Source organism: Hyperolius riggenbachi, chromosome 4 (genome assembly GCF_040937935.1).
Source record: "Hyperolius riggenbachi isolate aHypRig1 chromosome 4, aHypRig1.pri, whole genome shotgun sequence".
Lineage (NCBI taxonomy): Eukaryota > Metazoa > Chordata > Amphibia > Anura > Hyperoliidae > Hyperolius > Hyperolius riggenbachi.
The window spans coordinates 441,480,796-441,547,505 of record NC_090649.1 but is presented as its reverse complement, the minus strand read 5'-3'; the positions used below and the strand labels follow the sequence as shown (position 1 = coordinate 441,547,505).

At 47.2% G+C, this 66,710-nt stretch overlaps 1 protein-coding gene across 2 annotated transcripts; it reads left to right on the top strand.

Moving 5' to 3' along the window:
* The first annotated feature begins 12,826 nt into the window (after nt 1-12,826).
* On the top strand, nt 12,827-65,602 carry SLC22A7 (solute carrier family 22 member 7). 2 transcript variants are annotated; one of them, XM_068232590.1, is made up of 11 exons: nt 12,827-13,677; nt 30,871-31,317; nt 43,823-43,926; nt 47,954-48,108; nt 50,028-50,196; nt 51,434-51,557; nt 57,599-57,708; nt 59,683-59,897; nt 63,460-63,568; nt 63,641-63,844; nt 65,414-65,602. In XM_068232590.1, the coding sequence occupies exons 1-11, from the start codon at nt 13,549-13,551 to the stop codon at nt 65,514-65,516; spliced, it is 1,869 nt and encodes a 622-aa protein (XP_068088691.1). In that variant the 5' UTR covers nt 12,827-13,548; the 3' UTR covers nt 65,517-65,602. The 2 variants fall into 2 exon arrangements, with proteins under 2 accessions (XP_068088691.1, XP_068088692.1); XM_068232591.1 differs by lacking the exon at nt 12,827-13,677 and adding an exon at nt 13,684-14,911.
* The last annotated feature ends 1,108 nt before the right edge of the window (nt 65,603-66,710 follow it).

Sequence of the window (66,710 nt, the reverse complement as noted above, 5' to 3'; positions counted from 1 at the left end):
AGAGTCCCCACACTTGGCACAGTTGGTCACTTGGTGACTGAGGTTACAAATCCAGGAAAAGTGTGTGGAGCATAGAACAGCCAATCAAATTTCATCCATTAATTTTAAGTGGTAAAATGTAAACTGCAGCCATTCTTACACTGTTAATCGCAGGGCTTTCAAACTTGCCACACTTGGTCACTGGATAAATGGGATTAAGATTCAAGAAAGTGGGTGGAGCCTACAACAGCCAATCAAAATTCACCTATTGATTTTCAAGGGGAATATTTAAACTGCTGCTATTCTTACACTGTTACTGGCAGAGGCTTCAAACTTGCTACAGTCAGTCATTGGGTGACTGGGGTCCAAATTCACTAAAGGGGCGGAGCCACAAACAGCCAATCAGATTTCCTTGGTGAATAAACTGCTTCCATTCACACATTTTTGATGCCGGGAACCTGAAAGCTCACAAACCTGGTCATTGAGTGACTGTGTGTCAAGGTCACAAAAAGTGGGTGGAGCCAAAAACAAATTTTACTGGGAAAATATAAACTGCAGCCATTCTTACACCGTTAATGGCAGGGAGCTCAAACTTTGCACAGTTGGTCACTGGGTGGATAAGATTAAGATTTTGGAAGGTGGGTGGAGCCTACAACAGCCAATAAAAATTCACCTTTTGATTTTCAAAGGGAATATATAAGATGCTACCATTCTTATACTGTTAATAGCAGATCCCTCAAACCTGGTACAGTTGGTCACTGGGTAACTAGGGTTCAAATTCAGAAAGAGGCGGAGCCAGAAACAACCAATCAGATTTGTTTATTTTTCAATGGGAATATACAAAGTATTGATACCAAGGACCTCAAAGCTCATAAACTTGATAACTGAGTGACTGTATGTCATGGTTAGAAAAAGTGGACGGCGCCAACAACTAAATTTTTTACATGGGAAAATATAAACTGCAGCCATTCTTACACTGTTAATTGCAGGGTTCCCAAACTTGACACAGTTGGCCACTGGGAGACTGGGATTAAAATTTAGAAAAGTAGGTGGAGCCTACAACAGCCACTCAAAATTCACAAATTGATTTTCAAGGGGAATATTTACATTGCTACCATTTTACACTGTTAATGGCAGAGGCCTCAAACCTGATACAGTCAGTCATTGGGTGACTGGGGTCCAAATTCACTAAAGGGGGTGGAGCCACAAACAGCCAATCAGATTTTTTAGATTGATTTCAGCCATTCTGTCATTGGCAGGGTTCTCAAAATTGACACAGTTGGCCACTGGGTGACTGTGACTAATATTCAGGAAAGTGGGTGAAGCCTACAACAGCTAATCATAATTCACCTATTGTTTTTCAAGGGGAAAATTTACATTGCTGCCATTCATACACTCTTAATGGCACTTAAAGGACTCTTAAAGAGTCCTTAAATCTGGTACAGTCAGTCACTGGGAGACTGGGGTTTAAATTCTGAAAAGGAAGCAGGCCAAAAACAGACATTCAGATTTGTTTAATTTCAGTGGTAAAATGCAACTTATTGATGCCCAAGACCCTAGAGCTCATAAACTTGGTCATTGAGTGACTGTATGTTGAGGTTAGAAAAAGTGGGTGGAGCCAAAAACAACTAACTTTTTACATGGGAAAATATAAACTGCAGCCATTCTTACACTGTTAATGGCAGGGTTCTCAAACTTGACACAGTTGGTCACTGGGTGACTGGGATTAATATTTGGAAAAGTAGGTGGAGCCTACAAGAGCCAATCAAAATTCACTTATTGATTTTCAAGGGGAATATTGAAACTGCAGCCATTCTTACACGGTTAATGGCAGAGGCCTCAAACCTGCTACAGTTGTTAAGTGACTGGGGTTCAATTTCACTAAAGGGGCGGAGTCACAAACAGCCAGATGTCTTAACTGGATACACTGCTTCCATTAGCACAATTTTGATGCCAGGAACCCGAAAGCTCACAAACTTGGTCATTGAGTAGTGACTGTGTGTCAAGGTTACAAAAAGTGGGTGGAGTCAAAAACAGATTTTTTTTGGGAGAGGGGAAATTGTAAACTGCAGCCCTTATTCACTGTTAACGGCAGGGTTCTCAAACTTTGCACAGCTGGTTACTGGGTGACTGGGATTAATATTCAGAAAAGTGAGTGGAGCCTAAAAAAGCCAATCAAAATTCACCTGTTGATTTTCAAGGGGCATATTAAAATAGCTGCCATTCTTGCACTGTTAATGGCACAAGCTTCAAACCTGGTACAGTTGGTCATTGGGTCACTGGGGTTCAAATTCAGAAAAGGGGACAGAGCCACAAACAGTCAATCAGATTTGTTTCATTTCATGAGAAAATACAAATTATTGATGCCAAGGACCCCAGAACTCACAAACTTGGTCATTGAGTAATTGGGTGTTAGGGTTAGAAAAAGTGAGCGGAGCCAACACCAGTCAAATACATACACGGACAACGCCGGCGGGTCATCAGTGAGTAGAGACAAATACAAATTTCACTTGGAACATTTAATCTGTAGCCATTCTTACACTGTTAATGGCAGGGTTCTTAAACTTTGCACAGTTGGTCACTGGGTGACTGGGATTATTATTTAGAAAAGTGGGTAAAGCCGACAAAAGTGAATCAAACTTTACCTATTGCTTTTCAAGGGGAATATTTAATTGCTACCATTCTTGCACTGTTAATGGCACAGGCCTCAAACCTGGTACAGTTGGTCATTGGGTGACTGGGGTTAAAATTCAGAAAAGGGGTGGAGTCACAAACAACCAACCACATTTTTTCATTTCAATGTAAATTATTGATGCCAAAAACGGCAAAGCTCACAAACTTGGTCATTGAGTAATTGTGTGTTAGGGTTAGAAAAAGTGGGCGGAGCCAACACCAGCCAAATACATACCCGGGCAACGCCGGGCAATCAGCTAGTGCCTTATAAAGGCAGGACTATTGCAGTATAAAGGGAGGACAATAAATAGGCAGCACAATCACGGTATTTATATAGCATCGACATCTTCCGTAGCACTGTACACTAACTGTCCCTCGAAGGAGCTCACAAGCTGGTCCTTACCATATTCATATGTCTATATTGTGTAGTGTATGTATTGTACATTAGGGCCAATTGAAAGGGGAAGCCAATTAACTTATCTGTATGTTTTTGGGGTGTGGAAGGAAACCACAGTGCCTGGAGGATACTCACGCAGACACGGGGAGAACATACAAATTCCTTGCAGACGTTGACCTGGCTGGGATTCGAACCAGGGACCCAGCGATGCAAGGCGAGAGCGCTAACCGCTACGCCACCGTGCTGCCCAAGGTTGGCGTAATCAGGGCCGGATTTGTACTTTCCAGCTCCCTATGCCGGCTGTCACCAACCCCCCCCTCCATTCTGCTTAACCCTGACTAGTGATCACTGGTTTGAATGGGCTCCCCTCTGTTTTGCTGCTTTGCCCCCTGTGCAACAAAGAAGCAGTGCATGCTCTGTCCACTCCATGTAATTTTGCACTGCTGCCTGGATGCACAGCAGTGGATAGTGTTCTGGGCTTGCATACTTCAGAAATGACGTTCATGTATGAGCAGCACTTGTCAAATACGCATACCCATAACACTCCCAGCCTCGGCTGCTGTGCACATCTGTACAGGAGTGCCAAATTACAAGGCGTGAGAGTGGCAAGAGCATGCACTGCTTCTTTGTCCTCTGTGCGACTAGCTGCAGACAGGTGACAGGGCAGCTCAATGAAGAGAAGCCCATCCAAAACAGAGAACAGGTAAGTAGAAGGATCACAAACTACACACACTGGCATAGATGTAGTGTCATGCTAGGTACACATGATGCCATTTTTCTGAGAGATTTACTGTCAGATCGATTATTTTCAACATGTCTGATCTGATTTCTGATCAATTTTTCAATTAATTTTCTATTCACTTCTATGAAAAAAATCATTCAGAAAGTTGATCGGAAAGCAGATCGGACATGTTGGAAATAGTCGATCTAGCAGTAAATCTGTCAGAAAATTGCATTGTGTGTACCTAGCATAAGCTCAGGTGTACTTTACACAGCGACAATTTAGCACTTAGGGCAAGTTAAGACAGATCTTAAAATCAGTCGGCAGGAAGTTTTGAAGATTTAAAAACAGAATGATACTATTTATTGGCTAACCAAAAGAAAAACAGTGAGCCTTTGGCTAATAAGCCTTTATTCAGACTTTGTTCCTGTATACAAGATGTTAGAGCAAACAGTTATATATACTGTTAGCAGGAGCTGTATAGATTGTTTTGTAAATATAAATAAATGTAATACAGTTGCCATTCTGTTTTAAAACATCCTGCTTTCACTGATGGCTAACACAGTACAATGCTTTGCTGCTTCTAAAAAATGTCAGGAAAGAGTTAAACTGTAGCACAAAGAATGTTGCTGTCATTCCCTAGGAAAAAACAAACTAACAAACAGACCATAAATTAACTACCTGCGGACCGAGCGAGTATAAATCTACGGCGGACAGGGGGCGCTGCGGTCCTGACTGGGCTTAAGCTCTATGTCCCATTGACCGCACGCCCCCGCCCGTGCTCGTCGCTCGGTCCGCTCTGCCCCCGCCGCAATGTGATGCCCTGCCGCCTCTATGACGGCAGAGCACTGTGAGCCGGGCAGGAGCCGTTTTCATTGGCTCCTGGCCCTGTCATACATGTAAGCCTTCCCATTGGCTTACATGGAATGACAGGGTCAGGAGCCAATGAAAGCGGCTCCTGACCGGCGCACAGCGCTCTGCCGTCATAGCGACGGCAGAGAGAGCAGCCTGCGGCGGGGACAGAGCGGCGTGTCCAGCGAGAGCGATGGTAACTTGCGGCGATTCGTCGGGAAGCGGCGGTTTGCTGGACCTGCACCCTCTGGTCCTTGAGGGGGCAGAGGGTGCTGGTCCAGAAAGGGTTAAACAGGTCTGAGGTCTTTAACAGCTGACCAGTAATAAACAACAGTCAGGGGGAGAGGAGAGCTGATAATTCCTGTCGTGAATGCTTGCAGTAAGAAACTGATCCGAACTCAAAAATTCTGTTACTTGAGCCCATATATTTTTCTTCTCACAGCAGCTTGTTTGTCCCCACTCATCATTCAGAGGACAGGATCATCAGTTGACAGCAGATGCTGACTGTCAACACACACACTTTGCACAAGTGAGAGAGATGCAGGGATCTCTGGAATTCAGGCAGACCATTGCAAAGCAGGAGAGATTATTTACTTTGGCATGTGACCTCTTATCTATCCAAGTCCTGTGCCCTGCTGATTTTTATCACCCTAGGCCATGGTCTTTGTGGCCTTCCCAGAAATCCGGCCCTGACTGTATGTCAAGGTTAGAAAAAGGTGGCGGAGCCAACTACTACATATGAACTGCAGGCATTCTTATACTGTTAATGGCGGAATTCTCAAAATTTACAGTCACTGGGTGACTGGGTTTAATATTCAGGAAAGTGGGTGAAGCGTCCTTTTCCTAGTTACAGTGCCCCCTTCTGTGTGACGAGCGGCGCACGTGCGCCTGACGTAATGCATGACTCCGGCGCACGTGTGCCACTTGTCACACAGAAGGGGGAACTGTAACTAGGTAAAGGACGCCGTTACTATGAAGGATGTAGGCGGGGCAGCAGCGTGTGATTAATGCATGGCTGCAGTCTGCAGTGAAGATGATCCGGCGGCTGGGACCCTCAAGAGTCGGGTTACTGAATGGGATGGCTGGGACTCTCGGATGAGCACAGCTGGGACCCCCGGATGGCGGCAGTCAGGCGGAGGAGGAGAGGATCGTGGCGGCAGGATCCGGTAAGTATGTTTTGGGGCCAAAATACCGTACCTTTACAATATAAGGCGCACTTTTCCCCCCTAGTTTTGTGGAACAAAAAGTGCGTCATATTCCGAAAAATACGGTAATATTCAGGCAAGTGTGTGGAGCTTACAACAGCCAATCAAAATTCACCTATTGATTTTTAAGGGGAATATTTACATTGCTGCCATTCTTACACTGTTAATGGCAGAGGCCTCAAATATGGTACAGTTGGTCATTGGGTGACAGGGGTTCAAATTCTGGAAAGGGGTAGAGCCTCAAACAGTCAGATTTGTTTAATCTTAATGGGAAAATGCAAATTATTGATACAGGGGACCCCAAAGCTCAATAACATGGCCATTGAATTACTGTATGTCAAGGTTAGAAACAGTGGGCGGAGTGAAAAATAACTAATTTTTTGCATGAGAAAATTTAAACTGCAGCCATTCTTACACTGTTAATGTCAGGTTTCTCAAACTTGGCCACTGGGTGACTGGGATTAATATTCAGAAAAGTGGGTGGAGCCTAAACCAGCCAAAGGCAGAGGCCTCAAATTCACTAATGGGGTGGAGCCTCAAACAACCAATCAGATTTCTTTCCTGGATATACTGCTTCTATTCATACAATTTTGATGTCAGGAACCTGAAAGCTCACAAACTTGGTCATTGAGTGAATGTGTGTCAAGGTTACAAAAAGTGGGTGGAGACAAATATAAATTAACTGGGAAAATGTAAACTGCAGCCATTGTTACACTGTTAATGGCGGAATTCTCAAACGTTGCACAGTTGGTCACTGGGTGGCTAGGATTATTATTCAGAAGTAAGTGGAGCCTACAAAAGCCAATCAAAATTCACCTGTTGATTTTCAAGGGGAATATTTAAATTGCTGCAATGCTTGCACTGTCAATGGCACAAGCCTCAAACCTGGAACAGTTGGTCATTGGGTGACTGGGGTGCAAATTCAGAAAAGGGGGTGGAGCCACAAACAGCCAATCAGATTTATTTCATTTTTAATGGGAAAATACAAATTATTGATGTCAGGGACCCCAAAGCTTACAAACTTGGTTATTGAGTGTTTGAGTTTTAGGGTTAGAAAAACTGGGCAGAGCCAACACAAGCCAAATAAATACCCAGGCAATGCCGAATCATCAGCTAATACATAATAACAAGGGCAGGCTCTCCTGGCAGACAGACTTGTCCTGAAGTCAAGTGTCTGACTCCGGGTGCCCCTCTTTTGCCTCTCACCCCATCTGTTCTGCCTTCGCTTTGTGTTAGTGAGGAGTAGGACGAGGGAAATGGTGGTGACCAGCTGCAGCGTGGTACTGTACAAACACAGAACATTTATATCGCGCTTTTCTCCTGGTGGACTCAAAGCACCAGAGCTGCAGCCACTAGGGCGTGCTCTATAGGCAGTAGCAGTGTTAGGGAGTCTTGCCCAAGGTCTCCTACTGAATTAGTGCTGGCTTACTGAACAGGCAGAGCCGAGATTCGAACCCTGGTCTCCCATGTCAGAGGCAGAGCCCTTAACCATTACACTATCCAGCCACCAACTATCCAGCCACACTACTGTACTTGGCAGATTCCATTGCAGCTGGCAGAGAGTGAGCAGAGTTGCTAGCATCAGCGTGCGTTACTGCCGCATAGCCGCCGAGTACCACGCTAGTATATCCCATCCATCCAGGGCCACGCAGGCGCCACTCCACTCGTTGTGGCAGGCGGGGTCTAAGCACTGACTGAATTAATAAATGAGGAGAAGGAGGCACCGAAGTGGAGGCGGAGCAGAAGCTCCCACAAGTGGATCGTGCGTTCCAGCCAGCCAGCCAGCCATGTATTTAGGTGGTGTATTATGTGCTGACATTTTTTACACCCCTCCCCTCGACGCCGCTCGACAATTGCAGTATGAAGGCAGGACAATTACAGTAAATAGGCAGCTCAATCACAGAATAAGGGCAGCACAATCACAGTATAAAGGCAGGAGAATTGCAGTAAAAAGAAAGTACAATTGCGGTAAATAGGCAGTGCAATCGCGGAATTAGGGCAGCGCAATCACAGTATAAAGGCAGGACAGTATAAAGGAAAGCACAATCACCATATAAAAGAAAGCACAATCACCATATAAAGGAAAGCACAATCGTGGTAGAAAGGCAGGGCAATTGCAGTATAAAGGCCACACAATCACGGTATAAAGAAAAGCTCAATCGCAGTATGAAGGCAGTACAATCACAGTAGAAAGGCAGGAGAATTGCAGTATAAAGGCAGCACAGTCATGGTATAAAGGCAGCACAATCGCTGTATAAAGAAAAGCACAATTGCAGTATAAACGCAGCACAATCACTGTGTAAAGGAAAGCACAATCACAGCATCAAGGCAGCCCAATCAATCAGGAAAGAACCTTTTTCTTGTCGTAAGCTACATACTGACCACCTGACAGGTGCAGCAGCGTCCCCTTGACGACAGTTGTTAAGCGATGCCGCTTCCTGCTCGTGACAACATGCAGCTACATTATGGCGCAAACGGGAAGTAAGTGATTGCGGTACTTTGTGAAAAGTCATCGGGGATCTTAACCATCCAATCCTCTGTGTCCGTCGCTTAACAATGCACGATTGCCGTGGGGGGCAACATCATTTAACATGCTTATGTTAAACTATGTTGTTATGTTGTTCCATGTCAGGTAACATCGCCGCAAGTATCGCCGGGTAGGTACGAGGCTTTAGAAACTTGGGAGCTATGAGATGGCATAGCTCCCAACTTTTTGAGGTAAGAAAGTGGGACACTTTAAGACACGCCCTTGCCATACTACTAACCATGCCTCCACCACACCCCTCTATATGCATATCGCAGATAGTTCAGAATCAAAACATGTAGTTTTATCATTCAAACCACACTGGTCCTCTCTATCAATTTAAATGATGGGAAGGCAACATTTGGTGGCACATACAGTATTTTAGAGTTGTATAATGGGTTGAATCTTGTGTTCTGCAGTTCTACTCAGTGTCCAGAAGGGGGCAAAGTTGTCTGCAAGAGGTATGCATTATGTAGGCTGAGTTATTTACACAGTATAGCAATGTTTTATTGAAAGCTGGACAAGGTCCAGAAAGAATGGAGAGAGAGATAAGGGGAGGTTAGCTTCCTGTCATGTAGATCAGGGGTCTCTCTCAGCAGCTGACACTACATGTGAATAGGGAATGTCACACATATTATATGTCAATAACATGCTATCATCGCACTCATTAGCACTGTTATGGATGTCAGTGTGTGGAGGAATTCACTTACTGAAGTCTTTAGAATCACTGAAACTCCCAAATCTGCTCTAGCCAAAATATGTCCTTGGGTAGATTTTGTGTCTATAGCAGGGGTGTCAAACTCAAATACAAAGTAGGCCGAAATTGTACACTTAGACCAGGTCGCAGGCCAACCTCAATGTCTACTGGCCCCCTTCAACCTCTATACAGTTCCCTGGTGTCTAGTGACCCCCTCCCGTACAGTTTCCTGGTGTCTGGAGGCCCCCACCCTCCCCTATACAGTTCCCTGGTGTTTAGTGCTTTCCCACTACCTCCCTATATGGCTTCCCTGGTGATCTAGGGCTTCACCTCCAATATAACTTCCCTGTTGATCTAGAGTGGGCCATGCATAATGCAAAGTGGTAAAAAAAACACCTGAGGACCAAATGTAACTGCTCTGAGGGCCAGATTTGGCCCGCGGGCCGTATTTTGACATGTATGCTCTATTCCTCTGCAAGGAACTGATAGTCCTCCTGTATTTCCTCTCCCTGGATCCTCCAGTGTTCATATTAAAATGATGGAGGTTCCAAACACTGAAAATATATATATATATGTGTATTTATGTATGTATATATATATGTGTATGTATATATATATATGTATATGTATATATATATATATATACACACACACATGCAATTTAGGCTGAGAGCGGGTGCGTAGGTGGGTGGCTTGGGCCACACACACACACACACACCACCAACCCCCCCTTAAAATTTAATACTTACCAGCCGTACTTCTTCTGTCCATAGCCCTGCCCCCTTAATGAAGGGGTTATAGGTGCTTCTCTATGAACAATCATAGAAGCAGCTGTGATCTTTTCCTTTACAGGGTGGGGCTACAGATAGAAGAAGGAAATACAGTGTATAATAAAGTTTTATTCAAGGGTAATTGCTCGGCCCCCCAAGGCGCTGCATATTTGCTTTGATAAGCGATTTATGCAGTGCTTATATACTTTGCATTGAGTGCTCAAAATGCTGCATGTCCTGTGATTGCGATTACCCCTAAACGCAATCGCACTAAAGGGTTCCCCCTCACTTACTTTCTTTGGCAAAGCATTTTTGGGAATCGCTGGTGATTGTCAGCTGCCAAAAACGCCCTAGTGGGTTCCTACCCTTCCTGTGTTACCAGAACTCTATTATGTGCCTACATAGAACTACAAATCCCACTGTGCAGTGGATACCTCACTTCCTATTCAGCGGCAATAGCAATCTGTGATGGGAATTACCAGGGATCATGATGGCAATAAAGGTATTTATGTGGCGGAAAGAGAGTAATTGCTTATTTTACTTATTTTATATCTTATGTACCAAGTTTCTAACCATGAAACCATTATGCATATACCTGTAAAATGTATATATGTTATGAGTGAATCATTATCTGTTCATCTAGTATAGTTAGTTGGGGTTAGTAACATGAAGGTGAAAGGCCAGACTATGGCTCGGGTCCATGTTAATCATAAATCTGCTGAAGCCCAGTCTCTGCCATAAGGTCACATTTCTGCAAGGAACAGGGCTGTACATCCCGATATAGTCACATTAAAGGGCTCATGAACAGTAACAAAAAAAGGAAATCCAGACTTACCTGGCGCTTCTCCCGTAGCCTGCAAGGCCACCCAGTGTCATATTGGTCCCTTCCGCGGTCCCGCTGGCGGCTCTGGTAATCCAGCGACATCGGCTGAATTCCCACATGCACGCCTCCAGTACACACCTTGTGAGTCATCACGCCGGTCTACAGAAGAGTCCTGCGCATACATGGTTCGGTCTTTGAAGAACTGCGCATGCACAGGACTCTTACGGCAACCGGCGTGATGACGGGCAGAGCTTCGCACTGCAGATTGGTGACCTTTGGGGATTACCGTGTTAGTACGCGGTAATCCCCATCTGGCAGCTGGCCAAGCAGGTAGTGATGCTCACTTCCTTCCTGTTGGTGAATCGATGACATGTGCAGAACATGTGCGACACGTAAAACTGCGGTGGTTCATTTAAAAATGCGTGTCTCCATAGACTTACATGACTTCCAGGCTGCCGCAGATTGCCGAAGGATCCACACGGCTTAGGTATGCACTCGCATTAGGGTACTTTCGGGGCAGCGCACCGCACCACAGGCAATGTGATTTAACCCATAGATTTTCATTGCCCTAGTGGTGGGCTATGGTAAAATGCCGCACCAGCGGGAAAGGGACCTCAGGGTAATGGGGTGCTCTGGCCATAAATAGAGCAGCCAATGGGTAGGGAAGGAGAAGAGATGGGAAGGGCGCTGTGTACGCAAGGCCGTTTCTTGGGTAGAGTGAGCAGGGTGACTGGCCTGGGCGCAGACTGGCAAGTAGAAGAAGGGGGCGCAGACAGAAGTACATAACCGCTAGGGAGCTGGTGCAGCGCACAGCCATCTCAACCACCAGGCAGGTACAAATTTTTGTCTGGTACGCAGGTGGAGGGAGGGAGGAGGGAGAGGCGCAGCTGCACTGAGTAGTGAGAGAAGAAATGCCCCTCAGCTCACTCAGGGATCCGATTACAGCATCAGCTCCTGAGTCCTGACTCTTCACTCTTAACTGATTCACTGAGGCCCGGTTCACATCTGCGTTTCTGGCCAAAATGGATCTGGTGAGCGGATTGGGTGTCCGGTGCACCGGATCCAGGATGGCTCAGTCCGTGGCCCGTTCACATAGTGAAAACGGATCTGATCAAGGATTGATCGGATCACGTTTTCACTCAGCAAGTACATACCTAATCTTGTGCAGCAGCCGGCGGTAGAGGCTTCCTCTTCTTCCGCTGTGATTACACAGCGCGTCATGTGACTAGTCACATGACGCGTCATGTAGTCACATGACGCGGAAGAAGACGGATAATGGGGCTGGTCATGACATAATGGGAGTGGCCATGACATAACAGGGCGGAGCTACCTAGTGTAACAGGGTGAAAATGGGTGGGGAGGAGGGTGACAGTGGGGAGGAGGGTGACACTGGGGAGGAGAGGAGGGTGACAGTGGAGGTGAAACTGTGTGGGGAGGAGGGTGACACTGGTTGGGGAGGAGAGTGACAGTGGAGGTGAAGCTGGGTAGGAGGAGGGTGACAGTGGGGAGGAGAGGAGGGTGACTGTGGGATGGGGAGGAGGGTGACAGTGAAAGGAGAGGAGTGTGATAGTGGTTGGGGAGGAGGGTGACAGTTGGGGGGAGGAGAGGAGGGTGACGGTGGGGAGAAGAGGAGGGTGACACTGGGAGGGCACCACCACCTTTTTCTTCTTTGTCGGGTGTCCCCTTTTCTATGTGGGGAGTAAGGTGACACTGACTGGGTGGTGGGGGCACTGACTAGGTGGGTAGTAGGGTGACAGTGACTAGATGGGCAGAAGGGTGACACAAAGTGGGAAGAAGGATGACACCATGTGGGAAGTGGGGCACTAAGTGGGTAGTAAGTAGGGTGACAGTCTGGGCATGGAGGAGAATGACACTTTGTGGGGAGGAGACACAGACAGAGCGCTCTCACCTCTCCTTTTCTAATTTCCTGCTTCTGTCTTGTCTCCTCGTGACATCTGCATCACTTGGAGGGGAGGGGGGGCATGCCTGGGGTGTGCCTGATTCAGCCAGGCGGACGCTCCGATTGGTGGGTGGGCATGGCAGAATTCTGGGGGCGGAGCTGATGCGGCCTGGTGGCCGTGCGATTGGAGGGGGAGCAGAGAAGTACTTTGTGGGCGGAGCTGAGGCGGCCAGGAGGCCGCGTGATTGGAGGGTGGGCTGGGCTGCTAGAGGGGGGAAAGTTAATGTGACCAGATGGCCGCGTATACCAAAACAAATTGAACGGTGGGCAGAGACCTGCGGCGGAACGTCCCACGGCTGAAAGCGGGACGTTTCCTGGGACGCTATGCAACCTGGGACAGGGGACCCTGATTCCGGGACGCGTCCCGGTGAAAGTGGGACGTCTGGCTGCACCCTCCCCTCGCCCTCCCATCGCTCAGGATCACATCGGCCCATGCCCCCATCCCCCGTGGAACGGTCCGTTTCTTCACTAGTGTGAAGAAACGTTCCGTTTCCCATTGCCCCCAATGCTACAGTATTTTTTGGATCCGGGGGCCGGAACGTACGGAATGTACCCGTACCAATGGACGCATGTGAATGGATCCATAGGTTAACATTAGATCCATTCACATCCGTTCTGTTTGTACAGTATACGTTCCGCTTACGTTCAGAAAAAAATGCAGATGTGAACCGGGCCTGATTCATTCAGTTCCTCTCTCTGCTACTGGTAGCTGCGTGGATGTAAAGACTGAGTGTAGCAGCCAGGCACAGACTGCCCCCCAGGCCGCCTTTCGTTCAGTGATTTAGGGCTGGTCCTGTGTCTGGTGTATTCAGGTTTGTTGTTGTAAGGCAATGTGAAACACTAGGCTGGCTGATAAAAGTGTAATTAGAGGGCAGGCAAGCTGGTAAATATAATTTAGAGTCTTTTAGAGTCTTTTATATTATCGCGCACCAGCCGCATGGTTTCGCATGCCCCAATGCGTGCCAGCCGCTTGTATATTTGCATGGTGGAACGCGTCCTGCGTTCCAACCATGTCACAGGATCCAGTATGGCCGCCGACCGGAAGATGCGGCGAGATGGAACTTGTTTGGAAGCAGGTAATTACCTTATTCTATTGTGTATATATATGTACTGTAGCCTGCCCGCTCTCGTATCCCCTGATGACGGCGAGAGGCCAAAACTAGTCGGGACGAGAGCGGGCTATGCATATATGATCGACTTATGTTGCTGAGTACCACTGGGTGGGAAGTGAACTAGCCGGAGAGGGTCCTAACTGTTGTGGGACCCTCCTGATGTGAGTGACATATCATTTTTTTATCTTTACATCCAATACATTTTTGCCTGTTTTACTATCCACTGAGAGCACCCTTCTTCTTTCTGTTTATGGGGTTGCCTGGAGCTCTACAATAGCACCCTGATCATAAGAGGGGCCTCTGGAGGTGGATTGAAGTATTTTGATGACAACATAATCCCTGGCGCTGTGGCTGACCGTGACATTCAAGCTGGTAAATATACACAGCATGATGCAGAGGAGGGTCCATGGGAAAAAATCTGTCTGGTCTCTCCCCATTGTTATAATGACTGCATGTGCAGATAAGGTGTTAAACAGGTTGAAAAGTTTTGACAGTCCCTAGACTCTAGGAGGGCTGCTTTCTGACTTGTGTGAGAGGCAGGGACAGCAGTCCTATTACAGGCAACTAGCCTCTGCGTAATGTGGGACTGCAATACAGATTAGCTCTCTGCTCCATCTCAGGCTATTCTCAGTCTCTCTCCACTCCTCCTCTCTCTGGGCTAGTGCACGCCAAAATCGCAATAGCAATCGCTAGCAAATTGCAAATGCGACTTTGTGAAACAATTTTTGAAAGAATTGCTCCAAAAAATGTTACCCGCAGCATGTTTGCGATTTTTAAAAATCACAACACTGCTGTGGGAACACCCTCATAGGTATGCTGACCATACGTCCCGGGACAGGTCCCGAGTTTGGGGTCCTCTGTCCCAGGCTGCATGAGGTCCCGGGAAACGGCCCGCTTTTAGCCGTGGGACGTGTCGTCCTCGGGACTCGGGCCACCGTACTATTGCATGAACTGGCATCGGCGTCTACTAGAAGCCCACTCCAGCCTGCATAGTCTTCCGGCAGGCAGAGCAGGGCACCGGGAAGATGGCGTCCAAAGCCCTGTACTGGAGACTATATGTGTCTCCAGTACAGGGCTTCGGGCGCCATCTTCCCGTAGCCCTGCTATTCCTCTCTCTCCTCTCAGCGCATGAGATTGCAGGTGGGTCGTCCGGGGAGCTGCGCGCCAGAGGCCGGCCGGGAGACGGGATTTCTGTCAGGTGAGTACATTTTTTTTTTTTGCTGAAATGTTGCCCAAATTGCGTTTGTTTTTTGCTAAAATGTGGCCCATATTGCGTTTGTTTTTTGCTGAAATATGGCCTAAATTGTGTTTGTTTTTTGCTGAAATGCGGCCCAAATTGCGTTTGTTTTGCTGAAATGTTGCCCAAATTGCGTTTGTTTTGCTGAAATGTTGCCCGAATTGCGTTTGTTTTTTGCTGAAATGTTGCCCAAATTGCGTTTGTTTTTTGCTGAAATGTTGCCCAAATTGCGTTTGTTTTTTGCTGAAATGTGGTCCAAATTACGTTTGTTTTTTGCTGAAATGTGGCCCAAATTTACTTTAAAAACCTCATTAACATTATTGCACCTATTAAAATGCTGCAGAACCGCGGCTGAAAACCCCCTCAATCACCCCAAACTCACCCCTTACACGTCAGGCAAAATTTACGACTTTCTTGGTCGTGGATTTTGCTGCCGCCTCTATGCGCATCAATCAGTGCGTATCTCCACCTCTCCACCGCTCCTCTCAGTGAAAGAGGACTGAGAGGGGCAGGGGAGGGGTGGCGATCCGGGTGATTGACGTGCATAGAGGCAGAGCTGCGCTGCCTCTATGCGGAAGGAGCCCGCTATGTACCCCCGTGAGTTTGGGGTGATTGAGGGGGTTTTCAGCCGCGGTTCTGCAGCATTTTAATAGGTGCAATAATGTTAATGAGGTTTTTCAAGTAAAAACTTCATTTTCGGGAGACTTCAGACTAGTCTCTTTAAGGGGGCACAATGTTTACACTCTCACTCTGGGTGCAGTTTAGCCTAGAAACTGCCCTGTGTGTACGTATGCAGGATGTGTGTCACAAATTCCCAGTCCAGGCAACAACTGAACACATGGCAGTGTGGGTGTGACCAAAGCAGGTGTGAAAGGTGGTGACACAGATAGCCTTAGCTATCCGTCTCTTCCTCTCTAAAAAGCCCTAATACATCTCTCAGCATAGCATCCAACTGTCTCTCTGTTGGAGGGACAGTCCCTCTTTTGGAACCACATCCCCGTCTTTCTTCCTTATTTGTCCCTCTTTCTAGGCTGATGTACAAATCTGTAATATATGTATTTTTCTACTGAAAAATGTGTTTAACTGACTAAACTTTATTCCCATTAATTGAATTGATAGTTTTTCTTCAATGTAACATTTAAGAATAACAAATATAATGATGGTTGAAAGGACCAGTGTGGTTTGAATGATAAAACTACATCTTTTGATTCCAAATTCTTTGTGATATGCATGGTGAGCGGTGTGGGGGGCGTGGTTAGAGGTGTGGCATGGGCATGTTTTAAAACAGGGCTGCCCAATACGTCGATCGCGATCTACCAGTAGATCGCGGAGGACTGCTGGGTAGATCGCGTTGGCATTTTAAAATAGTACGCCAGACGCTGACTATGCAGCTCTGGCGTACCATCTATTTGTGCTGCTCTGCTGCCCTACGCAGAGCAGCACACAGCCAATAGGTGCAAAGGGAGAGGCGCGGCGAGCAAGAGCCGTGTTCTGCCCACCTCCTTCCCTGCCCACCTCCTTCGTCCCCGGTCCTCCCCTCTCCTCCATCACGTTGTCGGATCTCTTCTCGCTGCCTGGCGCTGCATGGCCGGAGAGGCATGCAGTACTGAGACCTGTGACCTAGCGGCGATCTGCAGTGGAGAGGAGAGCGGTTATCCTCCGCTCTCCTCTCCACTGCTGGTCGCCGCTAATCAGAGGTTTCAGTGCTGCATGCCCTGGGCATGCAGGGTCAGTGAAGGGGGATGGGAGAGCACAATGTGGAGAACTGTGGCTGGTGGAGAGGGGGGGGGCACCCATACCTAGCTATCTATATGGGGAGACCTATGCCTAGCTATCTATATGTGGAGACCTATGCCTAGCTATCTATATGTGGGGGACCTATGCCTAGCTATCTATATGGGGAGACCTATGCCTAGCTATCTATATGTGGGTGACCTATGCCTAGCTATCTATTTGTGGGGGACCTATGCCTAGCTATCTATATGTGAGGGACCTATGCCTAGCTATCTATATGGGGAGACCTATGCCTAGCTATCTATATGTGGGGGACCTATGCCTAGCTATCTATATGTGGGAACCTATGCCTAGCTATCTATATGTGGGGGGCCTATGCCTAGCTATCTATATGGGGAGACCTATGCCTAGCTATCTATATGTGGGGGACCTATGCCTAGCTATCTATATGTGAGGGACCTATGCCTAGCTATCTATATGAGGAGACCAAAGCCTACCTATCTATATGTGGGGGACCTATGCCTAGCTATCTATATGTGAGGGACCTATGCCTAGCTATCTATATGGGGGGACCTATGCCTAGCTATCTATATGTGAGAGACCTATGCCTAGCTATCTATATGTGGAGACCTATGCCTAGCTATCTATATGGGGGGACCTATGCCTAGCTATCTATATGTGAGGGACCTATGCCTAGCTATCTATATGGGGAGACCTATGCCTAGCTATCTATATGTGAGGGACCTATGCCTAGCTATCTATATGTGGGAGACCTATGCCTAGCTATATATATGTGGGGGACCTATGCCTATCTATCTATATGTGGGGGACCTATGCCTCGCTATCTATATGTGAGGGACCTATGCCTAGCTATCTATATGGGGAGACCTATGCCTAGCTAGATAGCTAGACCTATGGGGGGAGCTATGCCTAGACCTATAGCTAGACCTATGGGGGGACCTATGCCTAGCTATCTATATGTGTGGGACCTATGCCTAGATATCTATATGGGGAGACCTATGCCTAGCTATCTATATGTGGGTGACCTATGCCTAGCTATCTATATGTGGGGGACCTATGCCTAGCTATATATATGTGGGGGACCTATGCCTAGCTATCTATATGGGGAGACCTATGCCTAGCTATCTATATGTGGGTGACCTATGCCTAGCTATCTATATGTGGGGGACCTATGCCTAGCTATATATATGTGGGGGACCTTTGCCTAGCTATCTATATGTGAGGGACCTATGCCTAGCTATCTATATGGGGAGACCTATGCCTAGCTATCTATATGTGGGGGACCTATGCCTAGCTATCTATATGTGGGGGACCTATGCCTAGCTATCTATATGTGGGGGACCTATGCCTAGCTATCTATATGTGAGGGACCTATGCCTAGCTATCTATATGGGGAGACCTATGCCTAACTATCTATATGTGGGTGACCTATGCCTAGCTATCTATATGTGGGGGACCTATGCCTAGCTATATATATGTGGGGGACCTTTGCCTAGCTATCTATATGGGGAGACCTATGCCTAGCTAGATAGCTAGACCTATGGGGGGAGCTATGCCTAGACCTATAGCTAGACCTATGGGGGGACCTATGCCTAGCTATCTATATGTGTGGGACCCATGCCTAGATATCTATATGGGGAGACCTATGCCTAGCTATCTATACGTGGGGGACCTATGCCTAGCTATATATATGTGGGGGACCTATGCCTAGCTATCTATATGTGTGGGACCTATGCCTAGATATCTATATGGGGATACCTATGCCTAGCTATCTATATGGGGGGACCTATGCCTAGCTATATATATGTGGGGGACCTATGCCTAGCTATCTATATGTGTGGGACCTATGCCTAGATATCTATATGGGGGGACCTATGCCTAGCTATATATATGTGGGGGACCTATGCCTAGCTATCTATATGTGGGGGAAATATGCCTAGCTATCTATATGTGGGGGACCTATGCCTAGCTATCTATATGTGGGGGACCTATGCCTAGCTATCTATATGTGAGGGACCTATGCCTAGCTATCTATATGTGAGGGACCTATGCCTAGCTATCTATATGGGGAGACCTATGCCTAGTTATCTATATGGGGAGCACCTATACCTGGCTATTTTAAATGTTGGTAGATCTCTCGAGCTCTGGAATTTTAAAAGTAGCTCGCGAGTGAAAAAAGTGTGGGCACCACTAGTGTCTCTCTTATCTCAAAAAGTTGGGAGGTATGCTCTCAGTGAGAGAGGAGCCCTGATACATACTTCCAGTGAGGGAGGAGCCCTGATACAGGGGCGTAACTAGGCCCCACCAGGCCCCCCTGCAGAGTTTCAGAGCGCCCCCCCCCCCCCGGGGGGCCCGCGCGGGCCCTTTTTGGGGGGCTGGAGGGGTCGCAGCATGAGGGGAAAGCCGTGGCCACAGTCGGCGGGGAGGGGGGACGTTCCACCACCCCTCACCTCGGGGCTCTCCCCTCTGCGCTCCCCTCCAGCTTAAATAAGTGTCCATGGGCAGCGGCGAGCAGCAACGGGCAGCAAACAGATACATACCTTCCGTGCGCTCCAGCCTGCGTTCCTCTCGCTAGCCACTGACGCGACTTCCTGTTATACCGGAAGTCGCGTCAGAGGCTAGCGAGAGGAACGCCGGCTGGAGCGCACGGAAGGTATGTATCTGTTTGCTGCCCGCCGCTGCCCACGGACACTTATTTAAGCTGGAGGGGAGAGCCCCGAGGTGAGGGGGGAACGTCCCCCCTTCCCGCCGACTGTGGTCACGGCTTTCCCTTCATGCTGCGACCCCTCCAGCCCCCCAAAATGGCCCTGCGCGGGAGCAGGGGCTGCAGGCCCTATTGTTACGCCAGTGCCCTGATACATGCTGCCAGTGAGGGAGGAGCCCTGATACATGCTGCCAGTGAGGGAGGAGCCCTGATACATGCTGCCAGTGAGGGAGGAGCCCTGATACATGCTCCCAGTAAAGGAAGAGGCCTGATACTTGCTCCTAATGAGGGAGAAGCCCTTATACATGTTCCCAGTAAGGGTGAAAACGTTATCAAGTCCTGTACCCCCTTTTCTGCCTCTCTCGGACCCCGTGGATTTGTCTCTCCTCTGGCCAGGATTACAACATTAGTTAAATCAATAGCTCTGATGTTTAATAAAACAAAATCATATAATATTACGCATACATGGAACAAGCATGAAGCAATCTTTTTTAGCTAATCAAGACATAATATATTAATATATGCATTTGCCACATCGTGTGCACAGCAGACAGACAGTTTATTGTTTTACTACATAACTAACAGCAGAGTTCAAATATGTGCATAATCAGGAAGTTTTAACTACATGACCCAGACAAGATGTTCTCTCTGAGGCAGAAGAGTTCTGAGAATCTCAGCAGATAACGGGCTGTGAGTGAGGATCTGCAGAAGTTCACGTTTTTTTTTTAATTAAGTAATTTTAATTGAATTTTTACCATAAAAAGAACACATACAACCACATCCTGTTGCATTCCTAAGAAAAGAAATATAAATAAATTGAAAAGGAAGAAGGGGTAAAGGAGGAAAATTGGATGGGGGGGGGGGGGGGGTTGATCTTTCTTCCTTCCAGAAGTCTCAACTAACTGGCATGCCTGAGGAGATAACAAGGACCTCTTTGTGGGGGCTAGTTAGCTGTGCTGGAAGGCAGTAAAATACTTACCGAGCCTCCAGTGATGTGTAGCAGCCTCCCTGTACCTCCTGGTGGGCTCCTAGCGGCTTCCAGCGTCAGTGTACGGAAGCCGGAGTGTCACATGACCTGATGCGGGTCAGCTCGGAGCCTGCTGGGAGATGCAGGAAGCCTGCTACATATCGCTGGGGGCTCCGTAAGTATTAAAGGGGAGGTTAGTGCTACTTTGTCTGCAGTGCAGTTTCTAGGCTAAAATGCACCCAGGGCGAGGGCCAGGTATAGGTGCCCGCAGTATAGGTTAGCCAGGTCTAGTTGAACTCAGTATAGGTCCCCCCAGTATAGGTAGCCAGGAATAGGTACCCCAGTATAGGTAGCCAGCTATAGGTCCCTCCCCAGTATAGGTAGCCAGGCATAGGTGAGCCAGTATAGTTTCCCCAGTATAGGTTAGCCAGGTAGGTGCCTCCTGTATAGGTTAGATAGGCAGGCGCCCCCGGTATAAGTTAGATAGATAGATGCCCCCAGTACAGGTTAGCTAGGTGGGTGTCTCTAATATACAGTAGGTAGCCAGAATAGTTGCCTCCAGCATAGGTTAGATAGGTAGGTGCCCCCAGTATAGGTTAGTTAGGTAGGTGCCTTCAATACAGGTAGCCAGTATAGTTGCTACCTGTATAGGCTAGCTAGGTGCCCCCAATACAGGTTAGATAAGTGCCCCCAGTATAGGTTAGATAGGTAGCTGCCCCCCAGTATAGGTTAGATTGGTAGCTTCCCCCCAGTATAGGTTAGATAGGTAGCTGCCCCCCAGTATAGGTTAGATTGGTAGCTGCCCCCAGTATAGGTTGGATTAGGTGGGTTCCCTCCAGCATGTTAGATTAGGTAGCTGCCCCCCCAAGTATAGGTTAGATAGGTAGCTGCCCCCCAGTATAGGTTAATTAGGTAGGTGCACCCCAGTATATGTTAGGTAGCTGCCCCCAGTATAGGTTATATTAGGTAGCTGCCCCCCAGTATAGGTTAGGTAGGTAGGTGCCCCCCCATAATGGAGGGGGAACCGCAGCTGCAGGGAGGGCAGCCCGACCTCCCTTCCTCTCCCCTTGGTCTCCTCTCTGCATAGCAGGTATACACACGCGTGTGTATCAGCGTCTATGCAAAGAGGAGTGAGCGGCGATTGGAACCTGGGACGAAGGTGAGTAGATGTATATAATGCTTCCCTGCGCTCTCAATCTGCAGTCCGAGGGGGGAGCATGGAGGGCGGCCCGGAGAGCAGGGCTGGAGCTACCATAGGAAAAAAATAGGCAATTGCCCCAGGGCCCCAGAGCCTGTAGGGGCCCCCAAGGTGTCCCTCCTCATTTTAACTGTTGCTCCCCAGGGACTCTGCAGAGTCTGTTAAGTTGGGAGGTGATTGGGGGAGGGTCAGCAGCTAGCTCAGGGGCCCAGGAGGGAAATTTGGCTGCAACAAAGGGCCTGTAATGGCGCTTTTTGGTCGGGGGGTGTCTGTTGGGGGGCCCCCAGGCTAATTTTGCCCTAGGGCCCAATTGTTACTTGAACCGGCGGCCCTGCCGTGGAGAGGAAGGGAGGGAGAGGTCGGGCTGCCCTCCCTGCGGCTGCGGCTCCCCCCTCCATTACAGCGCCCCCCTCCCAATAGCGCTCAGGGCGGCCGCACAGCCCTAGAAACTGGCCTGTTCGTCTGTTTGCCCAAGCAACCGGCAAGCACATGTGTCCGGCATCAGGCGATCCCTTCCGGTGCCAGATACTGGGAACTGTGCTGTACATTAGTGACCGCAAGAAGGAGGCATAGGGGGAGATTTAATACTCCATTGCAATATTATGGCATGCATTTCCTTTCTCATCATGGGATACACAGTTCCTGTAACTTTGTTTTATCTTCATGTCATCAGAGTTTGGACATCTAAATACACTAGTTTAATGTGGGCTACCTGAGTAGCTCCTCAGTTACCACTTACCAGCAAATCACAGGGTAGTATTGTTTGTTTGCAGACCTGGACTTTTATTTTTAACGGGCTTGTATCTCTATTTCTTCTCACCTTCTCAAAGGAGGGACAAAAGAAAGGGAAAGAGCAGAGACACAACTATAAAATAAGCAAATCGAAGACCAAGTCTCTATATCAATGTTTCTAAGGGGGGGATCACACCAACTAGACCTTATTTGTTCACATTTATTAAGACTCTTTCTGCTCTTGTATGCTATCTTACACAGTGGAAGAAGTTTATTCACTGCATTTGATGTATTCAGTTTTGGTGGGTATAGTGGTATGATTCCAGTGAGGTAGAATGATTTTTATAAAGGCTCCTCTCCCTGAACAGGCCTAGTAACACTATCTTAGGCTAGGTACACAACTGATCACCCTTTCAGTCTGGTCCCAAAACCGAGCCAGTGCTTCTGATCAGTTTTTTAACCCGCAGGGGCCTAAAATGTCACTGTCTGATATCCAAAGGAAAATTGCAAATACAGTATTCCCCTTGAAAAGTTAGCTTACCATAATTTAGTGTTATGGTCCAATGAAATAACAGACGACAATCTGAGCAGTCAAATTATTGGAGAGAATAATCTCCTGTGTTCTTGAATCATAGATGAATCTTGGTGTAAATCTCACTTTAAGATTGTGACGGATTGCGGAGAAACCGCCGCGCCTTCTGACAGTGAGGCGGCGGTATCCGCGCACAGAGCGGTGGTTTCCCTGCAGCAACATGCGTCTGGTTTGGCTGGACCCAGTGGTGCACACAGATGGAGAGCTACGCGCGCGCACGGGCGCCGCAAGACAGGCTCTTTATACCAATAGGAGAAGGGTCAGCTGATCGAGGCGGTCAGCTGATCCCAGCTCAGTTATTGATTGGTTGATGGGAGCTGGGTGGCGCTGGAGAGCGCTCCACTATATATATATCTCATGCTGTTCAGTTGCTGGTTGTCTGGCGTTGCAAATACCTATGTGTTAGCACTCAGACCTAGTCAGATCTTTCAGTGTTTTGGAACCAGGAGGACCTGGGAATCCACACTTAGCTAGTTTACGGTGTATTATCTGTGTTATTCATTAGACCAGTTCCAGGGTGTAGAGACCAAGGACCTCACATCCCAGACTAGGAATACTGTGTATCATCTGTGTTATTCATTAGACCAGTTCCAGGGTGTAGAGACTAAGGACCTCACATCCCAGACTAGGAATACTGTGTATCATCGGTGTTATTCATTAGACCAGTTCCAGGGTGTAGAGACCAAGGACCTCACACCCCAGACTAGGAATACTGTGTATCATCTGTGTTATTCCTTAGACCAGTTCCAGGGTGTAGAGACCAAGGACCTCACACCCAGACTAGGGAACTTGTGTTATCATTCTGTTATACTTCAGACTAGTTCCAGGGTGTAGAGACCACGGACCTCACACCCAGACTAGGCATTGTTTGATATCTGTTATGACATATTGCTTTCCTGACCACTCCTCTGATCTCTGATTCGGTACCTTGCACTTCTGATATTCCGTTGCCAAACCCTGCTTGCCTTGGATACCGAATCAGCTTACTGTTTTTGTACTTTATCTGTCAGTGTGTTGCCGACCCGGCCTGCCCGACCTTTCTGTCTGTCACCCACCCCTTGGGTGCTCAGCTTCCCTGCAGGGGCCCCCTGCTTCTCAGAAGGGGTACTGCTGCTAACCAGTCAAGGTCTCCTTCTCCTGGAGTCCTTGACTGCAGTAGAGTCTGTCTCTACGTATTGGACCACCTGCTACCCCGGCGGTCCAATTTCTACTGTTACACCAAACACTCACACACTTCAGGTGTCCAGAGGTTAGCAATATATCTGTATTATCGGTGATTCTGCAGATCATCAATAATCAGGTATATATCTGTATTCTTGGTGATACTGCAGATCACTAATAATCAGATTCTCTCTGCGTGCGGACACCAATCGTTACAAAGATGATACATTATGTGAAGTACACATTTAATATTAAATACAAAACACTAACGTTGCCCTTAGGCCCGATTTACACTTAATCAGTTGGTATGTGTTAGTGTGCGTTAGTATGCATTAGTGCACGTTGGTACGCGTTTTTTCCATAGCAGTGCATTGGGAAGAAGATTTCAGTTAAAACACGTTAAAGGGGCACTATGGTGAAAAATTGTAAAATTTAAAATATGTGCAAACATTAACAAATAAGAAGTACATTTTTTCAGAGTAAAATGAGCCATACATTACTTTTCTTCTATGTTGCTGTCACTTACAGTAGGTAGTAGAAATCTGACAGAAGCGACTGTCCATCTCTTCATGGGGGGATTCTCAGGGATTTATTTCTTTTCAAAAGCACTTAGGGAATGGCAGTTGCTCTGTCCCACTGCCAAAAATCTGTGTAGCGAGCAGGGAAGCTGGCCAGCATCATTGTTTAAATCGTATTTAGGAAATATATTTATAAAGAATAAAAGCCTTGCTGAGAATACCCTATGAAGAGATGGACTAGTCCAAAACCCGTCACTTCTGTCAGATTTCTGCTACCTACTGTAAGTGACAGCAACATAGGAGAAAGGTAATTTATGGCTTATTTTACTCTAGAAAGAATGTACTTTTTATTTGTCTATGTTTGCACATATTTTTCATTTTGCAATTTTTCACTATAGCGCCCCTTTAAGTGTGAACTGTGCCATAGGAAAACATGGGCATTACTTTGAAAATCAGTTTTTGTTCAATTATAACTGAGAGCAACGGATTAAGTGTAAAAGGGGCCTAAGTGTTCTACTTCAAATGCCAGTATGTTTCACTGTTAATGGGAATGCAACTGCAAAATGGATTTTTGGAAGAGAATTCACCAGTATGTGTCCTCTCTTTGTAAATACACCATACTCGCTTAACTTGAGCCTCAACTATGCCTTTTTAATCATTTTGACTCGAATGGTGTAGACGCAAAGGTTACAGGCCAGCATAGTAAAGACATTCCTCTTTTGGCTCACGTTGTCTTGATAGCTGCTTGGAAAGTTATGTATAATAAATGGATTACCCTAGTATTCCGACTACATGGGATGTTAAACAAGAACTTCTTCATTTGCTACATTTGGATAACATTGACACCCAACTACATAAGGAAAAAAAGACCATGGGTTTTTTCAAGTTATGAAAAACCTTATTGTTAATTATTTTACTTTAGTTGAAATAAAATCATTTATGAAGCCTTTTCAATATACTTTGTGGTATGCTAAGAAGAATGTTAGGAGAATTAGGCAAACTTAAGATTCACTCGTGATTAAAGAGATAATAGCAAACTTGAGCTGCACATCTTTAGATCAATTGGTGAGGCAGGCTTTTTTCGTAATTTTCATGGCAAGAGATATAATCTATGGTCTTTGTATGGGATGGTGATGAGGGGAGGGAATGGGTTGGCTTTAAAGGAGGGTCAGATGGGTTTTGTACCTACAAGGGAGCATTGTTCAGCCTGAATATGTGTGGTCTATTAAGACAAGTTTTACTCTGTATAAAAGAAATGCCTTTGACTCTCTTGAGAGGATTGTTAATTCTTCAAAATTCAATAAAAAGTGCTCTAAAAACAAAACAAAACAAAAAAAGAGCCAGTGCGGGACAAGCCCAGAACATGTGAAGATACGTTCCCTCTTCGGCTCCGAGTCTCATACATAAATTGGAGTTGGAGTTGTTAATTTTGTGTAGCCTACTTGGTGTGAAATACACTCTGTGGAGGTATTTTAGCTGGACTAGCATGTCCCTGGAGGAGATCAAAAACTCTGCCACTCTACCGACCCCTCTTCCCACTCCTTGTTCTCAATGTCACACATGTCAGTTACCCATTGTGCTTTAAGCTTATCAGTGTTGTGTCCAAAGTTAATGATCAGGTGTGAATAAATGCATAATAATGGATTGTCAAGGCCAGGGATGCTCATCAGGAGGTCGTGATTACGAGTTAATGGTGATCACAAACTGTTTTTTGCGATCACGAGGTTGTAATCGGCATTAGTGATCAAATACACTCGTGATTGCACTTGTTACCCAACTCGTGATCATGAGTTACTAAAAACCTGCTGACTTTAGCAGGTAATAGCGAAGCTCCCTTACATGCCACAAACATCACATTTTCCAGATATGTTAAGAACAACAGTGGGAACAAGAAGAAAAAGAACATTTTCAAAAAGGCCTTATAGTTTTTGAGAAAATCAATTTTAAAGTTTCAAAGGAAAAAAATTATAAATTTAAATGCAGTAAATGACAGTTAATGTATTTACTGCATTTATATGTATACATTTTTCCTATCAACTTTTAAAATCGATTTTCTCAAAATCTATAAGGATTTTTTGAAATTTTTTTCCTCTTGTTTCCACTGTTCTTCTTAACATATCTGGCAAATTTGGTGTTTCTGGCATGTAAGGGGGCTTTTCTATTAACCGTAAAAGTCGGCGGGTTTTTAATCCTGAATACCACTCGTGATTCGGGATTACATGCGGTTATTCGACTCAAAACCGCACTCGAGTCGGATAACCCTTTCTACTCGTGATCATATCACGAGTCAATTCATAAGTGGGCGGAGTCAAATTTGTGATCAATCGAATTTGTGATTGTGGGTATCTGAGCACCTCTGATCAAGGTGTTCCACAGTAAGTAGTGCTTCAATGGGATTTGATTCGAATTGGAATTCTGTGGAATTCTGAATGTCCTGGGCTGGATGCCAAAGCTGCAGAAATAGGAAAAACACATGGTTAGGGAGACCATATCTCTATCTCAGCTCATTAAACGTCAGTAGGACCCCATCAGGTGCGATGTCTCTGATCATTTTAATTTCATGCCTAGCCTATATCACAGGATCCAGTATAGGCAGAAGTCAATGTTTAACCCTTACAGAGGGAAGAGCCCTAATACATGCTCCAAGAGAGAGAGGAGCCCTAATACAGTGCTGCCCATAATTATTCCTACCCCTGGCAAATTTTGACTTAAAGTTACTTTTATTCAATCAGCAAGTCTTTTTTTGATGGGAAATGACAGGGCTCTGACTGGGCCACTCCAAAACGTTAATGCTTTGTGTTTTGGGTCATTGCCATGCGAAAATGTCCACTGGTGCCCAAGGCCAAGTTCCTCTGCAGACTGCCTGATGGTGTCGTTGAGAATCCTCATGTCTTGCTCTTTTTTCATGGTGCCGTTTACTGTGATTAGGTTCCCTGGTCCATTGGCTGAAAAACACCGCCAAAGCATTAGGTGTTCTTTGGGTTGAAGGCTTATCCTTTTTTTTTACACCAAATAAAGGCAACATTATTGTGACCAAACAATTTATTTTTGTTTCATCTGACCACAACACAGAAGACCAGAAGTCTTCTTCTTTGTCCAGATCTTACATTTGCAAAGGCCAAGCAAGCTTTTGTGTGTCTTATCTGGAGACGTGGCATCCTCCTTGGTCTGCCTCCGTGGAACCCAGCAGTTTGCAGTGTCCGTTGGATTGTCTGCCTTGAGAAATTTCCACCAGCAGAGCTCAGATATACCAGAATGGCCTTAGTGGTGAACCTTGGTTTCTTTTTCACCTCTCTCACTGTCCTCCTGGCCAGCACAGGTGTCACTTTTGGCTTCCGACCACGTCCTCTCAGATTTTCCACTGGGCGTTCGGAACATCTTGTATTTTTTAATAATACTTTGCACTGTAGCCACTGGAACTTGAAAACATTTAGAAATGGCCTAGTAGCCCTTTCCTGAATTGTGAGCAACCAAAATGCGCAGCCGCAGGTCCTCACGGAGCTTCTTTGTCTTAGCCATGAAAGTCCTCAAACCAACTGCCGAGAGCTGTTGTTTTTTATTAGGATGCTTTAGAACAGCTTGGACTATTTGGAATGGTATAGAACTTTGGATTTTTCCACAGACTGTGACAGTTTGTGAAGGGTATGAATAATTTTGGACTGGACACTTATTGCTCAAATGTGAATAAAAGCTGAGAAATGTTTTTTTCCCCCAATAATGCCTCTTGTACATCGTCTTATCTTTTGGGAGGCACCTATGTAATTTCCCATCAAAAAAATAACTTGCTGGTTGAATAAAAGTAACAGTCAAAATTTGCCAGGGGTATGAATAATTATGGGCAGCACTGTACATGCTCCCAGTGACGGAGGAGCCCTAACAAGCTCCCAGTGACGGAGGAGCCCTGATATATGCTTCCAGTGAGGGAGGAGCCCTGACACATGCTCTCTGTGGGGGAGGAGCCCTGATACATGCTCTCAGTGAGGGAAGAGTTCTGATACATGCTCCCACTGAGGGAGGAGTCCTGATACATGCTCTCACTGAGGGAAGAGCCCTGATACAGGCTCCCAGTGAGGGAGGAGCCCTGATACATGCTCCCAGTGAGGGAGGAGCCCTGATACATGCTCCCAGTGAGAGAGGAGTCCTGATACATGCTCCTACTGAGGGAAGAGCCCTTATACATGCTCCCAGTGAGGGAAGAGTTCTGATACATGCTCCCAGTGAGGTAAGAGCCCTGATACATGCTCCCAGTGAGGTAAGAGCCCTGATACATGTTCCCAATAAGGGAGGAGCCCTGATACATGCTCCCAGTGAGGGAGGAGTCCTACTCCTGATACATGCTCCCACTGAGGGGAGAGCCCTGATACATGCTCCCAGTGAGGGAGGAGCTCTAATACATGCTCCTACTGAGGGAAGAGCCCTGATACAGGCTCCCAGTGAGGGAGGAGCCCTGATACATGTTCCCACTGAGGGAAGAGCCCTGATACATGCTCCCAGTGAGGAAGGATCCCAGTGAGGGAGGAGTCCTACTCCTGATACATGCTCCCAGTAAGGGGATTAGCCCTGATACATGCTCCCAGTGAGGGAAGAGCTCTGATACATGCTCCCAGTGAGGGAGGAGCCCTGATACATGTTCCCAATAAGGGAGGAGCCCTGATACATGCTCCCAGTGAGGGAGGAGCCCTGATACATGCTCCCACTGAGGGGAGAGCCCTGATACATGCTCTCAGTGAGGGAGGAGCTCTAATACATGCTCCCACTGAGGGAAGAGCCCTGATACATGCTCCCAATGAGGAAGGATCCCAGTGAGGGAGGAGTCCTACTCCTGATACATGCTCCCAGTAAGGGGATTAGCCCTGATACATGCTCCCACTGAGGGAAGAGCACTGACACATGTTCTTTGTGGGGGAGGAGCCCTGATACATGCTCCCAGTGAGGGAAGAGCTCTGATACATGCTCCCAGTGAGGGAGGAGCCCTAACACATTCTCCCAGTGAGGGAGGAGCCGTAACAGAAACTCCCAGTGAGGGAAGAGCCCTCATATATGCTCTATGAGGCACAAGATATCTGCTTACAGTGGAATGCATGTTCCGGGGTTGCTCTAGGGATTGGTTGGAGGGAAGTGGCTGGTTGGCTGCATGGTGGAAGATGTTAGTTGAGTTAAAGTGAAAATGAACCCGGGGTGAGAAGAATATGGAAGCTGCTATATTTATTTCCTTTTAAGCACTACCAGTTGCCAGGCAGTCCTGCTGATCCTCTGCCTCTAAGGCTACGTTTCCATTATACCTAGGTGAATCTGCATAGAAAAAAATGCCCGCAGATTCGCATGTAAATGCAATTTCTTTTTTTATTTTATTTTCGCATCACCATTTATTACAATGGACTTTCACACGCGTAAATGTAAAAACGCGTAAACCACGTGGAGAATTGTTACAGAGGTGGCTGGTTTGGCTTTTTTTTTTGCCTGGGAAGGGAAGCGAATTTTGCCTGTAATGGAATCAGGCCCATTGAAATACATTCTTATTCAAATTTGCATGCAGATAATGCATGCCAATTTGCCATAGTGGAATGAGCCCTAATACTTTCAGCCATAGACCCTGAACAAACATGCAGCAAATCAGGTGTTTCTGACAATATTTTCAAAACTAACAGGATTAGCTGCATGCTTGTTTCTGGTGTGATTCAAACACTACTGCAGCCAAATAGACCAGCAGGGCTGCCATGTAACTGGTATTGTTTCAAAGGAAACAAATATAGCAGCCGCCATGTTCTTCTTACCTCAGGTTCACTTTAAGCATTACTGGTGCTTTGTCTACCCTGCCGTCTGTGTCTGCCAGGTTTAGAAGTGTGAAAATGAATGAAATTGGGAACACTGTGCACATTGTAGGACTTGATAAGTTACATATAAGCAGCATAGATTCTCATAGAATCACTTGTGATAGATTAGTAATTTCTGCTCTGTGTTAGAATTTAACCCACACAGTTCTGATACCTCTGAGTGTGACTCTGGTCAAGTGACTGTGTGTAGAAGTTAACGCACCCTCACCCAATCCATTATCTGTGCATAATAAAGAGAGGAGATACAGTGAGGAGACATCACTGCCCCCCTGACACAACCCCTCCACATTCCTGTACTTATTCCCACTAAGAGGCTTATACATCCAGGAACATCTCGGCACAAAGCTTCTGGAATGTGCCGGACTCTTTGAGCAGAACCTGGACGAGCCTGTGGAGAGTTGAGGTAGTATTTGTTGTTCAGCCTCTTCATACCATCTTTTTACATTCCATTGACCACAGAGTGCGGACTTCACACAAGCAATGGGGTCTCCACCAGACCCCCCCATCTCTTTGGCTGGACCCAGGAAGATGACTTTTGATGATATTCTCAATGAAGCTGGTGGTTTTGGACGATTTCAGATAATCATGCTGGCCATTATGTGCATCCCTCGAATTATTATCCCTTTACACTTCCTACAACATATTTTCATCTCAGCTGTGCCACCACACCACTGTGCAATCTCCAGCCAGAGGAATCCTGGGAACCTAAGCAAAGAGGACCTTCTTCTCATCAACATCCCCCAAGAGCCTGATGGTAGTTTCAGCTCCTGCAAGATGTACTCCCAACCACAGACCCACCTGATGTTCAACAGGTCCAAGGAGGTCACTAATGGATCCACAGTGCAGAGTTGTGACCAGGGCTGGGAGTATGACCTCTCCACCTTCTCCTCCACAACCATTACTCAGGTAGGCCCTTCTTGTCTGTGTCGGGGGCTCCGCTAGTAGAAAAAAAGCCATATGACTGACAGGGTACACCAGACTGACAGACACATATCTCATGTCAAGGGCATAACTTAATATAGGATGTAGACACAAGACCTGACCTCTGCAGTGCTTAGATATCATTTGGTTTCTATACTAAAGGTGCAAGCACATATTAGAGTGTCGGGTACGTCTATGCCCGAAAATCTAGTGTGTTTACAGCACCTACCTACCAAAGTGTAATATATAGCTCTTTATTCCATCACACAGAGTAACCAAGCAGCTCGGGTTGACCCAAAATCACTAGGGGACCAAAAGAGACCGAAAAGCCCTCCTACTAAAAAGCAATGCTTACAGTGATTTGCCGTCTTAAAACAGAAGGTACTTGCGGTAATTCAACACATCTGTGGTTACCCACAATGCACCGCTACTGAATATGAAAATAATCTCTTTATGCCCCTGAAAGCCAGGCCAGCATCCAGAACCGCTGGTGTCTAGCAAGCCTATAGCTTTAAATTTTACAGAGCCACATCAACCCCACAAGCAGGACAGCCTGTTTCATATTTTTGGTCCTCCTTAGTCACACGGAAAAATAGTGTCACTGTGTGAGCCCCAGAGACACAGGGTATGGGGTTGTGGCACACCACATATACCGTGTGGCACTCCTTCTCAAATTGTATTGTTGTCTACAGCCACCCTGATGCATGACAGAGAGATCCAGAGTGCCAAATTGTCCTTGCCCAATGAACTGTTCTCCTCCCCCTGGAACCTTCTCCATTCTATGCCGCACTGCTGTCCCTCGCAATATGACTGTATGGCAATTTGCTTGATAATGTCACCCATGGAATCGGGTCCCCACTGCTGCAGGTGACTATATTTGTGAGCATTGGTAGCAGAAAATTATGATCCGCATGGTTTTTTTTATTAAAAAGTGTAAACTATATTGTTCCAACAAAGTTCTTCAGTATCTTCATATTGTAGTTCTGTGTATACGAAATACAATGGCTAGTTGATTGAAAACTGTGCTTACATTTGGCTGATGTTTTGCGACCCTCACACCGCTTCCTCAGAGGCAAGTGAGAGTGCTGCACTGTTATCAATGGATTAGCCATTGTTCTGTCTATGGAGTTGTATGTACAATATACTGTAGATGTTTTTCAGCGCATTTTGGCGTGAAACGGCTGTAAGGCTATCTGTGCCCAGCACCCACCATCACCACACCACCTCTAGGAACGGTATGTTACACAAGTCATTTTGAATGAAGTTTGTGATGTCACTTATTGAAGACTTATTTACCATGAGACATGTACATGGATTTTATTGCACTCTGGAATAAATAGCAAAAGCAGCAGTGCCGATTGTTTCTCCTTTTCCTTTCTCCTATCACATAATTATGAAGTTTTGTAATAAAAATGTAAACTTATTGCAATATAAGTTTCTGGTACACAGTTAGGCCCCGTTCACACTTGCGGTTTTGTAAAAACCGGAACGGATGTCCGGACCGCACCGGATCCGGACCGAACCTAATCCGTACGGTTCCTATCCGGATCAGGTCCGGATCCGGTCCGTTTGCATCCGTTTTCCGTGCGGTATGAACACGGTTGCGGTCCAGATCCGTTTGAGATCAAGCTGTATAAAATAATACCTGGGGTCTGGGAGGTCGGCAGAAGCTCTGGGGTCGTTGTAGGGCCTCACCTCCTCGTTATCAGACGTATCGGACATGTTGCTGCCGGGGAGCTCCAGCGTCAGGTCGCTGCTGCTCCACTCTGTGGGCGCTGGGCCCATGTGTCCCCGTCCAGGATGGCCGCTGTAGCATGGAGGAAGCATGGGAGGTGGGGTGGAGCGTCCGTTTTTTACAGCCAGTGTGTTGTGCGCTCTCCGGTTCTCATTGGTTTCTATTGGCCGGATGCAACAGTCCGGCTCCGCTCCGGATACGTCAGCCGGAGGAGCCGGACCAAAAAATAGCGCATGTTGGATCTTACGCCGGAGTCCGGATCCGGTCCGGACGAAACGGACGCATGTGAACGGACGCATAGACTTTCATTGCTATGCCGTGCGTCCGTTCCGTCCATTCCGCATGCGGTCCGGCTCCGGCACGGCGATTCCGGACGGCGACCGCTAATGTGAACCGGGCCTAAGCCTCTGTTTTATGTGAACTAACAATAGTCTGCTATCTACTAGTTATTTTGGGGTATGTGATGGGGTAGAGGATAGCCTGGTGTAATACAGAGCAGCCTCCAGCGATTCGAGTAGATAGTGGAACAGCACAGCCGAGACAATCCGACACTTTGCCAAGTACATAGCAGCGCCTTTATTCGGCTGTGACACCGGTTATGTGTGACCACACAGCTACAATCATGGGTGATAGTGGATCTAAAGAGGAGCCTAAGGAGGCCCTGAGGCAAGAATGACAGAGTAACACCTCCTCATAGAGACACTCTCCTTCTTATAAAACACAGATCACCCTCCTTATATAATGATTACCGTAATTCCCCTCTTTCTCCACAGAGGGCGCTCCAGGCTCAATACTGCAGTTCTTATACAGCAATGAACAGGGATAAGCGCACAGATTTCCCAGAATTCCATATTCGTCTATGTTAAAGTGTTTTCTAACGTAATCAAGACAGCTCCAACCGTGGAAACGTTTAAATCAAAATTGAAAAGCCAACTGTATAGTTTGGCATTTATGATCACATAACTTTTCCCTGTACACATCACTATGTACTGATCTGAGACAAGCTTATGCACTTTGTGTCCTACAGGAGAAAAGCTTTCTACAAATGTTTCCTTGTGGTTGCTGTTCTATCAAAAATACACTATGCTCTCTCTATATTACCAGCACCAGGGCCCAGTCACTCTATGCTCTATATATAACCAGCACCGGGGCCTAGTCACACTATGCTCTATATATAACCAGCACCAGGGCCCAGTCACACTATGCTCTATATATAACCAGCACCGGGACCCAGTCACACTATGCTCTCTATATTGCCAGCACCAGGGCCCAGTCACACTATGCTCTCTATATTACCAGCACTGGGGCCCAGTCACACTATCCTCTATATTACCAGTACCAGGACCCAGTCACACTACTATGCTCTCTATATTACCAGCACCAGGGCCCAGTCACACCATGCTCTCTATATTACCAGCACCAGGGCCCAGTCACACTATGCTCTCTCTCTATATTACCAGCACCAGGGCCCAGTCACACTATGCTCTCTATATTGCCAGCACCAGGGTCCAGTCACACTATCCTCTATATTACCAGCACTGGGGCCCAGTCACACTATGCTCTCTATATTACCAGCACCAGGGCCCAGTCACACTATGCTCTCTATATTACCAGCACCAGGGCCCAGTCACACTATGCTCTCTCTATATTACCAGCACCAGGGCCCAGTCACACTATGCGCTCTATATTACCAGCACCAGGGCCCAGTCACACTATGCTCTCTATATTACCAGCACCAGGGCCCAGTCACACTACGCTCTCTATATTACCAGCACTGCAGATCTAGTCACACTATGCTCTCTATATTGCCAGCACCAGGGCCCAGTCACACTATCCTCTATATTACCAGCACTGGGGCCCAGTCACACTATGCTCTCTATATTACCAGCACCAGGGCCCAGTCACACTATGCTCTCTATATTACCAGCACCAGGGCCCAGTCACACTATGCTCTCTCTATATTACCAGCACCAGGGCCCAGTCACACTATGCTCTCTATATTACCAGCACCAGGGCCCAGTCACACTATGCTCTCTATATTACCAGCACTGCAGATCTAGTCACGCTATGCTCTCTATATTACCAGCCCCGGGGCCCAGTCACAATATGCTCTCTATATTACCAGCACCGGGGCCCAGTCACACTATGGGCTCTATATTACCAGCACCGGGGTCCAGACACACTATGCTCTCTATATTACCAGCACCGGGGCCCAGAAACACTATGCTCTCTATATTACCAGCACCAGGGCCCAGTTACACTATGCTCTCTATATTACCAGCACCGGGGCCCAGTCACACTATGCTCTCTATATTACCAGCACTGCAGATCCTGTCACACTATGCTCTCTATATTACGAGCACCGGGGCCCAGACACACTATGCTCTCTATTAGGCATGCTCGGAATTGCAATTTCCCGTTCCGCGGTAATTCCGCATCCCGCCGATTCGAAATTCCGCTTCCGTTTCATTCCGGCGGTATTCCGGAGCTGTTCCGCGGTATTCCGCCTTCCGTCATAAATTTTTTAAAATCTCAATCCCTCTCATCCATCCATCCTCTTATATCATCCTGTAGGGAATTGCAGTTTTTCAAAACAGCTTACATACCATAGCTGGGATTTGAACCCAGGCCTTAGTGTGTAGTAGGTATCTGTCTTACCCCCAAGACCATCAACCACACTACATGCTAAAGCTGGCCTAGCATGTACCATTATCATCAACTCAATAGAAAAAGTAGCATGATTAAGGATTTGTACTTTTTTTGAAAAGGCAGCTTACATACCATAGCTGGGATTTGAACCTAGGCCACAGTGTGTAGTAGGTATCTGTCTTACCCCCTAGACCAAGGGTCCCCAACCACCGGGCCGCGGCCCACTGCCGGTCCGTTAGCAGTTTCCAGCTGGGCCGCGGCGGGTGTGTCATCTTGCCCCTCCCGCGGCCGCCGCTTCGGTTACTTTATGAGCGGGCGGCCGCTTCCGGATTCCCCCAGGCGCCGTTCTCCTTCTTGAAGTACTATCTCCTCCTATAACAGCAGCACGTCTTGCGTCTGCTGTAAGGAGGGAAGGAGGCGGAGCAGCGGTTCCCATGGTAGCGGCGATGCATATCGCCGCTACAGGAAGCCGCTGCCCCGCCTCCTTCCCTCCTTACAGCAGATGCAAGACGCACTGCTGTTATAGGAGGAGATAGTACTGCATGCATGAAGGAGAGCGGCGCCTGGGGGAATCCGGAAGCGGCCGCCCGCCCGCTCATAAGGTAACAGAAGCGGCGGCCGGGGGCACCACCTACGCATACTGGGCACTATACTAGCTATAGCTGGGCACTATACTAGCCATGATAGGCACTGTACTAGCCATGCTGGGCACTATACTAGCCATGCTGGGCACTATACTAGCCATGCTGGGCACTATACTAGCCATGCTGGGACACTATACTAGCCATGCTGGGACACTATACTAGCCATGCTGGGACACTATACTAGCCATGCTGGGACACTATACTAGCCATGCTGGGCACTATACTAGCCATACTGGGGCACTATACTAGCCATGCTGGGACACTATACTAGCCATGCTGGGCACTATACTAGCCATGCTAGGCACTGTACTAGCCATGCTGGGCACTATACTAGCCATGCTGGGCACTATACTAGCCATACTGGGGCACTATACTAGCCATGCTGGGACACTATACTAGCCATGCTGGGACACTATACTAGCCATGCTGGGCACTATACTAGCCATACTGGGACACTATACTAGCCATGCTGGGACACTATACTAGCCATCCTGGGGCACTATACTAGCCATGCTGGGCACTATACTAGCCATACTGGGACACTATACTAGCCATGCTTGGCACTATACTAGCCATGCTGGGCACTATACTAGCCATACTGGGGCACTATACTAGCCATGCTGGGGCACTATACTAGCCATGCTGGGACACTATACTAGCCATGCTGGGACACTATACTAGCCATGCTGGGCACTATACTAGCCATGCTGGGCACTATACTAGCCATGCTGGGGCACTATACTAGCCATGCTGGGGCACTATACTAGCCATGCTGGGGTACTATACTAGCCATGCTGGGCACTATACTAGCCATGCTGGGGCACTATACTAGCCATGCTGGGCACTATACTAGCTATAGCTGGGCACTATACTAGCCATGCTGGGCACTGTACTAGCCATGCTGGGCACTATACTAGCCATGCTGGGCACTATACTAGCCATGCTGGGGCACTATACTAGCCATGCTGGGCACTTTACTAGCCATACTGGGGCACTATACTAGCTATACTGGGGTAACTATACTAGCCTAGCCATGCTGGGCACTTTACTAGCCATACTGGGGCACTATACTGGGCACTTTACTAGCTATACTGGGGCACTACCTACCCATACTGGACACTATATTAGCTATACTGGGCGCTATACTAGGGCACTACCGACCCATACTGGGACTATACTAGCTATACTGGTCACAATACTAGCTATACTGGGGCACTATACTAGCTACACTGGGGTAACTATACTAGCCATACTGGGGCAACTAAACTCCCTATACTGAGGCAACTATGCTAGCTATGCCGCCGCACCCCAGCCCCTCCCCCCGTAACCCGCTGCGCATGACACTGTCCACTAGGTCGCGCGCGCAATAACACCCCCCCTCCCCCCAGGCCCCGGAGAAAAATTTGGTCACTAAGTGGTCCCCGGGCCGGAAAAGGTTGGGGACCCCTGCCCTAGACCATCAACCACACTACATGTTAAAGCTAGCCTAGCATGTACCATTATCATCAATTCAATAGAAAAAGTAGCATGATTAAAGATTTGTACTTTTTGAAAAGGCAGCTTACATACCATAGCTGGGATTTAAACCCAGGCCTCAGTGTGTAGTAGGTATCTGTCTTACCCCCTAGACCATCACCCACACTACATGCTAAAGCTGGCCTAGCATGTACCATTATCATCAATTCAATAGAAAAAGTAGCATGATTAAGGATTTGTACTTTTTGAAAAGGCAGCTTACACACCATAGCTGGGATTTGAACCCAGCCCTCAATGTGTAGTAGGTATCTGTCATACCCCCTAGACCAGGCATGGGCAAACTCGGCCCTCCAGCTGTTACGGAACTACAAGTCCCACAATGCATTTGCCTTTATGAGTCATGACTGTGGCTGTCAGACTCCTGCAATGCATTGTGGGACTTGTAGTTCATTAACAGCTGGAGGGCCCATGCCTGCCCTAGACCATCAACCACACGATAATGGTACATGCTAGGCCAGCTTTAGCATGTAGTGTGGTTGATGGTCTAGGGGGTAAGACAGATACCTACTACACACTGAGGCCTGGGTTCAAATCCCAGCTATGGTATGTAAGCTGTTTTGAAAAACTGCAATTCCCTACAGGATGATGGAGGAGGAGGGATTTTTTTGGGTGTTATGCCGGAAAATTCCGCGGAAATAATACAATTTCCGCGGAATTCCGTTTGAGAGGTTTAGCAATTCCGTTTCAACTACCGGAATCGGAATTAACCTAATTCCGGCCCGGAATCACGCAGTTAACAATTCCACGGAATTTACCGAGCATCCCTACTCTCTATTTAACCAGCAATAGGGATCCAGTCACACTATGCTCTCTATATTACCAGCCCAGGGGCCCAGTCACACTATGCTCTCTATATTACCAGCACCGGGGCCCAGTCACACTATGCTCTCTATATTACCAGCACCGGGGCCCAGTCACACTATGCTCTCTATATTACCAGCACCGGGGCCCAGTCACACTATGCTCTCTATATTACCAGCCCCGGGGCCCAGTCACACTATGCTCTCTATATTATCAGCACCGGGGCCCAGTCACACTATGGTCTCTATATTACCAGCACCGGGGCCCAGTCACACTATGCTCTCTATATTACCAGCACCAGGGCCCAGTCACACTATGCTCTCTATATAACCAGCACCAATCCCACTATGCTCTCTATATTACCAGCACCAGGGCCCAGTCACACTATGCTCTCTATATTACCAGCACCGGGGCCCAGTCACACTATGCTCTCTATATTACCAGCACCAGGGCCCAGTCACACTATGCTCTCTATATTACCAGCACCGGGGCCCAGTCACACTATGCTCTCTATATTACCAGCACCAGGGCCCAGTCACACTATGCTCTCTATATTACCAGCACCAGGGCCCAGTCACACTATGCTCTCTATATAACCAGCACCAGGGCCCAGTCACACTATGCTCTCTATATTACCAGCACCGGGGCCCAGTCACACTATGCTCTCTATATTACCAGCACTGGGGCCCAGTCACACTATGCTCTCTATATTACCAGCACCGGGGGCCAGTCACACTAGGCTCTCTATATTACCAGGACCAGGATCCAGTCTCACTATGCTCTCTATATTACCAGCACTGGGGATCCAGACACACTATGCTCTCTATATTACCAGCACCGGGGCCCAGTCACACTATGCTCTCTATATTACCAGCACCGGGGCCCAGTCACACTATAATCTCTATATAACCAGCACCAGGGCCCAGTCACACTATGCTCTCTATATTACCAGCACCAGGGCCCAGTCACACTATGCTCTCTATATTACCAGCACCAGGGCCCATTCACACTATGCTCTCTACATTACCAGCACCAGGGATCCAGACACACTATGCTCTCTATATTACCAGCACCGGGGCCCAGTCACACTATGCTCTCTATATTACCAGCACTGCAGATCTAGTCACGCTATGCTCTCTATATTACCAGCACTGGGGCCCAGTCACAATATGCTCTCTATATTACCAGCACCGGGGCCCAGTCACACTATGCTCTCTATATTACCAGCACCGGGGCCCAGTCACACTATGCTTTCTATATTACCAGCAGCACTGCCCAGTCACACTATGCTCTCAATATTACCAGCACCAGGGCCCAGTCACACTATGCTCTCTATATTACCAGCAATAGGGATCCAGTCACAATATGCTCTCTATTTAACCAGCACCGGGGCCCAGTCACACTCTGTTCTCTATATTACCAGCACCAGGGCCCTGTCACACTATGCTCTCTATATTACCAGCACCGGGGCCCACTCACACTATGCTCTCTATATTACCAGAACCGGGGCCCAGTCACACTATGCTCTCTATATTACCAGCCCCAGGGCCCAGTCACACTATGCTCTCTATATTACCAGCACCGTGGCCCAGTCACACTATGCTCTCTATATTACCAGCACAGGGGCCCAGTTACACTATGCTCTCTATATTACCAGCACCAGGGCCCAGTCACACAATGCTCTCTATATTACCAGCACCGGGGCCCAGTCACACTATGCTCTCTATATTACCAGCACCGGGGGCCAGTCATACTAGGCTCTCTATATTACCAGCACTGGGGATCCAGACACACTATGCTCTCTATATAACCAGCACCAGGGCCCAGTCACACTATGCCCTCTATATAACCAGCACCAGGGCCCAGTCACACTATGCTCTCTATATAACCAGCACCAGGGCCCAGTCACACTATGCTCTCTATATTACCAGCACCGGGGCCCAGTCACACTATGCTCTCTATATTACCAGCACCGGGGCCCAGTCACACTATGCTCTCTATATTACCAGCACCGGGGCCCAGTCACACTATGCTCTCTATATTACCAGCACCGTGGCCCAGTCACACTATGCTCTCTATATTACCAGCACCGGGGCCCAGTCACACTAGGCTCTCTATATTACCAGCACCAGGGTCCAGTCTCACTATGCTCTCTATATTACCAGCACTGGGGATCCAGACACACTATGCTCTCTATATAACCAGCACCAGGGCCCAGTCACACTATGCTCTCTATATTACCAGCACTGGGGATCCAGTCACGCTATGCTCTCTATATTACCAGCACCAGGGCCCAGTCACACTATGCTCTCTATATTACCAGCACCGGGGCCCAGTCACACTATGCTCTCTATATTACCAGCACCAGGGCCCAGTCAAACTATGCTCTCTATATTACCAGCACCAGAGCCCACTCACACTATGCTCTCTATATTACCAGCACCGTGGCCCAGTCACACTATGCTCTCTATATTACCAGCACCGGGGCCCAGTCACACAATGCTCTCTATATTACCAGCACCGGGGCCCAGTCACACTAGGCTCTCTATATTACCAGCACCAGGGTCCAGTCTCACTATGCTCTCTATATTACCAGCACTGGGGATCCAGACACACTATGCTCTCTATATAACCAGCACCAGGGCCCAGTCACACTATGCTCTCTATATTACCAGCACTCTGGTTCCAGTCACACTATGCTCTCTATATTACCAGCTCAGAGCCCAGTCACACTATGCTCTCTATATATGCTCTCTATATTACCAGCACCAGGGCCCAGTCACACTATGCTCTTTATATTACCAGCACCGGGGCCCAGTCACACAATGCTCTCTATATTACCAGCACCGGGGCCCAGTCACACTAGGCTCTCTATATTACCAGCACCAGGGTCCAGTCTCACTATGCTCTCTATATTACCAGCACTGGGGATCCAGACACACTATGCTCTCTATATAACCAGCACCAGGGCCCAGTCACACTATGCTCTCTATATTACCAGCACTGGGGATCCAGTCACACTATGCTCTCTATATCACCAGCACCAGGGCCCAGTCACACTATGCTCTCTATATATGCTCTCTATATTACCAGCACCAGGGCCCAGTCACACTATGCTCTCTATATAACCAGCACCAGGGCCCAGTCACACTATGCTCTCTATATAACCAGCACCAGGGCCCAGTCACACTATGCTCTCTATATTACCAGCACCAGGGTCCAGTCTCACTATGCTCTCTATATTACCAGCACTGGGGATCCAGACACACTATGCTCTCTATATAACCAGCACCAGGGCCCAGTCACACTATGCTCTCTATATTACCAGCACTGGGGATCCAGTCACACTATGCTCTCTATATTTATGTACAGAAGGATCCGCAACCAAACAGAGGTAGAATCGCTGTTTTTTTATTCAAAGATTCCACATGACAGATGCAGTGAATTCACAAGGTTCAACTAGTTGAACCTTGTGAATTCATTGCATCTGTCATGTGGAATCTTTGAATAAAAAAACAGCGATTCTACCTCTGTTTGGTTGCGGATCCTTCTGTACATATTTATGGATTGGCCTGGCTTCCCTGATCCTGCACCCAGTGGCTGAACCGGTAGGGGGTTTGAGCGTTTTTGCTTACTTGGATTTGTCTATGCTCTCTATATTACCAGCACCGGGGCCCAGTCACACAATGCTCTCTATATTACCAGCACCGGGGCCCAGTCACACTAGGCTCTCTATATTACCAGCACCAGGGTCCAGTCTCACTATGCTCTCTATATTATCAGCACTGGGGATCCAGACACACTATGTTCTCTATATATCCAGCACCAGGGCCCAGTCACACTATGCTCTCTATATTACCAGCACTGGGGATCCAGTCACACTATGCTCTCTATATTACCAGCACCAGGGCCCAGTCACACTATGCTCTCTATATAACCAGCACCAGGGCCCAGTCACACTATGCTCTCTATATTACCAGCACCGGGGCCCAGTCACACTATGCTCTCTATATTACCAGCACCAGGGCCCAGTCACACTATGCTCTCTATATTACCAGCACCAGAGATCCAGACACACTATGCTCTCTATATTACCAGCACCGGGGCCCAGTCACACTATGCTCTCTATATTACCAGCCCCGGGGCCCAGTCACACTATGCTCTCTATATTACTAGCCCCGGGGCCCAGTCACACTATGCTTTCTATATAACCAGCACCAGGGCCCAGTCACACTATGCTCTCTCTATATTACCAGCACTAGGGATCCAGTCACACTATGCTCTCTATATTACCAGCACCAGGGATCCAGACACACTATGCTCTCTATATTACCAGCACCGGGGCCCAGTCCCACTATGCTCTCTATATTACCAGCACCGGGGCCCAGTCACACTATGCTCTCTATATTACCAGCAGCGGGGCCAAGTCACACTATGCTCTCTATATTACCAGCACCCGGGCCCAGTCACACTATGCTCTCTATATATAACCAGCACCGGGGCCCAGTCACACTATGCTCTCTATATTACCAGCACAGGGGCCCAGTCACACTATGCTCTCTATAAATAACCAGCACCAGGGATCCAGTCATACTATGCTCTCTATATTACCAGCACCAGGGCCCAATCACACTATGCTCTCTATATTACCAGCACCAGGGCCCAGTCACACTATGCTCTCTATATAACCAGCACCAGGGTCCAGTCACACTATGCTCTCTATATTACCAGCACCAGGACCCAGTCACACTATGCTCTCTATATTACCAGCACCAGGGCCAAGTCACACTATGCTCTCTATATTACCAGCACCAGGGATCCAGACACACTATGCTCTCTATATTGCCAGCATCAGGGAGCCAGACACACTATGCCCTCTATATTACCAGCACCAGGGCCAAGTCACACTATGCTCTCTATATTACCAGCACCAGGGATCCAGTCACACTATGCTCTCTATATTACCAGCATCAGGGATCCAGACACACTATGCTCTATATGAACAGTACCGGGGCCCAGTCACACTACCTTTTATATGTTACCAGCACTGCGGATCCAGTCCCACTGTGCTCTATAATATCATCATCACATCAGAACCAGTCATACTATGCTTTGTATATTGCAGTGGGATGTGGTGTGTGACCAGCGAGGAATGAGCAAAGCACTGGTCACTTTATTCTTTATTGGTGTCACAACAGGAGCTGTCATCGCGGGATACCTCTCTGACAGGTCAGCGGAAAAATATTCCACAGAGATTAACAATGTGCAAATCAGCCTTATAAATGCTCAGTATGTGTTCTGGAGAGGTGAGGCCTGTGAGTGTAGAATATTCTGGAGACAGGGCCGGCCCTAGACTTTTTGCCGCCTGAGGCAAATTTAGGAGAAGATTGCTGCCGCCCCCCCCCCCCCCCCCACCCGTCCGTGGGTGCGGGGGCGGCCACCGAGCCGGAGGGGTAGCGGGCAGGTCGGGGGTATTGGGCCTAGCGGTGGGGAGGGGGGTCGGACCCCCCCTCCCTCGCCTGGGTCCCCCGATCTGCGCTCCCCTCCAGCTGTAATTAGGAAGCAGCCGCTTGCAGATCTTAAGAGGCAACGGGCGGGGAGGACTCACCTTATCCGCGTTCCATCATGCGATCCACTGACGTCACTTCCTGCATCGCTGTCCACTTACAATACAGTGGGCGGCAATGCATGAAGTGATGTCAGTGGAGCGCTCGCTGGAACGCAGAAAAGGTGAGTCCTCCCCGCCTGTTGCCTCTTACGATCTGCAAGCGGCTGCTTCCTAATTACAGCTGGAGGGGAGCGCAGAATCAGATCGGGGGACCCAGGCGAGGGAGGGGGGGGGTCCGACCCCCCTTCCCACCGCTAGGCCCAATACCCCCGACCTGCCCGCTACCCGGGCGGGTGCCGCCCCTAGAAGTTTGCTGCCTGAGGCAAATGTTTCACCCCGCCTCTTGAGCGGGCCGGCCCTGTCTGGAGAGATGAGGCCTGTGACTAGAGGGATTAGGGGTGAGAGTACAGAATATTCTGGAGAGATGAGGGGTGTGTGTACAGAATATTCTGTAGAGATGAGGGGTGTAACAAATATTATATTCGGTACTAACACCCCTCATATCTACAGAATATTCTATGAGAGATGATGGTGTTAGTGTAGAATATTCTGGAGAGACGAAGCCTGTGACTGTAGAATATTCTGGAGAGATGAAAATAGAATATTCTGGAGATGATGAGGGGTGTAACAAAATAGAATATTCTGTAGACATGAGGGGTGTAAATACCGAATATTCTGGAGAGATGAGGGTGACATTGTACAATATTCTGGAGAGATGAGGGGTGTTAGTGTAGAATATTCTGAAAAGATGAGGGGTGTTAGTGTAGAGTATTCTGGAGAGATGAGGGTGTTAATGTAGAGTATTTTGGGGAGATGAGGGGTGTGAGTACAGAATATTCTGGAGAGTTTAGGGATGTAAATGTAAAATATTCTGTAGATATGAGTGGACGGAGTGTAGAATATTCTGTAGAAGAGGAGGGGAGTAGGTGTAAAATATTCTGAAGAGATGAGGGCTGTGACTATAGACTATTCTGTAGAGATGAGGGCGTAGGTGTAGAATTTTCTGGAGAGATGAGGGGTGTGAGTGTAGAATATTTTGTAGAGATGAGGGGTGTGAGTACAGAATATTCTGGAGAGATGAGGGGTGTGAGTGTAGAATATTCTGGAGAGATGAGGGGTGTGAGTGTAGAATGTTCTGGAGAGATGAGGGGTGTGAGTGTAGAATATTCTGGAGAGATGAGGGGTGTAAGCGTAGAATATTCTGGAGAGATGAGGGGTGTTAGTGTAGAATATTCTTTAGAAGAGGAGGGGTGTGAGTGTAGAATATTCTGTAGAGAGGAGGGTGTGAGTGTAGAATATTCTGTAGAGATGAGGGGTGTGAGTGTAGAATATTCTGTAGAGAGGAGGGTGTGAGTGTAGAATATTCTGTAGAGATGAGGGGTGTGAGTGTAGAATATTCTGTAGAGATGAGGGGTGTGAGTGTAGAATATTCTGTAGAGATGAGGGGTGTGAGTGTAGAATATTCTGTAGAGATGAGGGGTGTGAGTGTAGAATATTCTGTAGAGAGGAGGGTGTGAGTACAGAATATGCTGTAGAGATGAGGGGTGTGAGTACAGAATATTCTGTAGAGATGAGGGGTGTGAGTGTAGAATATTTTGTAGAGATGAGGGGTGTGAGTACAGAATATTCTGGAGAGATGAGGGATGTGAGTGTTGAATATTTTAGAGAGACGCGGGGTGTGAGTGTAGAATATTCTGTAGAAATGAAGGGTGTGAGTGTAGAATATTCTGTAGAGATGAAGGGTGTGAGTGTAGAATATTCTGTAGAGATGAAGGGTGTGAGTGTAGAATATTCTGGAGAGATGAGAGCTGTGAGTACCAGGACCGGGCCGAGGCATAGGCTGGAGAGGCTCCAGCCTCAGGGCGCAGTGTAGGAGGGGGCGCACAATTCATTCAGCTGTCATTCCTAGTTGTGTTTGAAGCAGAAAGAAATAAGAAAAGGGGATACATAGCAGTGACTGCAAGCCAGATAACTAGATATTAAGGTGTTGGGGTGGTTGTGGGCCCTGTGGTACCTCTTAGTCTAATAGCAATTAGTGTGTGACAGCTGGGGTGGGAGGGATGGAGGGGCGCACTTTGGTGTCCCAGCCTTGGGTGCTGGAGGACCTTGTCCCGCCTCTGGTGAGTACAGAATATCCTGGAGAGATGAGGGGTGTGAGTGTAGAATATTCTGGAGAGATGAGGGCTGTGAGTGTAGAATATTCTGGAGAGATGAGTGCTGTGAGTGTAGAATATTCTGTAGAGATGAAGGGTGTGAGCAGGCCCGGATTTACCTCACAGGAGCCTATAGGCACACATGTCCTGGCACCTTAGACTTTGCCCTCCAAGTACCTACAAACCCCCACCAAACTGCACTGCAAATGTGCTGGCTGGCCCAGCTGTCACTTCTCCCTTACTTCCCTTGCCTGTCAAAGGTAGCTACAGGCGTCCCTTAGCATTAGGTCGCCAAAGGTACCCTCAGTATTAAGTGGCTAGTGGTGCCCCTGACTGAAGGGAGATCTCGTCAGTGGAATGCAGAGAGCTGGGTAAATAACCTAATTTATGCTCTGTTCAGGACTCTGCATAGGGAAGCAGGGAGGGAGGTGATAGGGGAGGGGAGTGAGACACCTTTCCATCGTCAGGTGCCTATAGGCACCTGCCTACAGTGCCTTATGGTAAATCCGGCCCTGGGTGTGATTATAGAATATTCTGTAGAGATGAGGGTGAGAGTACAAAATATTCTGTAGAGATGAGGGGCGTGAGTGTAGAATATTCTGGAGAGATGAGGGGCGTGAGTGTAGAGTAATCTGGAGAGATGAGGGCTGTGAGTACAGAATATCCTGGAGAGAGGAGGGGTGTGAGTGTAGAATATTCTGGAGAGAGGAGGGCTGTGAGTGTAGAGTAATCTGGAGAGATGAGGGCTGTGAGTACAGAATATCCTGGAGAGAGGAGGGGTGTGAGTGTAGAATATTCTGGAGAGAGGAGGGCTGTGAGTGTAGAGTAATCTGGAGGGATGAGGGTTGTGAGTGTAGAATATTCTGGAGAGATGAGGGCTGTGAGTGTAGAATATTCTGGAGAGAGGAGGGGTGTGAGTGTAGAATATTCTGGAGAGAGGAGGGCTGTGAGTGTTGTAGAGTAATCTGGAGGGATGAGGGTTGTGAGTGTAGAATATTCTAGAGGGATGAGGGCTGTGAGTACAGAATATTCTGGAGAGATGAGGGGCGCGAGTGTAGCGTAATCTGTAGAGATGAGGGGCGTGAGTGTAGAATATTCTGGAGAGAGGAGGGTGTGAGTGTAGAATATTCTGGAGAGAGGAGGGCTGTGAGTGTAGAGTAATCTGGAGGGATGAGGGTTGTGAGTGTAGAATATTCTGGAGGGATGAGGGCTGTGAGTACAGAATATTCTGGAGAGATGAGGGGAGCGAGTGTAGCGTAATCTGTAGAGATGAGGGGCGTGAGTGTAGAATATTCTGTAGAGATGAGGGGCGTGAGTGTAGAATATTCTGGAGAGAGGAGGGGTGTGAGTGTAGAATATTCTGGAGGGATGAGGGCTGTGAGTACAGAATATCCTGGAGAGATTAGGGCTGTTATATAGATGAATGTATGAGAGTTTGATTAGACAGTGGTGTCATTCTTGTTAGCGGTCTCAGTACTTATTTTCTGTCTTGTAGATTCGGCCGCAGGATAATTCTCCTGTTGTCCCTGCTGTTTACCCTGATATTTGGGGGATTTTCTGCGGGTTCCATCTCATACTCCATGTATGCTGCATTTCTGACTCTCACTGGATTCGCACTTGCAGGATCGACCATCACTATTGTGGCGCTAAGTAAGTATGCCCAGGAGAGATCTGATCTAGAGCCCGGAGGAAGAAGATTGTGGACATGCTGGGAGACTTGGGGAAATACAGTGCAAGGAAGAAGAGGATAAAGATAGAACGATGGCTGGTGTATGGAACATTTGGTTTTGCTAGGGGGCCTTGGGGAAGGATGTAGTGTCGGAAGTCTGGTACATGGAAGATTTCGTGAATCTAGGAGGCTTTGGGGAAGGGTTCAGTATGAGAAGGCTGGTATATGGAACATTTGGTAGATCTAGGGGGCTGTGGGGAAGGGTTCAGTGGCAGAAGGCTGGCCTGTGGGAGATTTGATTTATTATTGAGGAAGCTTTGGGAAAGAGTATAGTGTTGGAAGGATGGTGTATGGTACATGCTGTGGCCCTAGGAGGCTTTGGGGAAGGGTATATTATTATTTAGTATTTATATAGCACCGACATCTTCCGCAGCGCTGTACATAGTATATATTGTCTTGTCATTAACTGTCCCTCGAAGCAGCTCACAATCTAGTCCCTACCATAGTCATATGTCTATGTATGTATCGTGTAGTGTATGTATTGTAGTCTAGGGCCAATTTTTAGGGGGAAACCAATTAACTTATCTGTATTTTTTGGGATGTGGGAGGAAACCGGTGTGCCCGGAGGAAACCCACGCAGACACGGGGAGAACATACAAACTCCTTGCAGATGTTTACCTGGCTGGGATTTGAACCGGGGACCCAGGGGTGCAAGGCAAGAGCGCTAACCACTATGCCACAGTGCTGCCCGGTATAGCATCAGAAGGCTGGTAGATGGAAGGTTTGGTGGATCTAGGGAGCTTTAGGGAAGGGTACAGTGTCAGAAGGCTGGTATATGGAACATTTGGTGGGTCTAGGGGACATTGGGGAAGGTTTTACTGTCAGCAGGCTGTTGTATGGACAATTTCGTGGATCTTGGGGGCTTTGGGGAATGGCTGTGTCAGAAGGCTGCTGTATGAATGTTTGGTGGATCTAGGAGGGTGTGGGGACAGGTCGAGTGCAAGAAGGCAGGCATATGGAAGATTAGGTGGATTTAGGGACAGGTTGAGTGTCAGTAGGCTGGTGTATGGAAGGTTTGATGGATCTAACGAGCTTTGGGGAGAGTATAGTGTCAGAAAGCTGGTGTATGGAAAATTTGGTAGAACAAGGGGGTTTTGGGAACAGTTCAATGTCAGAAGGCTGGTGTATAGAAGACTTGGCGTATCTAGGGAGATTTGAGGAAGTGTATATAGTGTATGAAGGCTGTTGTATGGAAGATTTGGTGGGTTTCAGGGGCTTCGGGGAAGACTATAGTGTCATAAGGCTGGTGTATGGAAGATTTGGTGGATCTAAGGATCTTTGGGGTAGGGTATAGTGTTAGGAGGCTGGAGTTCAGAATATTTGGTGGATATAAGAGGTGTTGGGGAAGGGTTCAGTATCAGAAGGCAGGTATATGGAAAATTTGGTGGATCTAGGGGGTTTTGGTGAAAGCGATAGTGTACGAAGGCTGGCATATGGAAGATCTGTTGGATCTAGGAGGGTTTAGGGGCAGGTTGAGTGCCAGAAGGCTGGTGTTTGGAAGGTTTGGTGGATCTAGGGAGCTTTGTAGAAAGGTACGGTGTCAGAAGGCTGATGTATGGAAGGTTTGGTGGATCTAGGGGACTTTGGGGAGAGGTTGTGTGTCAGAAAGTTGGTGTATAAACGATTTGGTGCATCCAGTGATTTTACTTTCCGTAATAATGAGCGATTATATTGGTGTACAGATGATTAGCTGGATTGAGACATTTGTGGTATTGAAGCATAATAAGGATAAGTCTATTTTATGGAAACGTTGTTTGAGAGATTGGGCGTTTTTAGTGAAGAGTTGGATGAAGGTTGAGCCATATTGTGGTGATATTTACATTGTTTCTCCATCTCTCAGGTGTGGAGTGGGTGAATATTCAGCATCGTACAGATGCTGCAGTGATAACCAGTTTGTGCTGGACAATTGGCAACGGTTTCCTGGCACTACTGGCATATCTGCTGAGAGACTGGCGCTGGCTGATGGTGGCCATCACTGCTCCCTGTATCGTGGGCCTTCTGGTCTGCTGGTAAGAGTTAGCTCACTGTGCACTATCGGAAACTTAAAACTAACAGAAAAACAAAAGAATTGCTTAGGGCTGGTTCACATTGGGGCAAATCTTGATCGCTTTGCTGATCGCCGGCGATCAGCAAAGCGCTGATACAATGTATACCTATGGATACATTCACACTTTAGCGGTTGCGATTTCGATCAATCGCAAAGGCGCTGCATGCAGCATTTTGGGGGCGATTGCTCTGTTATTCCCGTTCTATTGAATGGGAATATCAAGAGCAAAGCGCGCAAGAATCGCGAGATTTAAGCTAAAATCGCAAATCGCGGGCTAGCTCTTACAGAATTCTAAATTCTGTGCTGCTTCTCTTTATTATGGTCACAAATCCACAACCAGTATACAGATCAAGAAAACCCCTTCACTGCATGCTTGTTCCAGGTTTAACTTCACTGGCTGCATGCTTGTTCCAGGTGCAACCCTGCTGGCTGCACACTTGTTCCAAGAGCAACCAACTGGCTCCATGCTTGATCCAGACGCAATCCTGTGGCTGCACACTTGTTCCAGGCACGACCCCACTGGCTGCATGCTTGTGCCAGGTGCAACTTCATTGGCTGCATGTTTGTTCCAGGTGAAACCCTGTTGGCTGCATGCTTGTTCCATGTATGACCCTGCTGGCTGCATGCTTGTCCCAGGCTCTACCCCACTGGCTTTATGCTTGTTCCAGGCGTTACTCTGGCTGCATGCTTATTCCAAGCGTGACTCCTCTGGTTGCATGCTTGTACCAGGTATGACCCTGCTGGCTGCATGCTTGTCCCAGGCTCTACCCCACTGGCTTTATGCTTGTTCCAGGCGTTACTCCTCTGGCTGCATGCTTATTCCAAGCGTGACTCCTCTGGTTGCATGCTTGTAACAGGTGTGACTCCACTGGCTGCATGCTTGTTCCAAGTGTAACTCCACTGGTTTTATGCTTGTTCCAGGCGTTACTCCTCTGGCTGCATGCTTGTTCCCGGTGGAAGCATGACCGCTGGCTGCATGCTTGTTCCAGGCACGACTGCTGGTTGCATGCTTGTTTCAGGTGTGACTCCAGTGGCTTCATGCTCGTTACAAGTGTGACTCAACTGGCTGCATGCTTGTTACAGGTGTGACTCTACTGGCTGCATTCCAGGTAGAACTCACGTAGATTTGGAAGGTAATGAGATTGGCGGCTGCAGGTCAGTGGTGGGTCGCTCAGGTATGACATTCTGCTCGTGTTTAGGTGGGTTCCGGAATCGGCCCGATGGCTGCTGGCGAAGGGGCGAGTGAAGGAGGCGGAGTCTCTGCTGATGAGATGTGCTGTAGTGAACGGTCGCAGTTTGGATTTTTTCTACAAGAACAGTCAGGTGAGATGCTATATTACTCTGGAAAACAATGAATTTGTTACTGGGAATAAAATGTGCTTTCCATTAAACTGAGGGTGCCAATTCCAAGTCACCCACCACATCCAATCAGCACACTCCTCTTTTTACTTCCTTTTGGGGAAAACTTGCCTATAGCCGTGCCCCTGAGGGATTTACTGCTACAGCAGCCCAGATGCTCATGGGAAGGTACAGCACTGGTGGGAGGGGTTTTACATGCTAATGAGCCAGGTGCCTGATAGGGCCATTGATGTTGCTATGTGGCAACTGCAATGCCATGGCAGCAGACAATGAGGCAGTAGAATAGTGAGTCAGTTTTGAGCCAGAATGAGTAGGCGCAGTTGTGTTACCCAGATATTTGTGATACGCTTGTGGTAAAAAGTGATCAACCCAAGAACCTAAACAAGAGGGTGACCATTGCTTACAGGTATTACCTCAGATGTCAATTGGGAGATCATGATAAAAGCTGGGCACCTCATATCTGTTAACATCACATGATTGCCCGCGGATTCTTCCACAACACAGGAAGTATTGTTGGTGCAGTACTGTCCTGACCTGTCGGTTTTCATCAGTTTTACCTGACTGGACTGGAAATGTACACCTTTTATGTGTGAATATAGCCACAGTTACACACACAAAACTGAAAGGACAGGGCTGGACCGGAAATATACAGATTTATGTGTAAACACACCCATAAGGTGCCCATTAATGGTACAATTTTTCCTTCAGATTTGATCTTTTGACAGGATTTGAATGCTCAAAACCAATCAAAAGGAAATTATCAATTGTTCCTATAACTGGAACAATCTAAGAAGGTTTTACATTCTGATTCGATCATAAAATCCAACTTTCATGTCGATACTTTTTCCTTTTCCAATCGACCAAAGAATTGGTTCACATTGATTTGCAGTTTTCTATACAATTTGTTCATATAAATCACGTGGAAAGATTGAATCTGAAGGAATACTTGTACCGTTAATGGGCACCTTTAGAAACACATGCAAAACTGATGCCAGCTGTCAAAAACTGACAGGACAGAACTGGACACCATTTTATGTGTAGGCTCTGCTACCATGCTAAGGGCCTGAGTCCACTAACGCAGTTGTGTCCGTTTTTCAGCATATGTAACATTCATCTGTTTCTGAAAAGGGGACACAACTGCGCACAACTGCGTTAGTGGGCTCAGGCCATAAGCGAGCGCTTTCATTACAGCGCAGGTAGATTTGGGCGCAGCCGGCGCCACCATAGGCTGTAGTAGGTATTACAGTTATAGCAGCGCACACAAAGTAACTTCGGCGCCGTCAGAAGATGGAGCTGAAGTTACATTTAAAACACAATTTGGCTCCCAGCAACTGCTAGAAGCTGAATTATTTCATTTCCCACCATCCATGGCGGCCTGGAAGGGGACTGGTATTTAGCGTGGCCGGGAACTTGTGCAGCAGCAGGATAAGCCATATACCGGCTGTATCCTGCGCCCAAGTCTCCCGGCGCCGATTTTATATGTATCCCATGCTAGGCTGACGTGTAGTTTGCAACCTTGCTTGAAACTGTTATATGATACAATAATGATGAAAGAACATATAAGCTATCTTAGTACAATACATCCATATACAGTACATTCTCCTACCTACTACCTTGATTTCTATACCCAAGTTTGGAGACAATTACACATTTTTCAGTAGGAAAAATACAGCAGTCCTGAAAGAGGGACAAATGAGCAAGAAAGAGGGACTGAGGGATTTCCCAAAGAGGGACTGTCCCTCTGAAAGAGAGACAGTTGGGAGTCATGATGAAGATCATGTATTGGTGCTGCTTCAGATATACAGTACTAAGCCTCATACACACGCAGGACTTAAAGGACAACTAACGAGAGGGATATGGAGGCTGCCATATTTACACCCTTTTAAACAAAACCAGTTGCCTGGCAGCCCTACTTATCTATTTGGCTGCAGCAGTGTCTGAATCACACCAGAAACAAGCATGCAGCCGATCTTGTCAGATCTGACAATAATGTCAGAAATGCCCGATATGCTGCATGTTTGTTTAGGGTCCATGGCTTAAAGTTTTAGAGGCAGATGATCAGCAGGATAGCCAGGCAACTGGCATTATTTAAAAGGAAATAAATATGGCAGCCTCCATATCCCTCTTGTTACAGGTGTCCTGTAAAGGACACCCGAGGCAGAAATAAACTAATGAAATAAACTATATCTATCTACCTTCTCCTAAAAATGTCTTTTTAAGATATTCCACAGTTTCATTTTATGTTTAAATCTAGTTTTTAGGTTTTAACTGTTTTATTGTTTTTGCTCAATGAGATATTCATTGAAGTATGCCAGAGCTAAAAATATTATCTATTGATCCTTTTTATCTCTTTCCTGCTCTCAGAAGCAATTTTCTGCTAAGAAAGTGTTTTATAGTTGGAATTTCTTATCAGTTAGGGTCACACTGTAGTCACTTCCTGTCACGACTGGGTGAGCTACTTACATACCTGATATTTAACGCTTTCAGGCAGAGAAAGAAAAAAAAAAAAAAAGGAGCAGCAAAGTTATTTGTGTACTAGGCACTGTACATACCCATCTCTATCTCATCATGTCACATGTCACCACAGGTATCCTTTAAAAAGGAACTCCAGTGAAAATAATGTAATAAAAAAGGTGCTTCATTTTTACAATAATTATGTATAAATGATTTAGTCAGTGTTTGCCCATTGTAAAATCTTTCCTCTTCCTGATTTACATTCTGACATTTATCACATGGTGACATTTTTACTGCTGGTAGGTGATGTAGCTGCTGCTTGCTTTTTTGGCAGTTGGAAACAGCTGTAAACAGCTATTTCCTACAATGCAACAGTGTTCACAGACAGGAAACTGCCAGGAGTACTATTGTCCTCAGTTTCTTGTGGGAGGGGCTTCACCACTATATCAGCCATACAGAGACCCCTGATGATCAGTTTGTGAAAAGGAATAGATTTCTCATGTAAAAGGGGTTATCAGCTACTGATTGGGATGAAGTTCAATTCTTGGTCACGGTTTCTCAGCTGACAATCAGGCATGTGTATGGCAGCCAACAAACCCTAAAACCCAACCCACCACAGATCTTCCAGGTGTTTCTACTCAGCGACATCAATCCCCCCGCCAATCCCATTGTTTGTGCCGCTCCACCACCCACCCGCCACGTGACGTCATGGATGTGCCACTTGTCCTCTCCCGCATAGCAACATGGTGTGTGCACCCCCAGCCCAGCAATGTTGCCCAAGAGGATCAGGTCTTTGGATCAGGACATGCATTGTTAGTGTGTATGCACCTCAAGGGACTGTTGGAGAAGCATGCTACTGTGTCTCTAGCCTGCCCCCTCACCAGGTGAAATGGGTATACCCATTTCCATAAAGAGTTAAAAGTTAAATAAAACCAGGCCACAAAAAAGGTATTTAAACATTCTTAAGCTCAACACACACCATACAATCTTGGTTATACAGATTTACCAAATCTATGTAGTATAAGGGCCAACAGATTGAAAATACCTGGAATGATTGATTGGATAAACTCTTTATACTACATGAAAGTGGTAAGATTGTACAACCAAGATTGTATGGTGTGTGTTGAGCTTAACTCTCTCTATATAAAATCTTATGTATGTGTGTATGTATGTATGTGCCGCGATCACTCGAAAACGCCTTGACAGATTTCAGCGCAACTTAGTATACAGACTCCTTACTACCTGGGATGATATGTTCCAGGGGTCTTTCATCCCCCCCTGCATACCTCGGCAGAGCTACAAATAGCCAATCAGATTTCACCCATTCATGTAAATGGAAAAAATGGAAAAGGCTGTCATTCTCACAGTAATCAAGCCAGTCCCCAAACTTGGCAGTTGGTCACTTGGTGACCAAGGTTACAAATTCAGGAAAAGTGGGTGGAGCATAAAACAGCCAATCAAATTTCAGCCATTTCTTTTCAATGGGACAATGTAAACTGCAGCCATTCTTATGCCTCTTTTACACAGACTGTTGAGCTGTGTGCTCAGCAAGCAGTTACCAGGCAGCAACATGCAGTTACCAGGCAGCAGTGAGCAGTTGTGAGAGTTTGAGAGGCATTTTACTGCCTATCAACAGTCAGTGGAAAAGAGGCCCTACACTGTTTATGGTAGGGTTTTCAAACTTGGCACACTTGGTCAATGGGTGACTGGGCTTAACATTCAGGAAAGTGGGTGCAGTCTAGAACAGCCAATCAAAAATCACCTATTGATTTTCAAGAGGAATATTTGAACTGCTTCCATTCTTACACTGTTAATGGCAGAGGCTTCAAATTTGCTACAGTCTGCCATTGGGTGACTGAGGTTCTAATTCACTAAAGAGGGCGGGGCCACAAACAGCCAATCAAATTACCTTGGTGGATAAACTGCTTCCATTCACACATTTTCGATGCCAGTAACCCGAAAGCTCACAAACTTGGTCACTGAGTGACTGTGTCAAGGTTAAAAAAAAAAAGTGGGTGGAGCCAAAACACATTTCACAACAGCCATATTTGTTTAATTTCAGTAGTAAAATACAAATTATTGATGCCAAGGACCCCAAAGCTCATAAACTTGGTAATTGAGTCAAGGTCAGAAACAGTGGGCAGAGCCAAAAACAATTAACTTTTTACATGGGAAAATATAAACTGCAGCCATTCTTACACTGTTAATGGCAGGGTTCTCAAACTTGATACAGTTGGCCCATGGGTGACTGGGATTAATATTTAGAAAAGTGGGTGGAGCCTACAACAGCCAATTAAAATTCACCTATTGATTTTCAAGGGTAATATTTAAATTGTTGCCATTCTTACACTGTTAATGGCAGAGGCCTCAAACCTGCTACAGTTGGTCATTAAGTGACTAAGGTTCAAATTCATTAAAGGGGGTAGAGACAAACGCAGCCGATCAGATTTCTTTGCTGGATGAACTGCTTCCATTCACACAATTTTGATCCTAGGAACCGGAAAGCTTACAAACTTGGTCATTGAGTGACTAAATGTCAAGGTTACAAAAAGTGTGAAGCCAAATACACATTTCACTGGGAAAATGTAAACTGCAGCCATCCTTACACTGTTAATGGCAGGGTTCATAAACTTTGCACAGTTGGTCACTGGTTGCCTAGGATAAATATTCAGAAAAGTGGGTGGAGCCTACAAAAGCCAATCAAAATTCAACTACTGATTTGCAATGGGAATATTTAAATGCTGACATTCTTGCACTGTTAATGGTACAAGCCTCAAACCTTGTACAGTTGGTTATTGGGTGATTGGGGTTCAAATTCAGAAAAGGGGGTTGAGCCACAAACAGCCAATCAAATTTATTTTGTTTCAATGGGAAAATACAAATTATTGATGCCAAGGACCCCAAAGCTCACAAACTTGGTCATTGAGTGATTGTGGGTTAGGGTTAGAAAAAGTGGTCAGAGCCAACAGCAGCCAAATACATGCCCAGGCAACGCCGGGTAATCTGCTAGTTAACCATAAATACTTAGCTTTGTATAATCCTTGGACATTTCCCACGCCATTATCCTCGGAAACCCAACGGACGATAAAGTGCGGCTACACAGGTCGATCCCTATACTAGCTCTGGCTATGCCAAGTAAAGTATGCCCCAGCAGAGCATCTTTTAAAGAGAGAGAGAGAAAATGGAGATGAAGTGAGGAGAGGTGGGGTAGAAATTGGAGGGAGGGAGGTAGAAGAGAGTATGCATGAGTGTTAAGATGGAGCAAGAGACAGCAGGAAGAGTGAGAAGTAGAGAGCAGGAGATGGAGTGGAGAAACATGGGAAGGGAATTGGATGGAGTTGGCAGAGAGATAGGTAGAAGAGATTATGCAAGAAGGTGAAGATCAAGAGATCGAGCAGGAGATGGTGGAAAGCGGCAGAAGTAGAGAGCAGGTGGTGGCAGGGAGATGGGAAGAAAGTTAGAGTATAGAGAGATGGAAGTAGGGATTAGAGGGGTCACCAACGCCTTCCGCAATTTTATGCAATAATGATGGTAACTTTCTCTTGGCACAGAGTATCCAGGAACTGGCTGAGACTGGGGCATCATCAGAGAGCTATTCCTACATTGACCTGTTCCGTACAACACGTTTGAGGAGGATCTGTCTGTGTGCTGGCCTGGTGTGGTAAGGCTAACACATTTCACCCATTTACTGATTAGTGTACGGGGACCATGACCATTACACACCCGGAAACAAGACAACCAATTAGACTGCAGTTTTTAATCTCAAGTTCAGGTTTAGACAATGAAGAGCTGTAGCAGAATGTTGTCAAATGATGGCACTTTTCCTGTAGGCCAATGTCCATTGAGGTGATCACATCTCCTCCCTAGGAACCGTCCATGTTCCTCTGTCCTAATGGCCACTGAGACCCATCACTCTGTCTATAAAATTGTGGGAAATGTTGAAATTATGTTGGGCAAATGATTTATTATGGATATTGTAAAACCTACGTCAGTGCTAGGTGTGCCATCAACACTATGGGGTCAATTCATAAAGCATTACCGGATGCAGTAATGCAGAAAACGGCTGACTTTACCGAGCACTTAGGAAAGTATCAATTCATAAAAGCAGTTACCGCATGAAAAGCTGAAATTCCCGAGCAGTGTGGTAAATTACCGGCATGTGCTGTAATTACCTCAACACGTCAGTAAATGTCAATTCATAAAGATTAGAGCAGGCGGTAATGGCACAAAGAATACCGCCTGCTTTGAAGTGGTGATAAAAGAGCGATAAGAGCTCGGGACTGTGTGATGTTAATGGAGACAGATCTCCCAGGCAGCAGCTGCAAAAATGGAACAAACAAGGCTTCCCCTGATTACCTTAGGCTGTGTGTTTAACCTCTTGGGTTCCTGCTTTTGAGATGTCTATGCGCTGGAAGCGTGGCATATGTAAAGTTTCTTGAAGTTCTTCTAAGCTGTGTCAATTAAATAGATTGATAAAAAAGACTAATAGACAGATGCAGGGCAAGCAGCGGCTCTATACAAACTCTATAGCAAAAAATGCACATCTAATGGGAAGTTGGGATGCCTCTGTTGTAATGCTGTCTCTGCATGGAAAATGTAACAATTCGGGCAGCTTCTTATGTTACCGCCAGTTTCGTTTGGTAAATCCCTGCACTTCTATCGCAGCTGTAAAGATTTTTATGAATTAGCGCACACAAAAGTCTAAAATACTGAATGCGGTATTTTGCTGACAAGATTTTCTCACCGCACAGCCTTTTATGAATTGACCCCTTTATAGAGACTATGAGAATTATTCGCTAAAAGACAGTATATTTGCCATTCTTACATCAATGGCACAACCTAGGTGTGGCAACTTCATGCACTCCTGTTCCCTCTGACACAGCGACAATTCTGGCCCCAGCCACTGGGAGTCCCCACAATGCTTTCCTCATTGTGCACAGAGTAACATTTTGGATTGGATGGAGTGTGCTTTGACATCACTCTCCAGTTGCTGTTTCCTTTATCACAGCTTGCCTTTCAGCCCTCAGACACTAGAGATATTCTGAAGGCATCCAGCACTGTAGACAAAGTAACCTATTTGATTGGTTGGTGAGTCTACACACAATGCAATTTTGATTGTATGCACAAATCGATACAATCTGCGATTTTGTTCAGAGATCAGGTAAGCTGCCACCACTTGTCATTGTGAGAAGATGCCATTATAACTCTAGCTAGTCCTGTGGGAAAAAGCAAAGGTTATTTCAACAACCTAACTAGACATAGCAATATATTAATAAAGCAATTATGGTAACATTCTCTGCGAAAGGCAGGGTTCTTTGCAGAGGATATTCAGAACAAGTCCAAAAGAATGAAATAGATTAACCATTTATTTCATAATGAAATCATGCAAAAATTACAGAAAAAATGTCAATTATGTAGCAATGAACTAAGATGATACAGTAAATATTCAGAATAAAAAGTAGAAACCAAAACTAAATTAAGCCTTATTGACCATGGCTGAGGGTGCTTATGAGGATCCAGCAGCCAGAGCAGTTCCCCAGGAAGGTCTGTTGCTGTCAATGTCTATGGCTTCTCCATACACCTTTCCTCTGCTGCAGCTCCACATGTATGTCACACTTTGCTCTGTATTCTATAGGTTTACAGTGACCTTCTCTTATTATGGCATCAGCCTCAATATCACGGGACTGGGCTTCAATATCTATCTCACCCATTTCCTGTACGCACTTATCGAAATTCCAGGCAAGCTGAGCATCTACTTCCTCATGAGCTATCTGGGCCGGCGCAGGACACAGTTCCTCACTCTCTTCATGACTGGAGCTTGCATTGGAGTGGCCACTGGCATACCAGACTGTAAGTGCCAGATGTGGTAACTGACAAAGTGTACCCAATATGGTCTAGATTGTGAAGGTGGCCACACACACACACGTTACAATTTTTTTAAAATTCAATTCGACCAGTCCGATGCAATTTTTCATTTGATTGGGAGTTTTGAAGAAATTGTTAGATGTAACACAGACGTGTTTGAGATTGCTGCAGTCTCAGGCAAAAAAGATTGTAAATTGGTTGGATAGAAAACCATTCCCGCATGGCAACCTTTCACTCAATCGACTTGAATTTTCAAAAAGCTACATTTTCCACTTTATCACCATTTTCTTCGCTGTATATCTATCATTATCTCAGGTGATCATAATTTGCGGTTTAGCACTAGTTACCACTAAACACCACATTGCTACTTACACCTGTACTTACCACACTTTATTTTGCTACAAAGACTCGTTTTAAATCGAATTGGGGTACAATCAAAAAGAAAAATTATAACATGTGGCCACCTTTAGAACTAGATGTGAGGGATGGGTAGAACACAGAGGTGTGATTGCTGAGGACAGGTATTGCTGGGGCATGGTTAGAGGAAGCAGAGATGTGATTGCTGGGGATGGGCAGGGCACAGAGGTGGGATTGCTGGGGATGGGCAGGGCACAGAGGTGGGATTGCTGGGGATGGGCAGGGCACAGAGGTGCGATTGCTGGGGATGGGCAGGGCACAGAGGTGCGATTGCTGGGGATGGGCAGGGCACAGAGGTGCGATTGCTGGGGATGGGCAGGGCACAGAGGTGCGATTGCTAGGGATGGGCAGGGCACAGAGGTGCGATTGCTGCGGATGGGCAGGGCACAGAGGTGCGATTGCTGCGGATGGGCAGGGCACAGAGGTGCGATTGCTGCGGATGGGCAGGGCACAGAGGTGCGATTGCTGCGGATGGGCAGGGCACAGAGGTGCGATTGCTGCGGATGGGCAGGGCACAGAGGTGCGATTGCTGCGGATGGGCAGGGCACAGAGGTGCGATTGCTGCGGATGGGCAGGGCACAGAGGTGCGATTGCTGCGGATGGGCAGGGCACAGAGGTGCGATTGCTGCGGATGGGCAGGGCACAGAGGTGCGATTGCTGCGGATGGGCAGGGCACAGAGGTGCGATTGCTGCGGATGGGCAGGGCACAGAGGTGCGATTGCTGCGGATGGGAAGGGCACAGAGGTGCGATTGCTGCGGATGGGCAGGGCACAGAGGTGCGATTGCTGCGGATGGGCAGGGCACAGAGGTGGGATTGCTGGAGATGTCCAGGGCACAGAGGTGGGATTGCTGGAGATGGCCAGGTCACAGAGGTGGCATTGCTGGAGATGGCCAGGGCACAGAGGTGTGATTGCTGGAGATGGGCAGGGCACAGAGCTGGAATTGCTGGTGATGGGTTGAGCACAGAGGTGTAATTGGTGGGGATAGGTTGAGCACAGAGGTGTGATTTCTGGGGATAGGAAGGGCACAGAGGTGTTACTGCTAGTGGTGGGTTTTGCTGAGGGATGGGTAGAGCATAGAGGTGCGATTACTAGATCTTGGACCCTGAACAATCTTCTGGTGATCATAGTACTAGAAAGTAGGAATGGTCAATAGGATGCAAATAATGCCTAATTGATGAGGGATTATGCACATTTAGCTTGCAGTTTTATGCAGTTTAAAAGGGCACAGGGCAGGGCACAGAGGTGCGATTGCTGCGGATGGGCAGGGCACAGAGGTGCGATTGCTGCGGATGAGCAGGGCACAGAGGTGCGATTGCTGCGGATGGGCAGGGCACAGAGGTGCGATTGCTGCGGATGGGCAGGGCACAGAGGTGCGATTGCTGCGGATGGGAAGGGCACAGAGGTGCGATTGCTGCGGATGGGCAGGGCACAGAGGTGCGATTGCTGCGGATGGGCAGGGCACAGAGGTGGGATTGCTGGAGATGTCCAGGGCACAGAGGTGGGATTGCTGGAGATGGCCAGGTCACAGAGGTGGCATTGCTGGAGATGGCCAGGGCACAGAGCTGTGATTGCTGGAGATGGGCAGGGCACAGAGCTGGAATTGCTGGTGATGGGTTGAGCACAGAGGTGTAATTGGTGGGGATAGGTTGAGCACAGAGGTGTGATTTCTGGGGATAGGAAGGGCACAGAGGTGTTACTGCTAGTGGTGGGTTTTGCTGAGGGATGGGTAGAGCATAGAGGTGCGATTACTAGATCTTGGACCCTGAACAATCTTCTGGTGATCATAGTACTAGAAAGTAGGAATGGTCAATAGGATGCAAATAATGCCTAATTGATGAGGGATTATGCACATTTAGCTTGCAGTTTTATGCAGTTTAAAAGGGCACAGGGCAGGGCACAGAGGTGCGATTGCTGCGGATGGGCAGGGCACAGAGGTGCGATTGCTGCGGATGAGCAGGGCACAGAGGTGCGATTGCTGCGGATGGGCAGGGCACAGAGGTGCGATTGCTGCGGATGGGCAGGGCACAGAGGTGCGATTGCTGCGGATGGGCAGGGCACAGAGGTGCGATTGCTGCGGATGGGAAGGGCACAGAGGTGCGATTGCTGCGGATGGGCAGGGCACAGAGGTGCGATTGCTGCGGATGGGCAGGGCACAGAGGTGGGATTGCTGGAGATGTCCAGGGCACAGAGGTGGGATTGCTGGAGATGGCCAGGTCACAGAGGTGGCATTGCTGGAGATGGCCAGGGCACAGAGCTGTGATTGCTGGAGATGGGCAGGGCACAGAGCTGGAATTGCTGGTGATGGGTTGAGCACAGAGGTGTAATTGGTGGGGATAGGTTGAGCACAGAGGTGTGATTTCTGGGGATAGGAAGGGCACAGAGGTGTTACTGCTAGTGGTGGGTTTTGCTGAGGGATGGGTAGAGCATAGAGGTGCGATTACTAGATCTTGGACCCTGAACAATCTTCTGGTGATCATAGTACTAGAAAGTAGGAATGGTCAATAGGATGCAAATAATGCCTAATTGATGAGGGATTATGCACATTTAGCTTGCAGTTTTATGCAGTTTAAAAATGGACTTCTCAAATCTAGGCAAGGTGGAATTCCATTGGTCCATTTTCAAGCTACATTAATTTGCAGAATCTTGTATTATCTGGGAATTCTTTGCACGGAATTGGCTATCCCTAGTAGCGAGGTTTGGACATTATGCACATATATCCTAGGAACACGGGTGCAGTGGCGTAGCTAGGGTATTTGAAACCTGGTGCGGGTCATTTACATTCACCTTTCTCAGAATCCTCTCCCTCCTACTAGGCTCTCTGCCATCACATGCATTATGCAGAGGAAGAGAATCCCGGAGAGGTGACATCCCTTAATTTGTGCACTGCACTTGGCACAACGTCCCTCCCATCTGTTGCTCCGCCTCTGTGCCCAGCTGTGCAGTGCTCATCCTCATTCACACCCCGCCCCCTCATCTGGGGCTTCACCCCCCTCACTCGCCGAGCGGCAGAAAATGCCTGTCGGGTTTTCACCCCTTAGGCAGTGTTATACAGGAGCACCCCCCCCCCCCCCCCCACATGATGCCAGTGCATGGGTGACTTTGTAGTTACTAGTCGGTTTTGTTTGCAGCCCTGAAAGATTTGCGCATTGCAGTGGCCATTATCGGGAAAGGGTTCTCAGAAGCCACGTTTACTGCGATCATCCTGTACACCGCAGAGCTCTATCCTACAGTGATGAGGTATGGTATGGAGAGCAGAGGGAAAGCCTAGCCAAAAGTTGGCAACAATTACTCATGATCTTTTCCACCCAGGCAAAAGGGCTCTGGCTATACAGCCTTTGTCGGAAGAATTGGAGCGTCTGTGGCCCCGCTGATAATGTTGCTGGATGGCTTTTGGCATTACCTTCCTCAGACAATATTTTGTATATCAGCTGTGACCGGCAGCTTGGTGGCTTGTCTGCTCCCAGAGACTAAGGATGTCCATTTACCAGAAACCATTGATGATGTAGAATGCAGGTGAGTAGCCAATACAGACAAAGTTCGTAACTCTGGCTTGAGAGGGACGTCTGAACCAGCTGCCCGCAGCAGCCTAGGGTCGCGTTGCAAATGCTTTTTTGCAAGAGTGCAGAAAGCATTTGCCAGGTTTTGGCGGCACTTTGTGTGCGGAGCATGCAAACGATAGTAAATGTTGGTAAGCAATTATACCAATGGCTGTGCATTCATCAGAATGGTCAGTGTTTAAAGGCATCATTTTCCTTCCCTCCGGACAGTTCAGAAGAACTTACGTCATTTAGAGCCCTTTTACACCATGTCAGTTGTATTGTGATCAGAGTGCAACATCGCATTGCACTTTACCGCTGTGGTACAACCATACAGAGAGCACCTATGAACATGTTACTTGGTTAACATACAGCATGATGTCTTAAGATGATGGAACCCACCAGACCACAGTCCATGTGTAAAGCCCCATAGGAATATCACTGCATCACATTGTGGCGACATTATATGACAGCAAACTGTGCTGAAGGAACCTTACTGTACACAACTTGTACCTGAGAGTCCCATGTCTGTTCAGCCTTGGGATTGCAAAAATGGCCCTGCTGAGGTGCAGGGTCGGTTATAGTTACAATGGGGCCCCGGGGCATAAGTAACCTGGAGGCCCCCTGACAGTCACTCCCCATGTATAGGAGTCAGATGTGCCACTAATGACTCGTGCCCCCCCCCTATTGTTAAGGAGGCAGATGTGTAAGGCAGACACTCACCTCCTCCGAGATCCAGGTGCTGGAAGTCCAGTCTGTCTTCTCTGCACTGTTGCTGCTCGGCACGTCCTGCTCCCCACAACAGGCACTAGAGCCCAAATTGAGATGCAGGAAGTGCAGAGCAGCAACACTAAAGAGAAGAGAGATGGACTTGCAACACCTGGAGCTCAGGGGAGAGGTGAATGTATGCCTATCACAACTGCCTCCAAAACTTTGCGGGGGGAGGTTTGAGGGAGTGGTGGCAGTCACTTAGGGGCCCCTATGGATGCTGGGGCCCTGGGGCAATTGCCCCCTTTGCCCATATGATCCGCCGGTGTTCCAACAAACTAGCATACATTGTCAAAACAGCATACATTTAAAGTGATATACTCCTTTTTAGTAGAATCAGTGTCCCCTTGCCCGCTTGCTGGGCTGCAGGCTCGGTCCTCGCTTCGCTCGGACAACTTTTTATTCTAACTCTATGTCCACTTGGATAGTGGAGATTGCACATCAGCAAACAGGCAGCTAACTCGGCTTGCAAGTTTAGTGCTGCTGATGGGGTTAATTTATGACCTGTATGACTTTGCACATGCTCAGTAGCATTTGTATGCTATTTTGTCGGGTATGCTAAAATGTTGGAACACCGGCACTGCTGAGGTGACGGGTCATAGTCTAATGATGGACATGTGCTCACTGATGTCTGAGGCCATAACAGTTATTACCAGAAATAAGAGAAGGAAATGTGAGCTCTGCCTCACCTGGCCTGTGTTCCACAAGACAAACAGGGTTTTGTGTTTGTGACTTTGACGATGTAAGAAACAGTTACCGGGACATGTCTTTTCTACAGCTGCCGGGAGATGAATGGAGGCACCTCACTTACTGAACTGACACCAAGGAGAAATAAAGAGAAAGCAGAGAAGCCTTCTCACTCAGCTGGTACTGAGGAGTAATACACAAGACCAGACCACGCCATTCTCTGCCCATAGGTGGCAGCACTCGCTCTTCTGTATGTTCTCAATAAAATATAAAAATGGAATTTGTGTCTGGATTTACTGAAGGGTCAATTATACATTCATATGTAAAGCACTGCTGAGTATACACACACACACACACACACACACACACACACACACACACACAATCAAATAATTCCCCTCCCCCATACTACAGTACATGATCTTGACTGCCACAGACCAAGCCTCATTTCACTACACCCGACTACCACAGACCTCCCAGGCCAGCCACACCTCATTACCTGCTACAAAGCCCCTAGGCCACACCTCATCACATTTGACTGTGACATAACTCCCAGGCCATCACCTCACCTGAGCCCCCAGGCCATACCTCATGACCACACCCAAAAGACCTCCCAGGCCACACCTTATCACCACAGCCAGAAGTGGGAGAACAACACCGCAGCAAGACCACAGCAAGCTGCCGTTACCTACCCCACAGCTGGTTAGGCTTCTACATTTTAGCAGGTCTTAGTGAATTGAAGCCATGTTTTTCCGTAAATTACCAAACTAGTCTATTACCACATGTGAAATCCATTTATTTTTTTTAAATACTGAATGCTTTATTTTACAAACCTATTATTTTTTATGGAACAGGTCTTAGCAAATGCAGACCTTTATCTGACTAAAATCTACAATTAGGTTCTCCAATCCTGCTCTTGTATATTCCATTCATTACTCCTTGTCTCTCTATTCCTAAGCTCAAGACTCTGCACTTCAGGCAAGTAGATACCGTACTTTTTGGGCTGTAGCTGTGGAGATATTGGGTCTCAAATAGCAGCAGCATAAGCTGCTAGGAAATATGGCAGCACCGGATTGTACTGCATGTGCGCGATAAGAAAAGGGGATTGTATTACACATGCACGCAAGAAAACGCAATGTAGGAAATCATGACGGACAGCAGAGAGTGTCACTACACTGGAGGAGTCTGAATGCTTAGCCTCTATAGCTCATACGGAACAGGCTGCAATCTAGCACACCGCTTATGCTAGGACCAGGCACTTTGTGATACATGTTTTTAGTCTATTTTAAACTGCATTTGTATTTCATAATAAACCAAAGGAATTTTTAGGCCACCTGGAGCACCTGCTTGTATCAGTTGGAGGTGTGACAAGTCGATGGAGGAGTGAA

Bases quoted from the DNA above. Each gene is read 5' to 3' on its own strand.
- SLC22A7 (XM_068232590.1), top strand. From the start codon at position 13,549: ATGCCCCAATGCGTGCCAGCCGCTTGTATATTTGCATGGTGGAACGCG. The intron at 13,678-30,870 runs GTAATTACCTTA...CATTGACCACAG, and splicing joins TGGAACTTGTTTGGAAGCAG to AGTGCGGACTTCACACAAGC. The intron at 50,197-51,433 runs GTAAGAGTTAGC...GCTCGTGTTTAG, and splicing joins GTGGGCCTTCTGGTCTGCTG to GTGGGTTCCGGAATCGGCCC.